General features: G+C 41.2%; 1 protein-coding gene across 2 annotated transcripts; it reads left to right on the top strand.

The window, feature by feature from the left end:
- The first annotated feature begins 16,092 nt into the window (after positions 1-16,092).
- Positions 16,093-33,107, top strand: LOC122941345 (oocyte zinc finger protein XlCOF22-like). Of its 2 annotated transcripts, XM_044298494.1 has the most exons (8): positions 16,093-16,228; positions 23,929-24,079; positions 24,161-24,319; positions 25,817-25,940; positions 26,184-26,269; positions 26,404-26,521; positions 29,650-29,840; positions 30,843-33,107. In XM_044298494.1, exons 2-8 carry the CDS (start codon positions 23,975-23,977, stop codon positions 30,861-30,863), a joined length of 804 nt encoding a protein of 267 aa, XP_044154429.1. In that variant the 5' UTR covers positions 16,093-16,228; positions 23,929-23,974; the 3' UTR covers positions 30,864-33,107. The 2 variants fall into 2 exon arrangements, with proteins under 2 accessions (XP_044154429.1, XP_044154428.1); XM_044298493.1 differs by having other exon boundaries at positions 29,650-33,107.
- The last annotated feature ends 22,079 nt before the right edge of the window (positions 33,108-55,186 follow it).

Genomic DNA, 55,186 nt, shown 5'->3' with positions numbered 1-55,186 from the left:
CCGGCTGAAATCATTCAGCCGGCATCCTGTCACAACGCCACCTGCGGTTTGCTGCGATTTCTGCAGTTTCTGATCCCCGCGGTCCCTGACCGCAGGGATCAGAAACTTTAAAATGCCCAAAATGCCGATTTGCACCCCCCCCTGTCGCGTGCGTTGCGGGAGGCGGGCGGTGCGGCAGGCGGGATCGCGATCCCCCGCCTGCCTCCCCTTGAAAATTCGTTGGCTTCTAGTGGTTATACCAGGGTGTCAGCACATTGCTGACACCCTGGTATAAACGGCTCACATCTGTGCAGATGTCAGCCGTTTAAGCCTTTCCATACTGCGGTCCGTACGGACCGCGGTATGGAAAAGGTTAACTGTCATCGGTCAGGGAGCTCCTTCCCTCTCCCATCGGGGGGCTGCTGTGCCTTGCTAAAAGCATAGATCTGTTCAGTGTAAGTAAAATACAGTACAGAACCCTATATAGTGTTCTCTACTGTATTATACAGACATCAGACCCACTGGATCTTCAAGAACCAAGTGGGTCTGGGTCAATTTTTTTTAAATAAAAGTGAAAAAAAACACATTTATCACTGAATATAAATTAAAAAAATAAAATACACTACACATATTAGGTATCGCCGCGTCCGTAACGACCTGATCTATAAAACGGTCATGTTACTTTCCCGGCACGGTGAACGCCATAAAAATAAAAATAAAAAAACTAAGAGAAAATTTAAATTTTGCCCACCTTACTTCCCAAAAAAGGTAATAAAAGTGATCAAAAAAGTCGCATGTACGCCAAAATAGTACCAATCAAACTGTCATCTCATCCCGCATAAATCATGCCCTACCCAAGATAATCGCTAAAAAACTGAAAAAACAATGGCTCTTAGACTATAGAAACACTAAAACATGAAAAACATCACAAAAAGTGTAATATCAAGCAATCAAAAAGTCATATGCACCCCAAAATAGTCAAAACCGTCATCTCATCCCACAAAAAATGAGACCCTACTTAAGATAATCGCCCAAAAACTGAAAACACTATGGCTCTTAGACTATGGAGACACTAAAACATTTTTTGGGTTTTAAAAATGAAGTCATTGTATAAAACTTACATAAATAAAAAAAATTGTATACATATTAGGTATCACCGCGTCCGTGACAACCTGCTCTATAAAATTACCACAACGTGCCAAAAAAGCTATTTCTTGTTACCTTGCCGCACTAAAAGTGTAATATAGAGAAACCGAAAATCATATGTACCCTAAACTAGTACCAAAAAACTTCCACCCTATCCCGTAATTTCTAAAATGGGGTAACTTTTTTGGAATTTCTACTCTAGGGGTGCATCAGGGGGGCTTCAAATGGGACATGGTGTCAAAAAAAACAGTCCAGCAAAATCTGCCTTCCAAAAACCATATGGCATTCCTTTCCTTCTGCGCCCTGCCGTGTGCCCGTACAGCGGTTTACGACCACATATGGGGTGTTTCTGTAAACTACAGAATTAGGGCCATAAATAATGAGTTTTGTTTGGCTGTTAACCCTTGCTTTGTAACTGGAAAAAAAAATATTAAAATGGAAAATCTGCTAAAAAAGTTAAATTTTGAAATTGTATCTCTATTTTCCATTAAATCTTGTGCAACACCTAAAGGGTTAACAAAGTTTGTAAAAATCAGTTTTGAATACCTTGAGGGTGTAGTTTTTTAGATGGGGGTCACTTTTATGGAGTTTCTACTCTAGGGGTGCATCAGGGGGCTTCAAATGGGACATGGTGTCAAAAAACCAGTCCAGCAAAATCTGGCTTCCAAAAACCATACGGCGCACCTTTCACTCTATGCCCCGCTGTGTGGCCGTACAGTAGTTTATGGCCACATATGGGGTGTTTCTGTAAACGGCAGAGTCAGGACAATAAAGATACAGTCTTGTTTGGCTGTTAACCCTTGCTTTGTTAGTGGAGAAAATGGGTTAAAATGGAAAATTAGGCAAAAAAATTAAATTCTCAAATTTCATCCCCATTTGCCAATAACACTTGTGCAACACCTAAAGGGTTAGCAAAGTTTGGAAAATCAGTTTTGAATACCTTGAGGGGTGTATTTTATAGAATGGGGTCATTTTTGGGCGGTTTATATTATGTAAGCCTCGCAAAGTGACTTCAGACCTGTAGTGGTCCCTAAAAATTGTGTTTTTGTAAATTTCTGAAAAATTTCAAGATTTGCTTCTAAACTTCTAAGCCTTGTAACATCCCCAAAAAATAAAATATCATTCCCAAAATAATTCAAACATGAAGTAGACATATGGGGAATGTAAAGTCATCACAATTTTTGGGGGTATTACTATGTATTACAGAAGTAGAGAAACTGAAACTTAGAAATTTGCTAATTTTTCAAAATTTTTGGTAAATTGGGTATTTTTTTATGCAAAAAAATAAATAAAATTTGACTTCATTTTACCAGTGTCATGAAGTACAATATGTGATGAAAAAATAATCTCAGAATGGCCTGGATAAGTCAAAGTGTTTTAAAGTTATGAGCACTTAAAGTGACACTGGTCAGATTTGCAAAAAAAAGTCCTTAAGGTGAAATAGGGCTGAGTCCTTAAGGGGTTAAACAAGTCTTTCCTGTGGGAATCCATCACTTAGCTTGGCGAAAAATTTTCTATCAATATATATATATATATATATATGATAAGCAATAATTTAATGCTTTGCTAAATTATGAGTCGAGATTCTTGCATGATTGCAGGTAGAATGAAGCCTCACAATATCCTAAGACTACATCTCAATGTGGAGATGATCCGTTAATTTAATTAATTTATTTATTTGCTACTCTAGATGGTATAATTTCACCCACACTATCAAATTAATCTTAATAAAATGAAATATAATTTTCTGTGTCTCTTACCAAGTCCTAGTAGGAATCTCACTTCTGCTCCTAGGAAAGCTGGGTGGTCCATCATAGCGCATCTCACCATGGTTTTCATCTTGATAGACCCCTCTAGAGAACTTCACTTCTCTCTCCCCTCTTTTTTCTCCTTCTTTTCTTCTTTTTTCCTCTAATCTCTTGTGTGTGGTTTATGATTACAAACAGTTAGGCACACCTTCCTAGTTTGGAGCTTTCCAATCATTGTCGGATGGATGTGACCATTTATAAAAATGTGACATCATAACCTTACCCAGAATGCACTTTTGCTACTGTTGTAATGTCACCTACCGATACCTAGGTGGCACTGCTGTATAAGCTATTTGCATCATAGTATAAAGGGTTAACTTATGTAAGTCTGAATAAAACGTATTCTATACATTTGACCTTAGAATTCAAAGCTATAAGGATTAATTCTGACACTTATAACAATTAGAGACAGACCTCTCGGCGTCTCTCTGAATGTTTCTTACACTGTTTATTTATGGACCATGATGATATGAATGGCCTTGTTTTCTCACAGAGATATCAGTAACCCCTGTCATACCAAAGATATGATTCATTGTTACAAAATACACATCTTTACAGACACTCTTTTAGAGACAAATATTCTCCTAATGAGAAATATATATAATATACTGGATACATGTCTTCATAACATATAACAATATAATATAAAGTAATATATACAGTACAGACCAAAAGTTTGGACACACCTTCTCATTCTAAGAGTTTTCTTTATTTTCATGACTATGTAAATTGTAGATTCACACTGAAGGCATCAAAACTATGAATTAACACATGTGGAATTATATACATAAAAAAAGTGTGAAACAACTGAAAATATGTAATATTCTAGGTTCTTCAAAGTAGCCACCTTTTGCTTTGATTACTGCTTTGCACACTCTTGGCATTCTCTTGATGAGTTTCAAGAGGTAGTCACCTGAAATGGCTTTCACTTCACAGGTGTGCCCTGTTAGGTTTAATAAGTGGGATTTCTTGCCTTATAAATGGGGTTGGGACCATCAGTTGCGTTGTGGAGAAGTCAGGTGGATACACAGCTGATAGTCCTACTGAATAGACTGTTAGAATTTGTATTATGGCAAGAAAAAAGAAGCTAAGTAAAGAAAAACGAGTGGCCATCATTACTTTAAGAAATGAAGGTCAGTCAGTCCGAAAAATTGGGAAAACTTTGAAAGTGTCCCCAAGTGCAGTCACAAAAAGCATCAAGCGCTACAAATAAACTGGCTCACATGCGGACCGCCCCAGGAAAGGAAGACCAAGACTCACCTCTGCTGCGGAGGATAAGTTCATCCGAGTCACCAGCCTCAGAAATCGTAGGTAAACAGCAGCTCAGATTAGAGACCAGGTCAATGCCACACAGATGCCAAACATTTCTAGAACAACTGTTAAGAGGAGACTGTGTGAATCAGGCCTTCATGGTAGAATATCTGCTAGGAAACCACTGCTAAGGACAGGCAACAAGCAGAAGAGACTTGTTTGGGCTAAAGAACACAAGGAATGGACATTAGACCAGTGGAAATCTGTGCATTGGTCTGATGAGTCCAAATTTGAGATCTTTGGTTCCAACCACCGTGTCTTTGTGCGATGCAGAAAAGGTGAACGGATGGACTCTACTTGCCTGGTTCCCACCGTGAAGCATGGAGGAAGAGGTGTGATGGTGTGGGGGTGCTTTGCTGGTGACACTGTTGGGGATTTATTCCAAATTGAAGGCATACTGAACCAGCATGGCTACCACAGCATCTTGCAGCGGCATGCTATTCCATCCGGTTTGCGTTTAGTTGGACCATCATTTATTTTTCAACAGGACAATGACCCCAAACACACCTCCAGGCTGTGTAAGTGCTATTTGACCATGAAGGAGAGTGATGGGGTGCTGCGCCAGATGACCTGGCCTCCACAGTCACCGGGAGCTGGACCACAGAGTGAAGGCAAAGGGGCCAACAAGTGCTAAGCATCTCTGGGAACTCCTTCAAGACTGTTGGAAGACCATTTCAGATGACTACCTCTTGAAGCTCATCAAGAGAATGTGTTAATTCATAGTTTTGATGCCTTCAGTGTGAATCTACAATTTTCATCGTCATGAAAATAAATCAAACTCTTTGAATGAGAAGGTGTGTCCAAACTTTTGGTCTGTACTGTATATATATATATATATATAAATAGAAAAAAGAGAAGAAGCACACAAAGATGTGGGTGCAAAAAATCCTCCTGGGAGACCTGTGACCAAGGTCCCAAGTATGGATAATATGGCAAAAAGAAGGCAGCACTCCAAATGATTGTGAAAAAGTGGACGGTTTATTCACTCATCAGCGACGTTTCAGCTCTCACTATGGAGCCTTTTTCCAGCTGAGTAACATGTGCCAAATTACATCTATAAATAGTGCAAGTAATTGACTAGATACAAATTGATACAACATATAATAAAGTGCAAATGCATAAATATTACAGCCATATTACCAAAATAGTCAGTGTGACAGAGTGATTTGAGATAGCAGCATTGTAAATATATTCATAAAAATTTCATAATGTGATGAGAATGATACAGAATCACAAAAACTTCATAATTGTTAATCACAGGTGATCAGTGAACAAATGTGTTAAACATAATATAGATTAAAAACCTTTGAATGGATCACTTCAGGCACAGTGGACGTGATAGGGGCTTGTTGGCGTCCGGAAAGGAGCACGGCGCATGCGCCGCTCCAACCACTATCACGAGATTCACAGTAATAGTACAAGAGGTGCAAACCACATCAAAGATGGCCACTTTAGAACATAGCTTCAGGGCGCATGCGTGTGCCGAAACACCGCACATGTAGCTTTGACAGGCACTTTTATAGTACCCGAGCGCCGCAGCAAAAAGCAGAAAGAGCTGGTCCAAGCATCGGGGGCCGGCGGGTCAACGTCGGTCACCAATGGGATATCTGTATCTACGTGGCAGTACGGTAGTCACACCGTCATCACCCAGTAGTCCAGAATTGCAGCACATCCGCTCCATGTCCCTCACAGCCGTGAAGTGGGATCTGTGTCCAAAAACCACTGTCCGCTGGAGGGGCATGGAAAAAACTGCATCGGGGCTCATACTATATCAATGTAATATTTATATTAAATAGGGCAGTAACCGTCCGCGTGGGTGCAACCCAAGTCCCAAAAGGGGCTGGAGTTGCACCACCTCACAGACAGCGACTGTCCACAAACATTAATTGTACATACTGTAAAATGCAAAAAAATAAAGGAGTAAAGAAAGGTCACCAACAAGATTCCTACAGTCATCGCCATATGTGAACATTCGTATGCTGTATTTCAGAGTCATATCCTACAAAAAAAGAAGGAAAAAGAAAGTATTTTCTGTTATTGTATAGCACATGTAGTTCTCCACATACGTCATCGGACCAAGAGAGAAAAAACATAAACAATGACTAGACAATCCTAAACTCTACATTTAGACCATGTGGCTTAAGGGTGCCAAGTGTGTAAATCCAGTAGAGCTCACGTTTTTTTAAAAGTTTTACTCGGTCACCGCCTCGCCTTGAGAGAGATATTTGCTCCAAAATTCTAAAGCGCAGGTCATTCTGTGTATGTTTAGCTTCAGTAAAATGTTTGGATACAGGGAGATCCATTTTTTGTTTTCTAATAGAATACCTGTGTTGATTGAGACGAGTCTTGACGTCCCATGTGGTCTCCCCAACATATAGGAGGCCACATGGGCACATCAATAAATAAATAACATAGGAGGAGTCACATGTTAAGTACTGTCTGATCTTGAACCTCTGTCCTGAAGTGGGATGCACAAAAGAGTCGCCTCTCAGCATCAATTTACAATTGATGCTGTTGTAACAGGGATAACACCCTTTACGGGTAGAACCAAAGTAGCTTTCACATGTCTCCCTGTTAGAACCAATATCGGATTTAACTAGTCTATCACCTAAGGTGGGACTGCGTCGATAGGAGCATAGGGGTGGCAGTTTAAACTCCTGCACTTTATCGAAGTTGCTGGTGAGAATTCGCCAATGCTTTTTAATTATAGCAGCAATCCTGCCACTATTTGTGCTGAACTCCGACACAAAGGGAATTCGAGCCTGGGAACATTTATGGTTACCTAATCCCTCTCTGATAACTTCTGTGGTGAGCGGTTTGACTCTATTGATCTGATCATGAATCAATTTTTTGGGATACCCACGTGTCTGGAATTTGGACCCCATTTCCTGCAATCTTTCTTCTGCTGTGACTGGATCTTGGACAATTTTTTTGACCCTCAGGAAGCGACCTAATCATAGGTTTAGTGTGATGACTATCATAACGTAATAACGTGTTTTTGTCTGTCGGTTTCACATATAAGTCCGTCACTAATTTATCATTGTGAATACTGACTTGAGTGACCAAAAATTGCAAAGAAGTCACTGAGTGTGCCAATGTAAACTTGACACTGGGATCAATCGAGTTAAAAAAACTATGGAAAGCGATGAGGTCCTCCGTTGCGCCGACCCAAACCAGGAAAATATCATCGATGTAACGCCACCACCCCAGCACATGGCTGAAGTGGTGGCTCACATAGACGATAGACTCCTCAAGGTGTGACATGTAAAGATTTGCATAAGTCGGCGCCACGTTGGACCCCATCGCGGTCCCACGTAACTGTAAAAAGAAATCATCCTGAAACAGGAAATAATTCCTAGTCAGGATGAATCTCAGCAAGGAAATCAAAATACGTTGACAGGTGATACTATAATCTGTTTTATGTAGGACCTGTTCAATAGCCTGTAAGTTTATGTTCTATAGAAGTATATAGGCTTATCACGTCAAAAGACGCCAATAATGCCCCCTTTGGAAAATGTGCTGTCCACTGAGGAGTTTGATGCCTATATGTCCAATAATACGGTATACTTTGACAAATTCAAGGGAGATCTACAAAGCAAGAAACGCCGCAAATGGATGCGTGATGTTGATGATTATGCTACAGGTTTTATATACAACTGGCAGGGTGACCAAAGAAGAAATCGCAGGACTCCAGGCGAGAAACATGGATCCAGGTCCCCGTCGACCACCAAAAAGCCCCAGGGATACAACAGCCGTGAGAATGCTACAGCTACACAGTTGGACTCTAATTTTGCTACGCCATCTACATCTTTTTTAGGGGGTACCCCCGGGTCAGCAGGACTCGCCGAGGGGGGAGGAGACAACATAAACAAAGGAAAAGGGAAAAATGTACAGTCCCATCAGGACAGGACTTTAAGGCGCAAGACATAGTGGTAAATATTTCTTCAACACCTTTGAACACTGCACAGTTATCTGTATTGAATAAAGGCCTGTCATATTGTCCTGTGAACACAACCAAATGGTTTGACCTAGAAATTGATCTGCAGAGATTTCTGCGCAATATTAAATTAAAGGTGTGACATGTAAAGATTTGCATAAGTCGGCGCCACGTTGGACCCCATCGCGGTCCCACGTAACTGTAAAAAGAAATCATCCTGAAACAGGAAATAATTCCTAGTCAGGATGAATCTCAGCAAGGAAATCAAAATACGTTGACAGGTGATACTATAATCTGTTTTATGTAGGACCTGTTCAATAGCCTGTAAGTTTATGTTCTATAGAAGTATATAGGCTTATCACGTCAAAAGACGCCAATAATGCCCCCTTTGGAAAATGTGCTGTCCACTGAGGAGTTTGATGCCTATATGTCCAATAATACGGTATACTTTGACAAATTCAAGAGAGATCTACAAAGCAAGAAACGCCGCAAATGGATGCGTGATGTTGATGATTATGCTACAGGTTTTATATACAACTGGCAGGGTGACCAAAGAAGAAATCGCAGGACTCCAGGCGAGAAACATGGATCCAGGTCCCCGTCGACCACCAAAAAGCCCCAGGGATACAACAGCCGTGAGAATGCTACAGCTACACAGTTGGACTCTAATTTTGCTTCGCCATCTACATCTTTTTTAGGGGGTACCCCCGGGTCAGCAGGACTCGCCGAGGGGGGAGGAGACAACATAAACAAAGGAAAAGGGAAAAATGTACAGTCCCATCAGGACAGGACTTTAAGGCGCAAGACATAGTGGTAAATATTTCTTCAACACCTTTGAACACTGCACAGTTATCTGTATTGAATAAAGGCCTGTCATATTGTCCTGTGAACACAACCAAATGGTTTGACCTAGAAATTGATCTGCAGAGATTTCTGCGCAATATTAAATTAAAGGTGTGGTTCGCTGAACAAGTTGACAGACCCATAACTGAAAATGCAAGGGTCAGTGAGTTGACTTTAAAAAATCTTGACCTTTATGTCAAAAGTGATTTCACTCCGGTTATTGACCACCCTGCTATTGAGGCTTTTGGTCTCGCGGTCAAACGCGACATTGCAAGTCTCAAACAGGAGTCATCTCAACAGCCATTCAAATTTGCTAATATGACTAAAGCGGAGATGGCAGCACTTAGTTATCTGGCTTCGGACCGCAACCTCACCATCAAGTCTGCTGACAAAGGTGGTGGGGTTGTGGTCATGGACACCAGATCCTATGTAGCTGAAATCAGACAGCAGCTTTCAGATACTAAAGTGTATGAAAAGATTTATAATGATCCGAAATTTGTACTCTTGAGAGAGCTCAAGGAAATACTAATTGAGGCCAAGGAGAAAGATATTATTGATGAAAAGATTTTTACCTACCTGTACTGTGATAAACCTGCCACACCCATTTTGTATACCCTACCCAAAATACACAAATCTCTGACTTCACCCCCTGGACGCCCTATCGTCGCGGGGATGGACTCATTGTTTTGTAGGGTTGCCATTTTCCTTGACAAGATTTTGTGCCCCTTTGCTAAATCCGCAAAATCATACGTTCGAGACACTAGCGACTTTTTAACTAAAATTGACGGTCTGTGTATTCCAAAGGGGGCATTATTGGCGTCTTTTGACGTGATAAGCCTATATACTTCTATAGAACATAAACTTACAGGCTATTGAACAGGTCCTACATAAAACAGATTATAGTATCACCTGTCAACGTTTTTTGATTTCCTTGCTGAGATTCATCCTGACTAGGAATTATTTCCTGTTTCAGGATGATTTCTTTTTACAATTACGTGGGACCGCGATGGGGTCCAACGTGGCGCCGACTTATGCAAATCTTTACATGTCACACCTTGAGGAGTCTATCGTCTATGTGAGCCACCACTTCAGCCATGTGCTGGGGTGGTGGCGTTACATCGATGATATTTTCCTGGTTTGGGTCGGCGCCACGGAGGACCTCATCGCTTTCCATAGTTTTTTTAACTCGATTGATCCCAGTGTCAAGTTTACATTGGCACACTCAGTGACTTCTTTGCAATTTTTGGACACTCAAGTCAGTATTCACAATGATAAATTAGTGACGGACTTATATGTGAAACCGACAGACAAAAACACGTTATTACGTTATGATAGTCATCACCCTAAACCTATGATTAGGTCGCTTCCTTTTAGTCAGCTCCTGAGGGTAAAAAAATTGTCCAAGATCCAGTCACAGCAGAAAAAAGATTGCAGGAAATGGGGTCCAAATTCCAGACACGTGGGTATCCCAAAAAATTGATTCATGATCAGATCAATAGAGTCAAACCGCTCACCACAGAAGTTATCAGAGAGGGATTAGGTAACCATAAATGTTCCCAGGCTCGAATTCCCTTTGTGTCGGAGTTCAGCACAAATAGTGGCAGGATTGCTGCTATAATTAAAAAGCATTGGCGAATTCTCACCAGCAACTTCGATAAAGTGCAGGAGTTTAAACTGCCACCCCTATGCTCCTATCGACGCAGTCCCAACTTAGGTGATAGACTAGTTAAATCCGATATTGGTTCTAACAGGGAGAAATGTGAAAGCTACTTTGGTTCTACCCGTAAAGGGTGTTATCCCTGTTACAACTGCATCAATTGTAAATTGATGCTGAGAGGCGATTCTTTTGTGCATCCCACTTCGGGACAGAGGTTCAAGATCAGACAGTACTTAACATGTGACTCCTCCTATGTTATTTATTTATTGATGTGCCCATGTGGCCTCCTATATGTTGGGGAGACCACATGGGACGTCAAGACTCCTCTTAATCAACACAGGTTTTCTATTAGAAAACAAAAAATGGATCTCCCTGTATCCAAACATTTTACTGAAGCTAAACATACACAGAATGACCTGCGCTTTAGAATTTTGGAGCAAATATCTCTCTCAAGGCGAGGCGGTGACCGAGTAAAACTTTTAAAAAAACGTGAGCTCTACTGGATTTACACATTCTTGGCACCCTTAAGCCACATGGTCTAAATGTAGAGTTTAGGATTGTCTAGTCATTGTTTATGTTTTTTCTCTCTTGGTCCGATGACGTATGTGGAAAACTACATGTGCTATACAATAACAGAAAATACGTTCTTTTTCATTCTTTTTTTGTAGGATATGACTCTGAAATACAGCATACGAATGTTCACATATGGTGATGACTGTAGGAATCTTGTTGGCGACCTTTCTTTACTCCTTTATTTTTTTGCATTTTACAGTATGTACAATTAATGTTTGTGGACAGTCGCTGTCTGTGAGGTGGTGCAACTCCAGCCCCTTTTGGGACTTGGGTTGCACCCACGCGGACGGTTACTGCCCTATTTAATATAAATATTATATTGATATAGTATGAGCCCCGATGCAGTTTTTTCCATGCCCCTCCAGCGGACAGTGGTTTTTGGACACAGATCCCACTTCACGGCTGTGAGGGACATGGAGCGGATGCGCTGCAATTCTGGACTACTGGGTGATGATGGTGTGACTACCGTACCGCCACGTAGATACAGATATCCCATTGGTGACCGACGTTGACCCGCCGGCCCCCAATGCTTGGACCAGCTCTTTCTGCTTTTTGCTGCGGCGCTCGGGTACTATAAAAGTGCCTGTCAAAGCTACATGGGCGGTGTTTTGGCACACGCATGCGCCCTGAAGCTATGTTCTAAAGTGGCCATCTTTGATGTGGTTTGCACCTCTTGTACTATTACTGTGAATCTCGTGATAGTGGTTGGAGCGGCGCATGCGCCGTGCTCCTTTCCGGACGCCAACAAGCCCCTATCACGTCCACTGTGCCTGAAGTGATCCATTCAAAGGTTTTTAATCTATATTATGTTTAACACATTTGTTCACTGATCACCTGTGATTAACAATTATGAAGTTTTTGTGATTCTGTATCATTCTCATCACATTATGAAATTTTTATGAATATATTTACAATGCTGCTATCTCAAATCACTCTGTCACACTGACTATTTTGGTAATATGGCTGTAATATTTATGCATTTGCACTTTATTATATGTTGTATCAATTTGTATCTAGTCAATTACTTGCACTATTTATAGATGTAATTTGGCACATGTTACTCAGCTGGAAAAAGGCTCCATAGTGAGAGCTGAAACGTCGCTGATGAGTGAATAAACCGTCCACTTTTTCACAATCATTTGGAGTGCTGCCTTCTTTTTGCCATATTATATATATATATATATATATATAAATATATATATGTCCTACTGATTGTTTTATGCTAAGGAGTAAGGCTCATTAAATGAATACTATATTATATATTTTGCTTCATTAATAAATGCCTAATTGTATAGGTAATTATTACCAGCTGCATAGAGCTTATCTTTATCTCCCATCATAAATTTATAAGTAGACAAGGAGAGGCCTCTTCTCAGACTGGTACATTAATGAGAAGAAGAACACTAAAAAGCAGAAACCTTTTTACAACCTTGCTTCGGCCTACTCAAGACATACAAAATTGTAACTATAGTCGAGCATGGCTCTTAAAGGCAATGAACATCCATCTTGACTAGAATAATTGGATATTAATGCATTTACCTATGAAAAGGTACAACAGGTATTGAATTGGTGTTGCAATACATTTTTTTTGTATCAAATTCAAACTCAAAATTCTGGTTTTAGAGAAGACTTCATCCCTGCTCAGTGGACGTTGTATTCGCTGTAGCTGAGACGCCGTACAATTGCTGCAGACCTCTTCAAAGCCAGGGAGAAGATGAGCTGTTCTTGCAAGAATGACCTAGTCTTGCAAGAACAGCTCATCTTTCCCCTGGCTGTGAAGAGGTCCGCAGCAATTGTACGGCGTCTCAGCTAGAACTAAAACAATATCCACAGAGCAGGGATGAAGTCTCTTCCTCCCTGAACCTAGAATACAGATTTTTTAATATACAGCGCTGCCTATACCTATATTATGCTACACTACATGCCAATCACAGCTTGACAAAGGGCGTATTCACTGTTGCCCAAAACGTTGTAGCAATATGTGAATATCCATATGTTGTGGTTCTCCAATAAAATAAATTCTTAATTACAGGATTTATTAGGGCCATGCGCCAAATAGGAGAACAAGAATAGTGCTGTTGAACCAGTGTATAAGTTAAGTGAATACATACTAGGTGCGAAAAAGGAACAGGGGCTGTAGCAGAAGAACTGAGGTGCCAATAAAAAGAAAATTGCTATATTCAGGGGAGGAACTGTAACAAGTGGACTTATTAGATTTCATTTTTCTCACTTGTAGACTCCACGCACCGATAAAGATAAAATAAAGCCACAAGCTAATTAACCCTTGTAAAATGAGTAGAAAACAAACATTGCTGCAGAGTTTCTTTGAAAAGGGAGAAAGACCCAATGATGAGACAGCAGAACATTCCAACACTGCAAAAAAGAAAGACAGCTGCATTTAAAAGAAATTACCAACAGTCCTACCTAAATTACGGGTTCATCGCAACAGGTGATTCATATGCCCCAAACCCGCTGTGTGTAATATGTGGCGAACGACTATCCAATGAGGCCATGAAGCCTTCAAAACTGCTTCACCACTTAGAGACCAAGCACTCTGCATCAAAAGACAAGCCTTTGAAGTTAAAAAAATAAAAATAAAACATGAATATGAAGGACAGAAGCAATTACTGAAGACCACCTCATCATCAAACGTGTCTGCACCGAAAGCATCATTCTTAGTGGCTAACCGCATTGCGAAGGCTAAGAAGCCCTTTACTATTGGTGAAGAGTTGATCCTGCCTGCCGCTAAGGACTTCAGCCGTGAGCTTTAAGGAGAGGCTGCAGTTAAAAAGATAGCACAGGTTCCTCTTTCGGCCAGCACCATAACTAGACGAATTGATGAAATGGCAGAGGACATTGAGGTACAATTGTTAGAGAGGATTAATGAGTCACTGTGGTACGCAATCCAAGTTGATTAGTCTACTGACGTTGACAACAAGGCAATAATGCTTGTCTTTGTTCGATATATATTTCAGGAGGCTATGCATGAGGATATGTTATGTGCATTATTGTTGACGACCAACACCACAGCTGCAGAGCTATTCAAGTCTTTGGATGATTACATAACAGGAAAACTAAACTGGTCATTTTGTGTCGGTGTATGCACAGACAGAGCTGCTGCCTTCACTGGACGGCTTTCTGGCTTAACTACTAGGGTCAAAGAGGTTGCGCCTGAATGTGAGTCTACGCACTGTGTCATCCATAGAGAAATGCTGGCTAGCCGAAAAATGTCACCCAAACTTGACAGCGTTTTGAAAGATATGATTAAAGTAATAAATTCTATCAAAGTACATGCCCTTAACTCTCGTCTGTTCGAGCAGCTCTGTGAGGAGATGGACACTGAGCACAAACGTACAGAAGTGAGGTTACTTTCTAGAGGTAGATCTCTGGCAAGAGTTTTGGAGTTACGAGAGCCGCTTCATAGATTTCTTTCAGAAAAAGAATCACCAGTAGTAAAGAATGGGTTGTAAAACTTGCTTACTTGTGTGACAACTTGCTCAAAGACCTCAATCTGTCACTTCAGGGGAGAATGACAACTGTCTTCAAGTTGGCTGATAAAGTGGCTGTGAAACTGGAATTGTGAAAATAGGGATATTTGACATGTTTCAAACATTAGCAGGGATTTTGGAAGAGACCGAGCCTGTACCTTCATTCTCCCAGCTGCTGCACGCTCACCTATCTCAGCTTTTAAAAGAGTTTGAGCGCTATATTCCATTCACACAAGACCCGCAAACTAGGAAGAAATGGATCCGTGACCCATTTGTGAACAAGCCTGGTGAGGCAACCTTGTCCATGCTAGAAGAAGACCAACTGCTTGAGATTGCAAATTCTGGCCGTCTTAAGAGTATGTTTCAGACATCAAATCTCGCAACGTTCTGGATTAAAGTCAAGGCAGAACATCCTGAGATCTCCACAAAAGCGCTGAAGATTCTGCTGCCATTTCCAACATCCTGTCTTTGTGAAGCAGGGATTTTATGCAGTAACAGCAACCAAAACAAGATTACGGAGTAGACTGGACATAAGGAACACACTTCGGGTGTCATTGTCGCCCATCACCCCTAGATGGAACTGTCTTGTTGCACGAAAGCAAGCCCAGTGCTCCCACTGATTCTGCATTATGGTGAGTTGAGTCACATTTAAATAATAAATATAATTGTTATATAGTGTTATATACTTTAATATGCACCTTGTGTTTTGTTATGTGCGTGAATCAGTCAGCGCCAACCAGCACCCCCATAAACCCCGCCCACCCCATATTCCCCGCCCCAGAACCCCCCCACCCCACCCCACCTGGTCCCTGGGAAAATTGTCTTGCATGAAACTGGTCCTTGGTGCAAAAAAGGTTGGGGACAACTGCTCTAATCTGTACTGGTTCACGTTTTCAGGACCTGTGAGATGTAGCCACGCAAGTGCATTAGGTGGCCTCTTCTCCCCAACTCTGGTGTGAAATTTCCCTACTCCATCGTTGTGCACCTGCATGGCGCGGCACACCACCTTCCAAAGCTGGGAACGTCATGTCCGGTGCAGCCGCATCACAACAGGAAGTGACGAGGGTAGGGAAATTTCACGGGTAGGGAAATTTCACGGAACACCAGTATTTCTTCCCCAGAAACTCTCTTAACATATTCCAAGGAAAGAATCAAAAGAAAACAAACCTTATTGACATGAAGCGAAACTGCACATTGCACCCACCTTCCAAGTAGCACACACAGCACTGCTACATGTATACATGAAAACATGCAGAAGCTGCTGTTCTATTTCCACTGCAGAATAGTGCAGCTGTCTTGAGCCCGCCCATGACGGATCACATGACTGTGACATCATCAAAGGTCCTGTAGCCACATTTTTCACATACAGGTCTGCTGGATGCATATGGGAAACTTGTAGCTGCTGTTGTGTTGAGGTCTCCAATATTGAACGCTCACAGCTCCCCTGTGCCACCTCCTCCCTTCACTACATACGCTGCTGGTCAGGGTACGTGTTGTTTCTAGTTATTGTTATTATATTGTGAGATAATATATCTGTATACTGAATACCTCCAAACTTTTCAAAAGAAAGAAGAGGGACACTTTGTGCGGCACATTTTTTTTGCACTAGGCCACGCCCACAACTCGGCCCAAAACAGAACTAATCCCACCCAGTCCCCTAAATGTCCCCACATAGTAATTATTCCCCCTTTATGCCACCACACAGTAGTTATGACAGCATTGTGCCCCCTTTACAGTAGTTATGCCAGTATTGTGCCCCCTCACAGTAGTTATGGCCAGATATGTGCCCCCTCACAGTAGTTATGGCCAAATATGTGCCTCCTCACAGTAGTTATGGCCAAATATGTGCCCCCTCACAGTAGTTATGGCCAGATATGTGCCCTCTCACAGTAGTTATGGACAGATATTTGCCCCCTCACAGTAGTTATAGCCAGATATGTGCCCCCTCACAGTAGTTATGGCCAAATATGCCCCCCTCACAGTAGTTATGGCCAGATATGTGCCCCCTCACAGTAGTTATGGCCAAATATGTTCCCCCTCATAGTAGTTATGGCCAAATATGTGCCCCCTCACAGTAGTTATGGCCAAATATGTGCCCCCTTACAGTAGTTATGGCCAGATATGTTCCCCTCACAGTAGCGAAGACCAGATATGTGCCCCCTCACAGTAGCAAAGCCCAGATATAGGCTCCCTCACAGTACTTATGGACAGATAGGTGCCCTCTCACAGTAGCGATGCTCAGATATGTGCCCCCTCACAGTAGCGATGCCCAGATATGTGCACACTCACAGTAGTTATGCCCAGTTATGTGTCCCCTGATAGTATTATGCCCAGTAAAGTGCCCCCTGATAGTAATATGCCCACTGATAGTAATATGCCCAGTAAAGTGTCTCCTTCACAGGCAGTTAAAAAAAAACTCCACATACTCACCTTGTTCCCCAGCAGCAGCAGCATGACACAGGGAGCTCCTGACCGGACATGCCCCAGGCTCCGCCTTCTACCCAGACCTGTAGTGTGGAGTGCCGGCAGAGGGGAGGAATGACGAAGCAGAGAGCAGACTGAGGGCTCTTGCTTCATAATTACAGGCAGCTGTCTCTGCGTCCTATGGAAGCAGCGACATCTGCCAGAAAGCGGGACATAACTTATAACTTATGGTCCATGGTAGTGGAATCCACAACGGAATTCTTAGATATCCCGAACCTTGTACGCAGAACTTGAAACACAAGTTCGCTAATTTCAAATAGTGTTTAAAATATATACAATGTGTGTGTGTATATTATAGTACAGGGTTGTTTATATTAAGAGGCCTGCGATCCAAAAAAGCTCAACGCCGCAGAGTCTCATTCAGCTCTACAGAGGCTGACTCACCTGAATCGGAATGTCATGTCAATTCGACACAGACTGAGACTTCCGGCAACCGTCCTGCACAAGGAACTAATTCACACAGACAAGCGTCAAAAAACGCAGAGGAGGTCGACGACACCGTAAGTCGTCGTTACCCCGCGAGATCCAGGAAAGGGAAAATGAACTACAAATAATAAATTTGTCGGCCTGTCTACTGTTAGAACATGAACTTTAATGTTCTGGGTAAAGGTTTAACCTTTTCGCCGTCATGTCATTTAGATTTGTATAAGACTATATTGGACGTAAACAGACTGGCTTGTAGCCTGACTCTGCAGCAGCATTTTCAATCAATAGACTCACATGTGTGTAGTGCGAGAGATGCTGCAACCGGTGTGCCTGCCTTCAATATAGATCTAGATCCAGCGATATAAATACAACTTCAATTCCAGACCATACATTTGATTCAGCCAGTATGTCCTTTGATGAAATGTTGCATGTGAATGACTAATTAGAATTAGGAAATATGTGTTCTCCTTCCAACCCTGTTCACCGTTCACTAAACTTTAACCCTTCCAACCGTGATTTCTATCCAGTGCAATCTAGATCACATGCACTGGATAGATTTCAGGAATTAGTTGAGAAGGATTTAGTTTCACTGAACAATACTTTTATCCCACAACATAAGGATTCAAGTGTTAAAAATGTATGCAAAAAAGAATCCCTAGCATTGCGTAACCTCAGCAAGAGAGATGATATTGTGGTGAAACAGGCTGATAAGGGGGGAGCGGTGGTCATCCTGGACAGTGAATCCCTTATTCACCAGATGTAACATAATGACAGGACCTACAGCACTTTACCGGGTGACCCGCTCCCCTCTTTTCAGAAGGAACTAAAAGATCTGTTACTCCATGGGTTTAACATACAGTACAGACCAAAAGTTTGGACACATGTTCTCATTCAAAGAGTTTTCTTTATTTTCATTTCATTCAATTGTAGATTCACACTGAAGGCATCAAAACTATGAATTAACACATGTGGAATTATATACATAACAGAAAAGTTTGAACAACTGAAAATATGTCATATTCTAGGTTCTTCAAAGTAGCCACCTTTTTGCTTTGATTACTGCTTTACATACTCTTGGCATTCTCTTGATGAGCTTCAAGAGGTAGTCACCTGAAATGGTTTTCACTTCACAGGTGTGCCCTGTCAGGTTTAATAAGTGTGATTTCTTGCCTTATAAATGGGGTTGGGACCATCAGTTGCATTGTGGAGAAGTCAGGTGGATACACGGCTGTTAGTCCTACTGAATAGACTGTTAGAATTTTTATTATGGCAAGAAAAAAGCAGCTAAGTAAAGAAAAACGTATGGCCATCATTACTTTAAGAAATGAAGGTCAGTCAGTCCGAAAAATTGGGAAAACTTTGAAAGTGTCCCCAAGTGCAGTCACAAAAACCATCAAGCGCTACAAAGAAACTGGCTCACATGCGGAGTGCCCCAGGAAAGGAAGACCAAGAGTCACCTCTGCTGCGGAGGATAAGTTCATCCCAGTCACCAGCCTCAGAAATCGCAGGTTAACAGCAGCTCAGATTAGAGACCAGGTCAATGCCACACAGTTCTAGCAGCAGACACATCTCTAGAACAACTGTTAAGAGGAGACTGTGTGAATCAGCTCTTCATGGTAGAATATCTGCTAGGAAACCACTGCTAAGGACAGGCAACAAGCAGAAGAGACTTGTTTGGGGTAAAGAACACAAGGAATGGACAATAGACCAGTCTGATGAGTCCAAATTTGAGATCTTTGGTTCCAACCACCGTGTCTTTGTGCGACGCAGAAAAGGTGAATGGATGGACTCTACATGCCTGGTTCCCACCGTGAAGCATGGAGGAGGTGTGATGGTGTGGGGGTGCTTTGCTGGTGACACTGTTGGGAATTTGTTCCAAACTGAAGGCATACTGAACCAGCATGGCTACCACATCATCTTGCAGCGGCATGCTATTCCATCCCGTTTGCATTTAGTTGGACCATCATTTGTTTTTCAACAGGACAATAACCCCAAACACACCTCCAGGCTGTGTAAGGGCTATTTGATCATGTAGGAGAGTGATGGTGTGCTGCGCCAGATGACCTGGCCTCCACAGTCACTGGACCTGAACCCAATCCAGATGGTTTGGGGTGAGCTGGACCGCAGAGTGAAGGCAAAAGGGCCAACAAGTGCTAAGCATCTCTAGGAACTCCTTCAAGACTGTTGGAAGACCATTTCAGGTGACTACCTCTTGAAGCTCATCAAGAGAATGCCAAGAGTGTGCAAAGCAGTAATCACAGCAAAAGGTGGCTACTTTGAAGAACCTAGAATATGACATATTTTCAGTTGTTTCACACTTTTTTGTTATGTATATAATTCCACATGTGTTAATTCATAGTTTTGATGCCTTCAGTGTGAATCTACCATTTTCATAGTCATGAAAATAAAGAAAACTCTTTGAATGAGAAGGTGTGTCCAAACTTTTGGTCTGTACTGTAGGTGTTCTCAACCAAAAAGAGCATGATTATATCTTTGTTGCATTTCCAGTTATTCCTATTTTACATGCCCTACCAAAAGTGCACAAATCAATTTTTCCCCCTGCCCCGAGACCAATAGTCTCGGGTATAGGGTCGTATTCAGAACGCCTCTGCCAATGGGTGGACTCATTACTGCAACCTCTGATCTCACATATTCCTGTTTTTTTTAGGGATACCAAATCGGTTTTGCAAGCAGTAAATATTGATGGGTAACAGCGGATGTAATTTCACTTTACCCCAGTATCCCCCACAATTTGGTCAATATTTCTTTAGTGTGGTTTTTGGAAAATTTGGGAAATTTTTCTGTGGTGCTAACCGAGTATGTGGTGGCTGTGGTGGACTTCCTCCTAAAACGGAATTATTTTATGTTTGATGGGATGTTTTTCCTACAGACATGGGGGGGGGGGGGGGTCGATGGGGGCCAAGTTCTCTACCTCCATAGCCAATATCTTCATGGCATGGTGGGAGAGAGGCTTTCTCCTCATCGACACCAACCCATATTCCAACAGCATAAGATGGTATGGCCGTTACATCGATGACCTGATCTTTACCTGGTCTGGTGATGTGGCAGCCATACCATCTTTTGCAGAATATCTTAACACATGTGTGAATGGTATCCAATTTACTGTTCAACACAGCGCCAAGAACATTGAGTTCTTGGATTTGTGCCTTAGGGGGGACTCCGCCACAGCCTCCATATACACCAGCACATACAGAAAACCCACAGCGGGCAATACATTATTACATGCGAAGTCATGCCACCCTACCCACACCATTAGAAATATACCCAAAGGAGAACTGATCAGGGCAAGAAGAAATTGCAGTGAAGAGTCAGCCTATGAAACAGAGGCGCAAGACATTATCAGGAGATTGACGCACAGAGCGTACTCAGAAAAAATCATGAAAAAATGCAACAAAGATATCTTAAGTATGAACAGGGACACATTGCTTGTCACACATGCAAGAACAAAGGGACAAAAAACTAGGGAGATGTCACGGAAGGTGTACAGGAAACAAGACAATGCAAAATGAATATATGACTCACTGGATCCAAAACTAAGGAACAAAAGGGAGACCCCTGCATAAGACCTGGCACTCTCCCTGACTGCTCAGCCTATGCGAACACCCCAATGGTGGATGATCGCATATCCTCATACCTCGACTATATAACACCTGAACACCCTACAATAGTGAGGGGACACGACCACCGGCTCCCTACTCTAGACACGGAGGGAGTCAGGGTCACCTGGGATCCAGCAAACAGAAAATCACAAATTAATGTACAACACTTATCTTGTAGAAGACTGGGAAATAGGATCAGCATGCACACACACTCCAGGAAGTTGTATAAACCGCACACTAATGCATTATGGGGAGGAATTTAAAGGGATGCAATCAGTCCAACTACATGACAGCTGAGAGAGGCTAACGAGATGAGGAACTGAAAACCAAAACAAAGAAAGCTCAAGGAGGAGGTTCTGAAAGGCATCTGTCAGAGCTTCTCAGATGTCTGGTTGTGACAGGAGATCAACAAATGTGAAAAGAAAAATATTTTTGTCACACAATAAAGCAACGAATATTTACAAATTTGCAATATTGTCAAAAAGCACTTCCCAGTGCTAGCATGTGACAAAAAATGGGCATCAATAGCACAAAATGGAATTAAATATGCCGCACGGAAGGCACCTACCATAGCAAATTCTGTGAGCCCGTCTCTTTTTCAAAATTATAAGTCCCGAACAACACAAGGCACATGGCTGTCAACAATAGGAAATTATAAATGTGGACACTCTATTTGCATCTGCTGTAGATACATGAAAATCTCTCAAAGTTTTGAATCTAGCATCAATGGCCAGGTTTTTTAAATGAAATCCTTTCTGAATTGTAATACTACCTATGCAATTTATTTGATAACCTGCACAAAATGTATGTTACAATATGTGGGTTGTACAACAAATGCAATAAAAACACGCATCAGAAAACACATATCAGGAATACCGCACCAAGAGAACCGCAATATATCTGCGGCAAGTCTCCATTTTGCTATGGTACATGGTGGCGATATCTCTCATATGTCAGTACAAGGTATTGAAAAGGTTAAAAGACCAGTGAGAGGTGGTGACAGAAAAAAGGAAACTCTTAAATAGAGAATCATATTGGATTTTTCAGTTAGAAAGTCGTCAGCCCCAAGGTCTAAACAAAAGACTGGACTTAATTCTACAGTACTAACTGTTAATTTATCTTCTTCCCTACTTCTTTAAGTTGATTTTTATATGGACCATATAAATTATTCTAAGTATGCTTTTATCTATGTACGCCTTTGTGGAAGGGAGGAGCTGGTTTTCAGTCTGATTGCTTCAGGTGTGGGGACCCCCCCTCCCTCCTATAAAGGTAAACCTTGCAGTGTATTTGAAACAGTCATGAGTAAGGGCTAAGACTGAATTTTGCCCGAAACGGGTAGACTCTGCATTCTTGTACCTGGATGTTTTTTTATTGATTATTTAATAAAGAGCCTCTGGATTACCACAAAGACAAGCTGGACAAAACTTTTCTTTCTCAGTACAGGGTTGGGTATAATGTATTGTAATATAGATGCATACCGCGCAACTTTTGAAAAGCCTAAGTACTGACAACAGCAGCAGTGACGTCATCACGTCTGGCAGGGTTGCCAACCGAAATTTTTTATTTTTGTACAATTTATCCCCAAATCACGGACCATCAACATTTTTTATGAACAAATTGGAAAACTACAATGAATTATAAAGATTTATAAGTAATACATGTCCATAGATCAGACACTAATAGTGAACACAATACCAGAGTTTACTGTGAAGTTGACCTGCTCAAGTACCACCAACCTTCAAATAAATTGCTGACACATGTAATTTTTTTCACAGACACTGTAAAAAAAGTCCCCTATTTTTACAGACTGTCCAGGAATTTCTGAACGGTTGTGAACCCTGGCGCCTGCTGAGCAGGAGAATGCACAGATCTGCACCAGATATATCTCTATGGCTCAGGCTGGATGGTAAATCTGGTGCAGGGATAGACACTTTTCTCTGCCTCTATACCAACTATTGGTTGGCTTAGGGCTCATGCACACGACCGTATGCCCTCCGAAACGTACGGTCCATGAGCGGCCATATGTCCCGGAGCGGCATTGATCGTGCACACAGGAGTGCACAGCATCATAGATTACAATGATGCTGTGCACATCGGGCCGCCCGCGGGCTATTGTCCCGTAGCGGCATTGATCTTATAAGTGCAGGACAATAGTCTCGCGGGCGGCCTGACGTCAACAGCATCATTGTAATCTATGATGCTGTGCACTCCCGTGCGCACAATGTATGCCGTTCCGGGACATATGGCCCTCTCACGGACCGTATGTCTCGGAAGACATACGGTCATGTGCATGAGCCCTTTGAGACAGACTTGTGGAGCAAAACGGCACATTAGGCCATGCTCACTTTCCTATGAAGCCCACCCTCTGTTGCAGGCAAGTAAGGAAAAAGTGCAGAAACCCTAGTTGCGCCCAAATTAGGTTAGTTTATAGATGCATGTAAATGAGATTTTCTAGCGCATGGAGGGACAGAGACGTGCCTAATTTATTGAGAGCCCTGCAACAAAATTTTATCCATTTCCCAAAATATAAAAAGATGTTCTTTGTTTATATAGAGCAAGTGATCTCCATTGTCCACTATTAATATTATTTTATAATTCCCAATAAGTGTGACACTATACTTCATATATAACATGCCTCTTTTCTCCCCATATTTAGGTTCCAGAAGTATATGATGCCCAGATAAAATCTCTTGTGAAAGAAAATGAATATTTTTCTCAATGACCCACCAAGGGTGGAGGACAGAAGACATATGGCTGAGATGATATTAAATGTCACTCTAGAGATCATCTACCTGCTAAGTGGAGAGGTGGGGGATTGTGGGTATTATGTAATAAGGTGTCATATTGTTGAAGCGGATATATAAAGGGATGGTTCTTTACATATACAGGATTATACACTAACAAGGAAGATATATGATGAGGTGGAATGCAGCAGGAACCAGGCTTCAATCATGGTGTCACCCCCTCATTCACTGAGTGTTGATAGAAGCAATGAAGAGAAGATCCTAGGACTCGCCAACAAGATCATTAATTTGGTGACTGGAGAGGTGAGTACTGCAAGACACCAAGGAAGGAGTGTACGTGTGAAGGTAGTTAACTCAGAAAGGGAGGTTTTCTTGGGCGATTTCAGCCTGGATCTCATGCCAAAAATCTTTGCTTGTGCAGTAAATAATTATGGTATGACAATATAGTGAGCCTTACAGTCAGCCTCACCAGTAATTAACATTCAGCATTTGTAGTGAGCAAGCTAATAAAAAAAAAATACTCATGTACGCAGATCCATTGAAAGGAATGGGTCAGGATTCAGTGCGGGTACTATGTGTTCACACATTGCACCCACGTGGAAAACTCACTCGTGTGAAAGGGGCCTTACACAGTCAAGTAACCTCTGTGTGCAGCACGGACAGCAGCTAAAAATAGCTCATTAAGGTCCTGTTAGGTTGCTGCAGCGAACACCACAATAGAGGTGGCCCCACAGATGCTTAGTTGGGTTCAAGTCTTGGAAGTCTTGGCCATGGTCTTCCAACCAATGTTGGACATTTCAGGCCTTGTGACATGTCACATTTTCTTGCTGAAAGATCCCATCCGCTCCAGGGAAGACAATCAGCATGTATGGGTGTACTTGATCTGCAAGGATGTATTTATACCGAAGTCGATTGGGAGTTCCTTCTACATGGATGAATGTGCCCAGAGAATGCCACAAACACATTCCCCAGACCGTAACTCTGCCACCACCAGCTTGTGTTCTTCCAGCAATGGTAGCAGTGTGTTTGCTGTCTCTGTTTGCTGAAGTCCATCCATAAAGTGAAGCAGAAAACATGTCTCATCAGGGAAGGCAAACCTTTGTCAATCAGCAAAGATTCAATTCCGATACTGTTGTGAATATGGAAGCCTTTTTGGCTGATGCAGCTTAGTTAGCAGATGTGCATTGACTATCCGTCTGCTTCAGAGCCCCATATGCGGTAGGGTTCTCTGAACTGTTGTTTTAGACACATGTCTGGTAACCCCCTGGTTCATTTTGGTGCTGAGCTGCACCACTGTAGTGTGTCGGTCTGTCCTTCCACACCATCATAGCTGACATTCACCTCTTACATCATTGGCACTTGGTACTCTTCAGTTTCTGCGTCACTTATTCGCAGTACACAATACACTGTCATCACAGCAGCATGCAACCAGTTCACAAACTGCCAAGTTTCAGATGAAAGTAATAATTTCTTTTTGCAACTCTGATAAATCGCCCCTATTACCCATGACACCAACAAGGGATATGTGTGCAGACAACCTATCGCACACATTATAGACCCACCAAGACAGCTCGCAATACATGACTTTCTTCATAAGATATGTGCTGCCGGAAGTGGTCATAATAATATGACTCAACTGTGTATTTTGGAGTGTGTGAAAAAACGTGCCCACTTCTCGATAAGTAGAGGACCATTCTGAAACTGGCCTTTTTTTCTTTTGCGCTTTCAATATTGTTACCTTGTTCCAAAAATTCTGTTTTATTTTTTATTTTTCTCTGATTCTGTTACCTTGTATATGAGGTTCCTATAAGGTGCCAGGATGTCACTGTCTATTTCTCCACGGAGGAGTGGGAGTATTTAGAAGAACACAAGGATCTGTATGAGGACATTTTAATGGAGAACCACCAGTCCTTCACATCATCAGGTAAGTAGACATTTATTGGCTTTAAAGAGAAGAATAATTCAGGTCAGTAATAGTTACCGGTACTCATAAACCCAAGAACACATACAAGGTCAGATTAAGGTTGGTGGACACCTCTAGGCTGAACATTTGGTGGAGATCCTTATTCCACTTCTGGGGCACACTGGTCTCCTATGCTTTCCCTATAAACCACCCCAGAGCACATATAAATAAACTATTCACTTATCCTGTATGTGTATTATACAGATGGATGCAGCATGATGAACGTACCAGAGGGATTCTTCTATCCTCTTATTACAGAGGAAAATGCCAAAATGCTACAGGATTATCAGGTAGATGTAGATTTCAAGAAATCATTATTATCCTTGTATGATAATTAGTAGCTACACATGTATTATTTTTCTATACAGTCTTCTGTAAAACCTCTCCCAACTTTCTTCTTTTTTATAAATTATGGGGACATTAGGCTGAATATAGGCCTTATATTGAGGAAGAAGCTTTACCTGTACAGGGAGAAAAAGAGATGTATGTGGGGATCCACCAGCAATTTAAGGAAGAGGAAATGTCAACCGATAACAGCACAGGTGAGTGAAACCACTGGATTCTGTACATGTAACTTTTAGATTGCAGAAATCACACAAAGGGTTAAATCATTGTCCTGCCCTGTTGGACAGAAGACAAGGTTAATAATCTGTGACAAATTAAGGGCTTTTTCACATCACCGTTATGTATTCCTTTATGGCTTTCCATTATAACATGGTTAATAACTGAATCCATAAGATGGAAATCAAAACGGAAAGCTTTAGAGGTATTCCGTTTTGATCCGTCATAATAGAAGTATATGGGCAAACATAACGGATCTGTCTGGGCTCCGTTATGCTGGACGGAAAACAAAGTTATGTCGACTGGGGTTGTCTCACTTCAGAAAATCATGTAGACAAAATTAATACAAGGCACTTACTACATTATTGTGATTGTCCATATTGTTTCCTTTGCTGGCTTGAGTAATTTTTTTTATCGCATTATACACTGCTCATGTCTAGGGGCTACAACCACCATACACGGTAATGTGATGCAGTGATTGCCCCTGCTACTCCACTCTGTCCGCCGTTGTCTGTGGCTTAACGTGGCAGGCGAGATGACGTCATTGCATCCTGCCTGCTGACGGCTGATGGCTCTCTGCTTCGCCATTGTAGTCTACTGTATCTGCATCCTGAGGACACAGAACATGCAGGGATTTGAACAACTGTAAACCATGGTCTGCAGTTGAGTACCCCTGAAACAGATCAAGTAGCACTGAGTATTCTGAATATAATTTGGCTTTAATCTTGAGAAAATAATAAAGTCCCTCTATTTCAAAATAATACTGTGAATATTTCTCAGATTCCACTGTCCATCAGTATTGATCCAGGTGAAGGCAAAAAAAAAAATCCTATGAGTTGAATGTCAATTGCCTTATATTAAAGGGGTTGTCCTGGAAAAGATAATAATGACTTATCCTCAGGATAGATCATCATTAGGGTTGAGCGAACCCGAACTGGAAAGTTCGGGTTCGTACCGAACTTTGCGAGTTCGGGTACCCGGACCCGAACCCGCCCGGACGTTTTCACTGAAGTTCGTATTCAGTGTTCGGGTGACGTGGTGATGTCATCACAGGTCCTTTTGCATGTCCTGCAGAAAGAAGAGGATACCCCCTGCACGATCAAGTGGCGATTTTTTTTTTAACCCCTCAATGGTCATTTTATTTAGCATTCTGTCTTAAGAATGCTATTATTTTCGGGTATAACCATATTATAATGGAAAATAATAAAGTGAAGTTCGGGTCCCTATTGACTTTAATGGGGTCCGGGGTCAAGTTTGGGTCCGGAACTTTGACCTGAAGTTCGGCCAAACCCGAACTTCCAGGTGTTCGCTCATCCCTAGTCATCATCATCAGTGGAGGTCCAAGTCCTGGCATCCCTGCCAATCAGGTGTCTCAGGGAGCCGAAGCTTTGGTGAGTGATGAAGGCTCCCGGCAGCTTTCCAAGAAGAGCGCCGTAACCAGTGATGACACAGGCCTAGGAAGAGCATGCAGTACTCAAAGCCTCTTCTAACAGCTGATAGACGGGTGTTCTGGGTGACGCACCCCCACAGATCTGACACTTATCCTGAGGATAAGTCATAAATATCTCTTCCTGGATAACCCCTTTAAGGGAGAAGAATTCTTTCTAAACTCCAAATATGGCAATCGGAACAAATTCCTGGATCAACGTCCCATCTCCAGAAATCTGGCACACAAATCCTGCAATAATTTTACATTTAAGAAAAGCATCCAGACACTTCTTAAATTAGTTCAGTTAATCAACCATCACAACTTCCTTGACCTGAGATTTCCATAATCTCACTACTCTTACTGCAAAGGAAACCCCTTGTATGTTGATGGTGAAACTGCCTTTTCTCTAGATGTAGAGGAAGCCCTCTTGTCCTGGTTACAGGACTGGGTATAGAGAGATCATTCGCAATTTCTCTGTACTGTTCAACCATGTATTTGTACACTCTAATTAGATCTCCTCTGAGGCCAGCCATACACATTCAATAGCTGTTGGCTGAATGATTATTTGACTGAAAACTATCTCTCCCAACCCCCTCCCAGTACCCTAATACACATTTGCCTCAGCCAAACAATACTGGCAGCAGTTTATCTTCTGGGAGAACAAAAGAAGAATTGGGCAAAAATATCCACTTTGCCTGATCCTTCTCGCCCCCAATGTCATCTGTCGTGGGAGAGTTGGGATTCTTCACACACATTCCATCGTCAGCTGAACCCGCCGTTCTTTGGTAACAATATTAACTAATGTGTACAGGGGCCTTAAGTCCTTTTTTTAAATGCATAAAAACACAAGTTTTTTTCTACAACTGAGAAGATAATCCTAATCTTTGTCCTCCTGCATAAAGTCAAAGGTTCACCACTCTTTGGAGATAGGGCAAATTTACCTATCCTTTAGACAGCATAAACGTAGGCAGCCAAGACATGTACCACATTTATCACAGTGGTTCACTGGTTAAAAACATTTGTCTACATTTTTACCAACTTGGTATACTTTGGAACTGAATTTCATGGCAGAATTGTGCTTAAATTTTGGCGCAAAATGTCACATCTGAGGCCACACCCCTTTCACAACTAAGGTATGCCTACTTGGCACAGTATTTTTCCAAAATTAGCACACCAAAAAAGACTAATTTTGGTGCATTTTTGACATCCAGGTGTACTCGCATTAGTAAATGTGGTCTAATGACTCTCAACATATTTTACTGGATTCTTTCTGCAACTCTTTAAATAACATTAATTTTTTTACAGCTCTTCAGACACTTGTGGCATCAGGTTTCTTAACTTAATATTGCAAGAAAGATTATGTTTAATGTATTTTTTAGGATTAGAAGTATGTACCTGTCTATTGGTGGAACCTGGTATTGCAGCTCAGCTGCATTGAAATGAATGGAAAAGAGATGCAATACCCCATACAGCCTTTGGACAGGTGTATCACTAACCCTGGACAATCCCTTGAAGTAGTGTTTAAATTCAACAGGGCTGTCACTAATCATGCCCAATAGTAAATTATATGATCGAGTAATTGATATAATTTTTTTTTTTTGCCAGCTTTAGTAATATTATAAAATATTTACGGTACTTTTTTGCTTTGCAAAACAATTAATTGGATTCTATTTCAAACAGATGACTTCACTAGAAACTTGGAGGGACACATTTTATCCCTGGATTATGAATTAAAGTATAACAATATCACAGATGATAATTATGAAGAACACACTTTGACTTCGAGGTCAACTTCAGTTCTTCACAGCAGAGCTCTCTCTACTGATTCCAGTAATAATTCATCTGAGCAAATTCAGAATTATACAAAAGATGTAAGTGGTAGTCAATTTCATATATATTCAGAATATGGGAAATATGTTAACCAAAATTCAAATCTTGTTCAACATCAAAGAGCCCACACAGAAGAGAAGCCATTTTCATGTTCAGAATGTGAAAAACATTTTGCATCAAAGTCCCTTCTTCTTAAACATCAAAGAACTCACCAAGGAGAGAAACTATTTTCTTATTCAAAATGTGGAAAGTTTTGTGACAGTAAGTCAATTCTTGTTGATCACCAGAGAACTCACACAGGAAAGAACCAATTTTTCTGTAGAGAATGTGAGAAATCTTTCACCAGGAAATCAAGTCTTGTTGAGCATGAGAGAATTCATACAGGGGAGAAGCCATTTTCATGTTTAGAATGTGGAAAATGTTTTTCTCTTCATTCACTTCTACTTAAACATCAAAGGACTCACACAGGGGAGAAGCCATTTTCATGTTTAGAATGTGGGAAATGTTTCACCAGGAAATTTAGTCTTGTTGAGCATCAAAGAATTCACACAGGGGAGAAACCATTTTCATGCTTAGAATGTGGAAAATGTTTTACTGTGAAATCCCTTCTCATTAAACATCAAAGAACTCATACAGGGGAGAAACCATTTTCATGTTCAGAGTGTGGGAAATGTTTCACCAGGAAATGGAGTCTCATTGAGCATCAAAGTATTCACTCCAGAGAGAAGCCATTTTCCTGCTCAGAATGCGGAAAATGTTTTACTCTAAAATCTCTTCTTCGTAAACATCAAAGAACTCACACAGGACAGATGTATTTTGCCAGGAAATCTCATTTTGTTGAATATCAGAAAAGTTATTTTAATGTACAGGATGTTAAAAATGTTTCACCTGTATGCAAAGTCTTGAACATCAAATAATTCACACAAGAGAGAAACCATTTTAATGTAAAAAAAATCGTCCCTCGCTAAATATGTGGTACATGGTTCAAAATGCAAACACAGTTTTACTGCCTGGGATTCACATTAACCATTTCCCTTTTATAGCACTGCCTTTTCATAGCATAATGGAGTGTGTGACAACACAGAAGTGGCTTAGGGACAATTCTGTAAATGTCCTTCAATGGCCCAGCCAGAGCCCTGACTTCAACCCAAGTGAACATCTTTAGAGAAACCTGAACATTTTTGTCCACCAACAGTCCCCATACATCCTGACTGAGCTTGAGAGGATCTGCAGAGGACAATGACAGAAAATCCAGGTGTGCAAAACTTGTGGCATCATACTCAAGAATACTGGAGGGTGTAATCTGTGCCAAAGGTGTGTCAACTGCTGTGTAGAGTAGAGGGTCTGAACACTTATGTTAATATAATATTTTAGTTTTTCCTTTTCAATGAAGCAGCAAAGATTTTGAACATTTTGTTTTCACTTTGTCATTATGGGTTATTGAGTGCAGAATGATGGGGGAAACTTGAATTGGGTTTATTTTAGCCACGAGGATGCAACATAACAAAACGTGGGAAAAAAATGAAAAGGTGTGAAGACTTTCTGAATGAATTGTATATTGCACAGTTTATGGTGTGAAAATAGCTGTATTTTCCATCCCCTTCCCACAAGGAAATATACCTCAAACTAGTGCTACCAAAAAGTACAATTCATCTTACAAAAAAGGAACCCTCATCTAGCTTTGATGTAAAAATAAGAAAGTTTCAGCTCTTGAAATGCATTAAATAAATTGCTTGGTCTTAAAGACCCAAATTAGGGTGGTTCTAAAGGACTTAAAGGGGCATTTTGATGTGATCATAAAATTGTTTGGAGAGGGCAAAAATAAAAAAACTTTAAGTACTCGCCAGTCCCTCACCATTGCTGTTGCTCTGATCTCTGCTTCCCCCCACCAAATGGTCTACCTGCTCAGCCAATCACTAGCTACAGTGGGGACACGCCTCAATCAGTGACTGGATTAGTGAGCAGTCCACGCTGTTTCCACCACATTGACACAGAGAAGAGGAAGTGGAGAGTAGCAGCCAAACAGCAGCAGCGTGGTATTGGTAAGGTCAGCTCTCAAGGGTTTATTTTTTCTCTCTGATCCCAGTTTTATTTAAAATGATCACATCAGAGTAATCTCATCCCAGTATCACAAAACAGACACATCAGAGTCATAAAGACAAATTAATTAATTAAGGTAGCTGAAAAGCCAAACCCACAAGGAGTGCAACCACACATTTTTAACATCCAGTGCTTTCTGCAGGGGAGAATGAAGATTACTTTTTTTTAGCATCAAATTTTAGTTTGTAAAATACTTCCTATATTTCAAACTGATAGTTAACACCTATTTCTGCCAAACCTGAGTATAGCCTCCATATAACTTCAAAGGACATGTCAGGGCAAATTGTGTTCTGACTGGATGCATATCTGTTAATGTTTAAATGATGTTCCATTTGAAATAAAGGAACCCAAGCTTTTCTTACTATTGCCTTCTGGCACCACTAGTGTGGTGCATACGTAGTAGCACTTGTGTGCTATCTTAGGGTATTAAACCACTACAAGGGCAAGTAATATTCGCTCTTCACAAAGCCATATAGGCTAGATCCAGTAGCCCAAAGAAAACAATTCCCCAGTAACTGTAGGTTGGCATTAGTTCAGCCTCGTCATTTACAAGTAGTGTATTTACAGTATTTACAAAGTGTTCCAAATGTATAAAAAGCAACCTACTGTAATATGAGTGGCACTGGCTAGAACCATCTTACCAGTGCCACCTATTAGAAGTGGCCACTTATAAGTTAACATCTGACTTTCCAACAAGCCTTGGGATTTGACAAGGGAATATAGCCAAGCCAGATATTGACTCATAGGGAGCCACTTCCAATAGGTGGCGCTGATGAGATGGTTCTCATTCTTGGGAGATACCTCTCTGCAAATGTCTAGTCTATTTCTATTGTTATGTATTATTAAATTGTTTTATACGTTAACCCTTGTAGGACCAGGCCATTTTCCATTTATTATTCCTGGCCTTGCCAGAGCCATAACTTTTTAATTTTTACGTTCATGTAGCCATATGAGGGCTTGTTTTTTGCAGGACAAGTTGTACTTTCTAATTGCATTTAATATTGCATATGATGTATTGAGAATCTGTAAAAAAAATCTAAATGGGGGTAAATGGGGGTAAAACAAAATTCCACTACAGTTTTATGGGTTTTGTTTTGAAGCATTCCCAACAAACCTGTTCCGTTAATTCTCTGGGTCAGTACAATTACAGAGATACGACATTTGTGTAGTTTTTCTTGTGTTTAATAAAAACTATGGAAAAAAACTGATTTTTGCTTTGCATAGTCATATTCTGACCCCAATAACAGAGCTGTGTAGGCGCTCATTTTGTGCAGGGTGATCTACTGGTTTTATTGATATCATTAAGAAGTGTTTGCCTTTTCGATCACTTTTTATTCAATTTTTTGGGGAACTGAAGTGATGAAAAAATGGCAAATAGGGGATAAATATTTTCATATTTATGGGTGTTTTTGGATGCAGTAAGGCCTATCGTGTTTTAATTTTTGTTAAACTTTTTTTAACTTTGTTATACATATTAAGTTCACTTTAATACACAGTCCTTAGATTGCTTGTCCCTTACACTGTAATTAATTAATATTGCAATGTAAGGAAGTTGTGCTATTTTCTATGGAACAGTAAAACCTCTGGGGCTCATTTGGAACTACTGTTCTATTAGCCTGGAACTCTTCAGAGAACAAAAAGCTTCCCCGACCTCCATACAGAAAATCTGTACGAGCCTCGAGAGACTAGTGCTCTGGGGAAAGCCGCCACAGATGCCATGGTCACAATTGATGCGTTAAATGTTTGCCCTCTGCAATGTCTGTTTAAAACAGCAGAAACCTGGCAATAGCGCCTTCTTTGCTCGTGAGGGGAATCCATTTTTAAACATCAGACTTCTGCTGTACATGTACGGCGGCGGTCCTGAAGGGGTTTATATTGTTATCGTGTAAACAAACCTAAACCTTGATAGCCAGCACAGGTTTACCAAGAACAGAAGTTGTCAGACTAACCTGATTTGTTTTTATGGGAAGGTGAGTAAAAGCCTGGACAGAGGAGCGGCTGTGGATGTAGCGTTCTTGGATTTTGCAAAAGTGTTAGCAAGAAGATCTATGGCACACCACGGGGTTCTTTTTTAGATAATGATTTTAATACATGTAGTGCAACTCACGTCATTTTGTACATGCTTTTTTTTTTTCCAGAGATTACATCAATTATAAAGGCCATCTGAGAGATCCCAACGTTTCGGTAGGATATTGACCTTTATCAAGGGGTCAGTGGTCAGGAGGGACAGTGCGTTATCTAAAAAAAAAAAAAAAAAACGAAAAAAAAAAACATGGTGTGCCATAGATCTTCTTACTAACACGAATGGACTATGGTTCTCTATGAGCACCCACCATTAAAGGGTGTGCAGATCTCATTCATCCTTATACTTGGATTTTGCAAAGGCATTTGATACTGTCCATCATAGACATTTAATAGTAAAATAAGGTGTATAGGTTTGGTAAAGTATAGCTTCAGGTTCAGTGGGTCCCCTTTTGTTTATGATTAATGATATCGATAATGAGGTTAATAGCACAGTGTCTATTTTTGCAGATGACTTCAAGCTATATAGTACTGTGCAGTCTATGGAAGATGCCCATAAACTACAAGCTGATTTGGACACTGAGGCTCTGATGTATCAGGCCTTCACTCTAGAATTCTGGCTTCAAAAAGTCGCAAAAGGAGGCTTTTGCAACTTTATCACTTGTGCAAAAATTTAAAATTTTTACACCACTCCACTTTCGTAATGTGGGCGGAAAAACTGGTGTGGTTAGCTATGTTAATGAGTTTCACTCCAGATTTATCATTGAAACGTTTTTATAAAGTCACAATCGCAATCTCACTCCAGTAGGAGGGTGGAGTGGGAAAACTGGAGTAGCTTCTGTAGACAAAAGTTTTAGGTTTAATGGTAAGATGAATTTGTCAAACAACATGAGACATTTGATAAATGTGGTATTCCCTTCATTATTCATCTCATGTACGTTCATTTTGAATAGTCTTCATACTTGCTATGAATACTCTATTATTTGAAATATTATAATGTGTACAACTTATACTATTCCCTGCAATTTAATACACTATGTCATTTTTATATTTTGTTTTTTTCTGGATCTTTTCAATAAAAGTATTTGAACAACCGATATTCCCCTCATGATAAATTACCCCCTGAGTGTTTGGGCATTCACAAATGAGATTCAATGTGAATAAATGTAAAGTTATGCATTTGGGTAGTAATGATCTAGGTGCATCATACACTACTCACAAAAGTTAGGGATATTTGGCTTTCAGGTGGAAAACGGAAAAAGTTCATTCTACAGTGATATATCATGAAAGTAGGGGATTTAAGTAGCAGCATACAGTGGTGATTTCCTAATCTCAAACAATTTATTGAAAAACTATAAGGAAAAAAATTGAATATGTAAAAAAACTAATAAAAGCAGCCAACTAGAGAACGAGAGATTAATTGCCAAAGAGAGCAAAACTAACCCTAAAATGTTCTTCAATGATATAAATGGTAAAAAGTATAAATCTGAAGGTGTCGGTCCTCTACAGAGTAATGAGGGGGGAGTTGCAGATAGCAAAGCTATTAACAGGTTCAGGACCTTGGACGGGAATGCTTGTCCTAACTTGCAGGTACTTAACGCACTAGGACAAACAATTTTGTCCTGCAGTAAAACTGTCAATGTGAGTAAACACACAGTTGATGAGAACTGAGCTACTTGTAATTCTCCTTCTCTAGTGCTGAGGAGATCAAAGCTGTGGATTAGCCTGCCCTTCCTCCTCAGCTGCAGAGTTAACCCCTCCAGTACTCCTCACACATCCATAGCCCTTCCTTAGTGCTATGTTTGGGGCGCTGTGTGACCAGTGAATGTCATTTACAAAATGATCCAAACATGAAGTAGACATATGGGAAATGTAAAGTAAACTATTTTAGGAGGTATTACTATCTGTTTTAAAAGCAGAGAATTTTTTTTTTTGAAAACTATGAATTTTTCCAAATAAAAATGAAATATTTTGACTCAAATTTACTACTGTCATGAAGTACAATGTGTGACGAGAAAACAATCTCAGAATGGCTTGGATAAGTAAAAGCGTTCCAAAGTTATTACCATATAAAGTGAGATGTCTGATTTGCAAAAAATGGCCAGGTCCTTAAGGTGAAAAATGGCAGGGTCCTTAAGGGGTAAATATTTTTTCTCTCCACTGTATTCACTGAGGAAAATAAACTGTCAGATAAAATGCAGAATGTAAAAGTTCCCCATTAAAAGTGCCCTGCCTGACCCAGGAAGAAGTACAGCGGCGTCTTAAAATGATTCAAATAGACAAATTGCCAGGACCAGATGGCATACACCCTGTATCCTAAGAAAATTAAGTAATGCCATACCCAGACCCTTATTTCTGATATTTAAGGACTCTATACTGACAGGGAGTGTTCCACAGGATTGGCGCATAGCAAATGTGTTGCCAATACTCACAAAGCATCCAAAATCAGAGCCCGGAAACTATAGGCCGGTAAGTTTAACATCTGTCGTGAGTAAACTGTTTGAAGGTTTTCTAAGAGATGCTATCTTGGAGTACCTCAATGAAAATAAGCAAATAACGCCATATCAGTATGGCTTTATGAGGGATCGGGGTCATGTCAAACTAATTTACCGGTAATCAGTTTCTATGAGGAGGTAAGTTCTAGACTTGACAGCAGTGAATCAATAGATGTCATATATCTGGACTTCTACAAAGCATTTGACACTGTACTGCATTAAAGGTTAGTATATAAAATGAGAATGTTTGGACTGGGAGAAAATGTATGTGGGTGAGTAACTGGCTCAGTAATAGAAAACAGAGGGTGGATATTAATGGTACACACTTAGATTGAGTCACTGTCACTAGTGGAGTACCTCATGGGTCAGTATTGGGCCCTATTCTCTTCAATATATTTATTAATGATCTTGTAGAAGGCTTGCACAGTAAAATATAATTTTTTGAAGATGACACTAAACTGTGTAAAGTAATTAACACGGAAGAGGACAGTATACTGATACAGAGGGATCTGGATAGATTGGAGGCTTGGGCAGAAAAGTGGCAATCAATGAGGTTTTACACTGATAAATGTAAGGTTATGCACGTGGAAAGGAATAATGCAAGTCACCCGTACTAAATAGTAAAACACTGGGTAACACCAACATGGAAAAGGACCTAGGAATTTTAGTGAACATCAAACTAGGAGTAGAAACTAGTGTCAGTCAGCTGCTGCCAGGGCCCATAAGATAATAGATTGCATCAAAAGGGGTATAAATGCCCATGATGAGAACATAGTCCTACCACTTTACAAATCACTAGTCAGACCACACATGGAGTACTGTGTACAGTTATGGGCTCCTGTGAACAAGGCAGACATAGCAGAGCTGGATATGATTAAGAGGAGTGCAACTAAAGTAATAACTGTAATGGGGGGACTAAAGTACCCTGAAAGATCATCAAAATTAGGGTTATTCACTTTAGAAGAGGGAAGCTCTAATAACTATGTATAAATATATCAGGAGTCAGTACAGAGATCTCTCTCATCATCTATTTATCCCTTAATTGTGACAATCCTTTGCGTCTGGAGGAAAGAAGGTTTGTACACAAACATAGAAGAGGATTCTTTACTGTAAGAGCAGTGAGACTTAGTTCACTAAAAGAGTTAAAGAGGGGCCTCGAGCGTAATATTTAGGGATGAGCGAGTGGTACCACTTGGAAAACGAACCCGAGTTCGGGAAATGTTTTTTTACAGTAGAAATTGATTTATGAAGTTATCATGCGAAGTCTTGCGAGACTTCGCAAAGTAATAACTTCGGTTCCTCTCCGTACAGAATTCAAATGAAGTATTATGCGAATCGACTTCGGATATTTCATCTGAAGTCGATTTGCTCATCCTTAGTATTAATATTACAGGATATAGCTACTAGAGATTGTTGATCCAGGGAGTTATTCCGATTGCCTAATACATCATAGTAAAATAGTAAACTATTTTACTATGATGTAATCCACCGAAAACCAGTAAGTACCATTGGAGATTGTATTTACAGTAGGAACAATTACCGCACCTGTGGTTTCCCGCAGGTACCTAATCTTTCAGCCATGTATCAGATTTTGATTCCACAAAACGACTCCTAACCAGCCTGTCTTTCAGAGTATGACTCCTCCTAAAAGCTGCTAATGGTTTAGATCCTTTGATCTCTTTTAAATTATCGTCCCCATCCACTATGTCTAAATTTTCTCTTATCAGTTTCCTAATCCGATGCGCCATTGGACTATATTTAAAGGAGAAAACGAAACGTTTCTGATTGTCCTTTCTCTTCCTAATATTTGTATTCCCCGATGTTACCACGCTTCGGTGCAAAGATGAAGCCTTCTGCATAGCCTCATTCAATAACTCCATCAGGTACCCTTTAGCTAAAAATAATTTCTTCAGATCAAATACTATGCTGCTACTGCTGCCACTCCTGTTTTGACCTAAAGTGTGAATATGGAGTCTCTGACCATTTGGAATTTATTGAGTCTGATTAAAATATCCTCACCTATGAATGAACTAAAGCTTTGCCTGAAATGTTTATGGAAGACTTTGTGCATGTTTTCTGATAGACTGAATGAAGCAATAAGTCTAAAATATGTCCTATAGGATTTCCCCATCTAGCCATCACACAAGCTTAAAAATGATTGGCAGCGCGAGGAGGCAAACCTGCCCCTCCAGCTTAAATAGGAGGAAGTGGAGATGCTTGTGTTTGCAATTGTTCCATTACCCCTGAGAACACCACGTTCAGTCTATGAATATTTATGGTAGAAAAAAATTGAGAAGAGGACTTAATACACCCCTCGGGTATCTTCAACCTGTCTTCATACATCCTTACAGGACCCGAAATCTTGGTGTTGTCAAAGGGCTTATCCTTTTGCCCCACTAGCAAAATCAATTAATTTGATCTATTCTTGGATCTCAATCGCTATATAAAAAACTGACATTAAAAAGGCATTTCAAAATTCTCGAAAACTCTACAAGAAAGTCCATACCCAACCAACAAAATACAGCATTGTTAAACGAGGGACACATCGAAGCAATCCCGTCCAGTTTAAAACCACCATCCAACTTTTATCCTGTTCATCATAGGGGCAATTTCTTAGACACATTCTATTCTGTGGTCTCCAATGAGTTCAGACAAATAAAAAACCCAGTTGTAAATACAACCTTAAAACAGCTGAGAAAACTGTTTTACAGGGTCTCCAATCCAATACGGACATCATTATCAGAAATGCGGATAAGGGGGGGTCGTTATTCAGGACAGGGAGGATTATACCAAGGAAGCCCTCAATATACTTTCTGACCAAAAGTACTATCTACCGCTGAGTAATGATCCATCAATACAGGATAGGGAATATTTCGAAACACTCATTAAGTTGGCTGGACCAATCTTGAATTAAAAAGAAAAAGAATATATCCTTGTGAAAGATATGCAACATTGGCCACCTTTTACCATCTTCCCAAAATCCACAAGGACGAGAAGAACCCACCTGGTAGACTGATCATTTCTGGAGTCTCCGCCCTCAACTTGTCCCACTATATTGAAGTCCACCTTCAAAAACACGTCCTCAATCTAGCATTCTATCTAAAGGACTCCACTTCTCTCATCACAATGCTGAAAGATATTCAATGGAAGACTAGCTACTTCTGGCTAACCCTTGACGTTTCAGCCCTCTACTCCAATATATCTCATTACTCAGGACTAAAGTGCATCTACCTTTCTGGAAAGAGATCATGATATGCCTGCCCAGCAAAAGGACTTCATCATTAGAGGTATAGAGTTTATACTAACGCATAATGTTTTTTTGTTCCAGAAACAAATTTACAAGCAGATAAGAGAGACCGCAATGGGGATGAGTTTCATGCCAAGCGTTGCCAATTTATTTATGTTTTTCTTTTTTAGGAATCTTTCATTTATCAAACAACTTTCTGGTCTACAAAGATTTATCTTTTTTATTCTTTCGAAGATACATTGACGATCTGATTTTCATCTGGAATGGGGAACAAGCATCAATAGAAAACTTCATCTCTCAACTCAACACTAATAATTGGAGAATCTCATACAACACCTGCAAAATGGAATTCCTGGACCTTCAAATCTTTATCCAGGAGAACGAAATCAGAACACAAACTTTCTTCAAGAAGGTGGACAGTAATAGTTATTTGGATTTCAGGAGCACTCACTATAGGAAATGGAAGGCAAACATCCCCTTAAGTCAATTTAAGAGAATTTGGCGAAATTGTAGTCTGAGGATTTTATCAATCAGTGTGATATCCTTGCCACCAGGTTTAGTCAGACTGGATATCCAACAAACCTTGTTTCAGGTGCCTGGAAAAAAGCTGCTGCACTTTCACAATCAGAGTGCCTTGCTCCCATACAAAAACTTAAAAAGAATACGGATAGCAATCCATTCATCTGCAACTTTATAACTACCTACAATCAAAACCACAATGCTATTAAAGCAGTTTTGGATAGACATTAGCATATCCTCAAAAAGGACCCCATACTGAACCAAATCATTCCAAAGACTCCCCGCCTAACATACAGAAGGGCGCGGACCTTGATAAATATCCTTGCACCCAGCAAATTAAGAACAGTTAGTGGATTAACCAAGGACCAGGGTACCTCCGCTCTTAAAGGCAGTTTTAAATGAGGTCTGTGTTGCAAAATGATTTGTCAGAAATCAACTTTCGATAGTCAAAACGGTGGCAAATAGATTTCCATCTCCATTTAGTCCACCCACGAACTGTTAGTCCACCCACGTAATTTATCTATTAGAGTGCCCATGTCACCTACAGTACGTTGGCCGCACCATACAAACCTGCAAGACAGATTTAACAAACATTGGTCAAACATAAAGAAAAAATACCCCAAACACAGTGTTTCTAGACACGCAGCACATCATCACGAGTGCAGTTCGTGTGGCTTCACAATTACACCTATTGAACAAATACCAGCACATCTACAAAAAGACATACAATGCATTAGATCCCCTGAAATGTTTTGGATTTTCAAATTAGATAGTCTTAGTCCATATGGCTTAAAGGGGTTGTCCGGGTTCAGAGCTGAACCCGGACATACCCTTATTTTCACCCCGGCAGCCCTCCTGAGCCTGGCATCGGAGCATCTCATGCTCCGATGCGCTCCAGTGCCCTGCGCTAGATCGCGCAGGGCACGGGCTCTTGTGTTTTCAATAACACACTGCCGGGCGGTAACTTCCGCCCAGCAGTGTGTTCGGTGACGTCACCGGCTCTGAGGGGCGGGCTTTAGCTCTGCCCTAGCCGTTTTACTGGCTAGGGCAGAGCCAAATCCCGCCCATCAGTGCCGGTGACGTCACCGGGCTGCCTATGTCACCGGAACTCAGAAAAATGCCTTTGCCCTGCGCGATTTAGCGCAGGGCAAAGGAGAGCATCGGAGCATGAACTGCTCCGATGCTCATGTCAGGGGGGCTGCCGGGGTGAAAATGGAGGGATGTCCAGGTTCAGCTCTGAACCTGGAAAACCCCTTTAAATGAGGCCTTTGAGAGAAATTTGTAAACTTGTTCCCCTTTTTTCTATTACGCATTTTAGTAGAAAAGGAGTTAACACTCTTTTTTTTCTTATATGAATATGTACTTATTTATCTATATATTCGGATTTAAAGAATTTTACTGTATACCGTAACCCAATTTTTACTATTATATATATTTTTATTCATCATCTCTTTTATGCATATGGTTTTTCATATAATCATTTTAAGCTGATTATTTATATATATTATTTACAGTTGCAAGAAAAAGTATGTGAACCCTTTGGAATGATATGGATTTCTGCACAAATTGGTCATAAAATGTGATCTGATCTTCATCTTAGTCACAACAATAGACAATCACAGTCTGCTTAAACTAGTAACAAATTAATAAAGAATTAAATGTTACCATGTTTTTATTGAACACACCATGTAAACATTCACAGTGCAGGTATAAAAAGTATGTGAACCCCTAGACTAATGACATCTCCAAGAGCTAATTGGAGTGAGGTTTCAGCCAACTGGAGTCCAATCAATGAGATGAGATTGGAGGTGTTGGTTACAGCTGCCCTGTCCTATAAAAACACACACACCAGTTCTGGGTTTGCTTTTCACAAGTAGCATTGGCTGATGTGAATGATGCCTCACACAAAAGAGCTCTCAGAAGACCTACGATTAAGAATTGTTGACTTGCATAAAGCTGGAAAGGGTTATAAAAGAATCTCCAAAAGCCTTGCTGTTCATCAGTCCACGATAAGACAAATTGTCTATAAATGGAGAAAGTTCAGCATTCCTGCGGCTCTCCCTAGGAGTGGCCGTCCTGTGAAGATGACTGCAAGAGCACAGCGCAGACTGCTCAATGAGGTGAAGAAGAATCCTAGAGTGTCAGCTAAAGACTTACAAAAGTCTCTGGCATATGCTAACATATCGAAGCCTTAGCGAATCTATGATATGTAAAACACTAAACAAGAATGGATTTCATGGGAGGATGCCACAGAGGAAGCCATTACTGTCCAAAAAAACCAATACTGCACGTTTACAGTTTGCACAAGAGCACCTGGATATTCCACACCAATACTGGCAAAATATTCTGTGGACAGATAAAACCAAAGTTGAGCTGTTTGGAAGAAACACACAACACTATATGTGGAGAAAAAGAGGCACAGCACACCAACATCAAAACCTCATCCCAACTGTGAAGTATGGTGGTGGGGGCATCATGGTTTGGGGCTGCTTTGCTGCATCAGGGTCTGGACGGATTGCTATCATCGAAGGAAAAATGAATTCCCAAGTTTAGCAAGACATTTTGCAGGAGAACTTAAGGCCATCTGTGCACCAGCTTAAGCTCAATAGAAGATGGGTGTTGCAACAGGACAATGACCCAAAGCATAGAAGTAAATTAAAAACAGAATGGCTTAAACAGAAGGAAATACGCCTTCTGGACTGGCCCAGTCAGAGTCCTGACCTCAACCCGATTGAGATGCTGTGGCATGACCTCAAGAAAGTGATTCACACCAGACATCCCAAGAATACTGCTGAACTGAAACAGTTCTGTAAAGAGGAATGGTCAAGAACTACTCCTGACAGTTGTGTACGTCTGATCTGCAACTACAGGAAACGTTTGGTTGAAGTTATTGCTGCCAAAGAAGGTTCAACCAATTATTAAATCCAAGGGTTCACATACTTTTTCCACCTGCACTGTGAATGTTTACATGGTGTGTTCAATAAAAACATGATAACATTTAATTATTTTTGTTTTATTAGTTTAAGCAGACTGTGATTGTCTATTGTTGTGACTTAGATGAAGATCAGATCACATTTTATGACCAATTTCTGCAGAGATCCATATCATTCCAAAGGGTTCAGATACTTTTTCTTGCAACTGTATATTCCATATTTATTTATTTATAATTACAATCTGTTTATTTATAATAATTGCAATCTGATAACCTATTTATTTATCTACATTTTATACTTGCTCTATGCTCCCATACATATAATTATGGAACCATAGCCCCCCAAGTGTTCTTCCACAAGTATAATTCCCTTATAGCATAGTACTATTTCCTCATATGGGCGAGTCACGAACAGCAGCGTCCCCGGTGCCATGACAACAGATCACGTTACCGCAGGGTTTACGATCACGTGACCGAACAAGCGCCATCGATTGTTCGCTGGTAAGGGCCATATCTTTGTAGCATCCTTTCTACCATAAAGATGACCGCGCTTCTTTCGATCAAGAGAGCCTCCTCCGGGCCCTGCACGTTCCCCCTATATGGAGATTAACACTGCATCTCTGGATTTAACACATGGGCTAGTTTATCCCCTCCCCCTTATGAATATACACATCACGTGACCACCTAGATAGTGTTCACATGACCCCAGGACCCAATATGCATATTTTGAATATAGAAATACAACATTAAATGCTAATTTTCACACAAAAACGTATAAGTTACATGTTTTATTGAATACCCTATCTAATATTGAACATTGATTCTATTTTCGATGACTTTTGTGCATTCTGCCTTAAGAATGAAACCTAGTGACAGCCCCTCCCATTGAGGGCAGACCACAGGTGCGTTTTTTTTAGGTTTTTCTTTTCCATCTATAAATATCCACCATTTGGTTAACCTAATGAAGGGGAACTATTTGTCCCCGAAACGCGTTGTTTTTCTTTACATGTGCTTTCTTCAAATAAAGAAGTATTTCATTTGAAGTACCACGACCGTCTCCACCAGTGAATTTGCACCATTGCAGAATCTTCTCCATGACAAGCAATTTTCGGGGGACTGGACATCCTTTCCAGAAGAAACCTTTCTTGCTGCTGAAATCCTAGGAAATCGGTCTATAACTATATATAAGTCTACATTAGAGTTGTGCCTATCATTTGCACAACCCTACAAGGTGACCCTCTCTCTTTTCTATAACATTACGGCTGATAACTTGCCCAAACGTACTATCCTATTGTGCACCTCTATTCTCTCTTCCGCTATCCCGCTTGTGGTTTGAGTGGAGGTTAGAGACGTCCTCTTCCGTAAAGTCTGGTGTGATGAAGGCAGTTTTCTCTTTGGCAGCCTCCATCCAGGGTACTTGCCAGTACCCTTTGGTGAGGTCCAAATCAGAAAAAATACCGGGCTTGTCCTAACCTCTCCATAATCTCATCCATCCGGGCCATGGGATACGCATCGAATTTGGAAATCTCGTTTAGTTTACGAAAATCGCTACAGAACCATAACGTCCCATCCGGTTTGGGTATTTAAACTATAGGACTGGCCCACTCACTTTTAGACTCCTCAATAACGTCTAGTTGCAGCATTAGCTGTACTTCCTCCAAGATGGCTTGTCGCCGAGCCTCTGGTACCGGGTATAATTTTAACCAGACTTTTGCCTAAGGCTCAGTGACAATGTCATGCTGCATTGTGGAAGTACGTCCGGGTAGGTCTGAGAACACATTTGTGTTCCTGCTGACGAACTCCATGGCCTTCTGAGTCTGTTTAGAGGAGAGGCTGTCAGCAATCTTCACTGTGGCAACTGCTTCCCCTGCATCAGACCAAGGGGCTGGAACCTCTTCCCCAAGAAAACTCAGCCGTGGGCTGTCGTCAGTAACGGTCTCCCTATCTTTCCAAGGTTTGAGTAAATTCACATGGTACACCTGCTCCAGCTGTCACCGCCCTGACTGGTGTACCTTGTAGTTTACCTCTCCAACTTTTTCAATTACTTCGTAGGGTCACTGCCACCTAGCCAGGATCTTACTGTCCACGGTTGGTACCAAAACCAAAACTCGATCTCCCGGGTTAAAGATCCGGACCCAAGCCTGCCAATTATAGAACCGACTTTGAGCTCGCTGAGCTGCCTCCATATGCTCTCTTCCTGCATTTGGGTGACGTATTCAATAATATTTTATATGGGGTGGGTTGTTGCTCCCACGCCTCTTTGGCTATGTCCAACAGACCACGAGGATGTCTGCCATATAGCAGCTCGAAAGGCGAGAACCCAGTAGAGGCCTGGGGCACCTCTCGCACTGCAAACATAAGATAGGGCAGAAGGAGGTCCTAGTCCTTCTCATCCTTAGACACCACTCTTTTTATTTAAAGAAATACAGTATGTGTATACATAGCTATATAGAAAGATAATTAACAAGATCATATAAAAAAAGCAGAAGATCAATTTTACATGTACCATGCATGACAAATCCGCTAGAATATGGAGATAGGAGATCTATGACAATATGAGAGTAAAAGGAGAGGGGGAGCGAAAGGAGGAGAGATGAAGAAAGGGGGAGGGGGAGAGGGGATGTAGACCTCCGTGGAGCATATTGGTATAGAACAGTATGGACTGGTTAACGACCAGACCTAAAGTTAACAGTGAACATAATTAACAAAAAAAAAAACACTAATACTCAGACCCAGATACCTGTGCAACAAGAGAACCTTGCCTATGAATAAACTAGATTACAGAAGTCCTAGAGGAGCAATAAACTCAACTGGACCAACTAGTAAAGCTATGCCAATGACTAGAAAATTTCAATCTAAAGTGACACTTGTCATAGGAAGCAACATCAATTCCCTAAATGCCCCATTTGGAACTCTTTCCATGGGTTCCACAGCTGCATAAACCTAGCAGGAGATCTAGTAGCCCAACTTGCCAATTCCTCCATCAGGAATATCTGGTCAATTTTATCATACCAAGCCTCAAGGGTAGGAGGAGAGGTCTTAAGCCAGTTCAGAGGAATTAACAATCTAGCCACCTGAATTCGGAGGGTAGGCAAGTCAGACATGGACGGCTGCCACGTTTTTGACGGCAACCATAGTAACACCGACTGAGGAGAGAGCTCAATCGAGGTCTTGCATATCACATTTATTTGATGTTCAATTCGATCCCAAAAGGAGCTAATGATCGGACAAAACCATAGAATATGCCCCAAGGTTCCTCTCAGTGCATTATATCTCCAGCACCTATTATTGAAACCCATTTTGAAGAGTTTAACCGGGTCGTTTGTACCGAGTCATACAATGTTCTTTCATTTTAATACATCTAGAGAAGCCATGAGACCTCAAAAAGATCTGAGCAATTTCTTGTGAAGTGAAGGATCTATTCAAATCTGCTTCCCATGCTCTAATAAAAGCAGGGGTCATGTTACTCCTCTTAAAAAGTAGCCACTGATAGAGGAGTGAGATACTATGCCTTGGCAGAGCATCATGGGACGCGAGCTGTTCAAAACAAGTGGGGGTCGGGATCTTAGTGTATTTGGCAACTTGCGCCTGGCACATACCGTGCAGCTCTCCTTTTGCCAAGAAGTTTCTATCTCCCACAAGCCTGGCACAAAAGGAAGCAACATCATCCTCAGATTTCAGGTAAGTTAGGAAAGATGCTAGAGAGGTACCTGTTAGCAAATTCCAAAGGTAGGCAAGCTACCAGGTGGATCAGAAATTAGCTCAACAGTCGACTTGATATTACAGATAGATAAATAGATGCCTCTAGTCAACCCTGTTGGTGTAACGTCACGAGTGACAGTGCCCCAAAGCCCAACATATTGTGTCTCCGTTAGCAGAGCCAGTTCAATATTGGAACCTAGGGGGTCTGTAAGACCGAATACACAATTGTAACCACCTCTTCAACTGTATTGCTTTGTAATAATAGTTCAAATCTGGTAGGCCAAAGCCCCCCTGCAAGCAGGTACTAATTAGTCTGTCGTAGGCCAACCTAGGCTTCTTATTCTTCCAGAGGAAGGAAGTAAATATCTGTCTGACCCTTCTAAAAAATAAGTGTGGGAGGTGTATAGGTACCATTTGCAAGAAGTATACAGCTTTGGTACTATATAGGTCTGGAGCACATTTTTACAGCCTATCCACGAGACCCACGGGAGCGATAGAGACCTTAATTGATTTTGGATTTTTTTCAGGAAGGGTAAGTAGTTAAGACTATACAATTTAGAGGGATCACTAGTGAGTTCAATTCCCAAGTATGTAAGGGAGTCAACACTCCATCTGAATGGGTATGTTGTTTTTAGGATACGTAGTGTAGCAGTCGGAAGCGCCACCCGCGTTGCCACTGATTTTGGGTAATTAATCTTAAAGTTAGATATTTTCCCAAAGGTGGAAAAAAGATCTAGAACAGTAGGGGAGGCTTGTTTGGGGTTTGTTATTAAGAGCAACAGGTCATCAGCAAATGCTGCGCACTTGTGTTCAACTGCGTTAATGGCTAAGCCCCTATTCAAGGTGTTATCACGGAACGCCTGAAGTAATGTCTCCATCACAATTATGAAGATGGACGGGGACAGGGGGCATCCCTGACGAGTTCTGTTAGTAATATTAAATGGCCTCGATAATATGCCATTAACTCTTACCCTGCAACTAGGGGTTTGATATAAGGACATAATCGCCTGTATGAACAAAGCAGGGACTCCAAACCTGGGCTCGCTGGATATAAAGCTAGTCAACCCGGTCGAAAGCCTTCCCTGCGTCAGTACTTAATAGCAAGAGAGGCTGTGATTTAAGTCTCGACCAAGTAATCGCATTGAGAAGACGACAGGACTGGAAATTCCCTTCCCTGCCCAATACGAAACTAGCGTGTTCCCTGTTAATAATTTTTGGGGTCAAAACATTCAACCTAGATGCTAATAGTTTGGCCCATATCTTTATGTCCAAGTTCAGTAACGAAATAGGTCTATAATTACCGCATTCCCTGGTATCTTTATTCTCCTTAGGGATTATGTGTCACGACTGAGGATAGGGAAAACCCTCAGCCGTGCAATGTTACACATATGTGGAAGCTGCTTGGCCAGGACAACAGAATTAGGCAGTAGGTCACCTCCTACAGCATCCCTAACTCTGACCCTGACTCCTAGCTGTATGAGCCGACCCAGATGGTAGGAGGGCTCATACTCAGGAACCTCGGGTCACTACTAGCCCTCAGCAGATCCCTGAGCTAAAAGCTGGGTAAGACAACCTGTTCCTCCTAGACATGGAGGAACAGGAGACTAAACTGGCCAAACTGCAAGGAAGGGGAAACATAAACAGCCTATGGATATGGCAGGTGAGTGAAAGCACTTCCACACCTCACTGCCACAGACACACTGACTGGATCCCGTGCTCTAGTGCTAGTGTCCACACCAAACATAAAAAGGACACAGCACAAACACATAACACACAGGAACCCAGATCCATAGCTGCAGTAAGATAAGACATCACAAGAACATAAAATAAACAACACGCATAACTTTTATGACCACAAGGGTGGCCCTCACTGGCAGATGGTATAAGAGACCAGGAGGATGACTCCAGCTTACAACAAGGCTGGAGTACCCCTCAGCTTCAGATCTCAGCAGAGGCTAAATAGTCCAAGTAGCCACACCCACACAGACACACAGTGGAAAGGGAATTAACCCTTCCAACGCCAGACAGGGTAGTGAAGCCACTTAAAGGGAAAGTGCACACACAAATAAACCCTGTGCACACCAAACAGGGAAAGTGCACACATATAACCCAAGTTGCCATAGGCAACCGCATGCATAGACAGTGAGCAGCTCAGCAACAAGCTCAGGCTGCTACAGTGCCAACAACACCATGTTGCCAGCGGCAACCGCACGTGAGGCTAACAACTTACAGCCCGCAGCTGCGGTGAACAACCAACTGACCGCTGGCAACTGCATGCGAAGACTAAGAGTCACGACCATCAGCATAGTTGTGACATTATGGTGATCGTGGTCTCTAGCACTTGACTGGGAGGGGATTGGCCACTCGCGAGGGCATGACACCATTTAGTTAGATGAGGCGTCAAAGCATGAAGGAACTTTCTGTAATACCCGATTGGCAAGCCATCTGGACCTGGGGCCCTGCCCAAGGGCATGCCTTTTATAACTTTTTGCACCTCATCTTCTGAGAAAGGTTTTAAGAGAGGTCATTTAGAGACCTCCAGGTATCTGCCAATTGCAGATCTTTTAGTAATTTTTGAATCCCACCTAGCATTTTTTGAGATTTAGTAGAACTACCCAGTGACGTATCCAATTGAGGGTTCAAAGATACATTAATGTTGCCACCTATTACCTTCACCCCCTCAGCAAAATCATGAAACAGTGTGAGGGTTGTTCTAAGCCAGCGGTGTTATCTGGTATTGGGGGCGTAAAGACTCGCTAGCGAAACCAAGAGTTGGCCAATCTTGCCTTTCACGAATACGAATCTGCCTTCAGGGTCCTCCTGTACCACTATTGTTACAAACGGTACCTTTTTGCTAATCACAATACTCAAAATAAATATGTGCTGTTGGAACCACTGTGAATATTGTGAATTTGATATGAATGGGATCTTCCCTGTCTTGGTGTGTGTTTCTTGCAGGAAACATATGTCACTCCCAATTCTTTTTAGAAGTGTGAAACTCTGAGACCTTTTCTGGGGTTTGTTAAAACCTCTAACATTAAAAGTAGTCATTTTTAATTCTGTCATTGGAATATGGGTATAAGAGGAGGAGAAAGCTTCCGAGAGTACGTGCAAGATAGGAGAACCAACATAACAACAACTAAATAATGTACATACCAAGTGAGTGAGCTGAAGACACGATGACCAGGTCAGCCAAGTGCATGTGGAGAAGCTAGTAAGCTAAGTACATACAAATCAATCGAGCTGAGTACATGAAGCACGGGCAAGCTGAGTACATAACAATGAACAGGTAAGGCAGATACACAACTGTGTACATGTAAGCTGAGTACATAAGGATGAACCAGAAAGCTAGGTACATTACAGAATACAGGTGAGCTGGGTACATAAGAATGAACAGGTAGGCTAGGTGCATAACAGTATACAGGTAAGCTGAGTACATAAGGATCAAAAGGGCTGCGCACACAATAGAGAAGTGATCTGTGTACATAAGAACAAATAATAACATAAAAAATAGGTATAGCAGTAAAGCAGAAGTGGCATAAAGCCAATGAAGGAGAGTACGGGAAGGGGGGGTCCAAAGGTGCATCCTAACTCGAAACCTCCACACCCATGCTTCTGTGAACTACTTAACTATCTAGCCAAAATGGCCAGACCTGAAAACTTAAGGAATGCACACTATAAGAAGAACACAAGCATCACACCACTCGAATAGGTGATTCCGCAACTGCAGAATGACCATGTCCCGTAAGTGGACCATTTCCACTAAGCTAGGCACTCATGAAAGATCCATGTTCTGCAATAGGGATCTTGCGGCTTTAGGGAAACATGGTGTGATAATGTCATCACCAGATCTTTGAGAAGTTTTGATAGACGTTCTTCAGTACCTCCTGCATGATCTTCTTTTGTTTTGCTTTCGTTTTGACATCTCTCCTCCCTCTTCCAGCTGTCATCTATTAGCAGTGATTGCCTCCCTATATATCTCCTCCCCATACTGCCTCACCTTGCGGTTTATATTACATCCTGGATTGTGTTCTCTGCTAGAAGTTTCTACAGCTGGGTTTTCAGATAAGTCTATTTCTGTATTTGTTGTTTTCCTGTTGGCTTGGTTCTAGGTGACCCAGACTCCCTCCGTATTAAGTGCAGAGAGCTGGTGGTCGTGTCCCCTCACTATTATAGGGTTTGCAGGTGTCATTCAGTCTAAGTACGTGGACATGCAACCTTCTATCACTGAGATCTTTGCATGGGCTGAGAAGACAGGGAGAGCTTCAGGGCTTTAATAGGGGTCACCCTTTTGTTCCTTAGTTTTGGATCAAGCCAGTCAGATCCTTATTTGTAACTTCTTGTTTTCTGCTAACTAGGCAAAAAAAAAGCTATCGTGACCCAGGCTTAAAACTTCACTTTTATTAGGATAATTCTAAAAGTCTATATTATGTGTGTGCATACACTCTTTAATTGAACTGAACCAACCAAGGAATGAAAAAATTAAAAATACAGAGCACCTCGACACTGTTAACAGTGATACTGCACTGGATTATAGGGAAAGAAATGTGAACTATCTCTCACTGAGTGTCCCTATAGACAAAGTGCTGCTTTCACACACTGTCGTCACACCGTCCGCAGTTCGCAATATACTGAAAGCTAGAGTGGTGCGGATGGGGGAACACACACCACTGTGAATAGTCACAATGAAGATTGACTAATTCACAAACCACAACAGGGACTCAGTGTCCAGCTACGTGTGCTGCAGTGCACTGAATGCCTGAACTACACCAACCACCATCGGCACATGACCATGAGGTGTTGGTAACAGTGTAGAGGTGCAAAGCAGTTAAAATCTAAGACTGCCCCCCGACATGTTTCGCCAGAATTCTGGCTTCTTCAGGGGCAAAAAGGGCAGCGTCCATGACAGATAACTTTGTATGAATAGCTAAGACAGGGAAACAAGTCGAAAAAACCTGAGATAAGGTATGTCAGTTACAGCCGACCATTCAGGTGTAGTCCCGTCCACTGGGAGCCTTCTTGTTGGTGAAGGGTTTTTGCTTGGACACCACCAACCACGAATCTTGGGAAGGCAGCTGAGGTAAGCACGATACTGAAATATCCACAGGCTACCAGGAGTCTAGGGCGAGCGGTGCAATATCCAGGATTTTCCAAGCAGTGCGCAGATCCTGAGGCGAGCGAACCGTACACCGGTGGCCTTTTTTGGCAAATGTAATCCCAAAGGGGTAGAGCCACTTGTATAGCAACTTCTGGCTCCTCAAATGATCCATAAGTGGTTTCAGGACCCTGCTTTTTGCCAGGGTGGATGAGGCCAAGTCCTGGAAGATCAGTACAGTCGAATCCCCATATGAAAGTTCTGGTTTCTTACGGGAAGCTTGTAGGATGTCGGCTGTATCCCTTAACTTAAAAGACCACAAATCATCGCCATTCCTAGGTACAGGGAGCAGTGAATTCTTTTTATAACGACGCCTGCAGATCTCTCTTCCCCTAGCAGGTTTGCGAACAGGGACCTTGCAGCTAGTTCCTTCAGGAGGCACCGATTCCGCTAAGCCTTTTATTCTGCCATTTTTCCGCCGACTCCTATTTTCTTGATCCTCTATCATGAAGAAGGCGTTGTTCAAGGAGGTAATCTGCGTATTTGTTATATTCATCATGGCCGCACTATGTGCAACGACTTGCTCCTGTCGGGGTTCCAGGTGCTCAATTCGGGACCCCAGGGTGCGCATATTATGTCTGAGATCACGTACCTCCTGAATCAAGGGAGCCAGGGCTTGGGCTAGCGTCTCTTTGAAGAAAGCTTTGGTAAGTGTGTCGGCATCACTTTGAAGTGTGGCATCAGCAGGAGACTCTGAGTATGCAGTCTCGCCATCGTCCTCTCCATCAGATTCCCGCTCCGAAAGCCAGGACGCCATCTTGGATGAGCGGACAGATCTGTCCATGTCCGCCTGATTCTTTTTCGTTCTGGGAGTATAAGGAGCCTCCCTGGAGCTTTCCCTACCAACTTTTCCCATCTTAACAGCCGTGAAAGTGTGCAAAAGCTAAGCACAGGTTTTAGAGAGAGCTCTTTCTCAATCCTCTGTCCTGCACAGTGGTTAGGCTCCGCCCCACAGACACCACCTTTTTTAATGTTTGGTTAAACCTTTCTCCCAGGCTGTCAGTTTGCGGATGATAAACGGACGTCCGCAGCTGTTTGATGTGCAGCAACTTACAGAGTTCCCTCATGACCTTGGACATAAAAGGGGTCCCCTGGTCAGTCAGAACCTCTTTAGGTAGCCCTACTCGGGAAAACATCTCCATTAACTCTTTAGCTATAAAGCCCAGAAAGTCTCTCCCTATTATGAGTTCGTAGTGTAGATTTGTGTCGACTGCCACCTTGCGGGTTCACCTGCCGGCTAACGTGGTTAACCACTTGCCATCTGGGCCATTTGCCCCCTTCCTGACCAGGCCTAATTTTGCAAAACTGACATATCTCACTTTATGTGGTAATAACTTTGGAACGCCTTTACTTATCCAAGTCATTCAGAGATTGTTTTCTCGTGACACATTGTACTTCACGATAGTCATAAATTTGAGTCAATATATTTCACCTTTATTTATGAAAAAATCCCAAATTTACCCAAAATTTTGAAAAATTCGCAATTTTCTAAATTTCAATTTCTCTGCTTTTAAAACAGAAAGTGATACCTCAGAAAATATTTATTACTTAACATACCCCATATGTCTACTTTATGTTGGCATCATTTTGGAAATGTCATTTTATTTTTTTAGGACGTTAGAAGGCTTAGAAGTTTAGAAGCAATTCTTAAAATTTTTAAGAAAATTGCCAAAACCCACTTTTTAAGGTCTGAAGTCACTTTGTGGGGCTTACATAGTAGTTACCCCCATAAATGACCCCATTGTAGAAACTACACCCCTCATGTTACTTAAAACCGATTTTACAAACTTTGTTAACCCTTTAGGCGTTCCATAAGAATTAAAGGAAAATGGAGATTACATTTTTTAATTTCACTTTTTTGGCAGATCTTCCATTTTAATCCATTTTTTTCTTTAACACATCGATGGTTAACAGCCAAACAAAACTCAATATTTATTACCCAGATTCTGCGGTTTACAGAAACACCCCACATGTGGTCATAAACTGCTGTATGGGCACACGGCAGGGCGCAGAAGAAAAGGAACTCCACATGGTTTTTAGATGCCATGTCCCATTTGAAGCCCCCTGATGCACCCTTACAGTAGAAACTCCCAAGAAGTGATCCCATTTTGGAAACTAGCTGATAAGGTGCCAGTTTAATTGCTACTATTTTTGGGTACATATGATTTTTTGATCATTCATTATAACACTTTATGGGGCAAGGTGACCAAAAAATGGGTTGTTTTAGCACAGTTTCTATTTATTTATTTTTACAGCATTCATCTGAGGGGTTCATTCAAGTGACATTTTTATAGAGCAGATTGTTACGGACGTGGCGATACCTAATATGTATACTTTTTCTTATTTATTAAAGTTTTACACAATAATAGCATTTTTGAAACAAAAAAATTATGTTTTAATCTGTCCATGTTCCGAGAGCTATATTTTTTTTTATTTTTTGAGAGATTTTCTTATGTAGGGGCTCATTTTTTGCGGGATGAGGTGACGGTTTTATTGGTACCATTTAGTGGAACATACGCTTTTTTGATCACTTGGTGTTGCACTTTTTGTGATGTAAAGTGACAAAAATTGCTTGTTTTGACACAGTTTTTTTTTTTAGTTTTTTTTTACGGTGTTCACCCGAGGGGTTAGGTCATGTGATATTTTTATAGAGCTGGTTTTTACGGACGCGGCAATACCAAATATGTCTATTTTATTTTATTTGTTTCACTTTAACACAATAATAGCATTTTTAAAACCATAAAAATGATATTTTAGTGTCTCCATGTTCTAAGAGCTATAGTTTTTTTTATTTTTTGAGAGATTTTCTTATGTAGGGGCTCACTTTTTGCGGGATGAGGTGACGGTTTTATTGGTACCATTTAGTGGGACATACGCATTTTTGATCACTTGGTGCTGCACTTTTTGTGATGTAAGGTGACAAAAATTGCTTGTTTTGTCACAGTTTTTTTAATTTATTTTTTTACGGTGTTCACCCGAGGGTTTAGGTCATGTGATATTTTTATAGAGCTGGTTTTTACGGACGCGGCAATACCAAATATGTCTATTTTATTTTATTTTTTCTATTTTTAACATTTTTTTTTCCTGACTTGGGGAATTTTTTTTTTACATGTGAAACCCTTTTTTTATTTTATTTTTTCAACACTTTATTTTTTTATTTTACACTTTTTGTCCCCCATAAGGTCATACAAGACCTCTGGGGGACATTTACTTCA

This window comes from Bufo gargarizans, chromosome 6 (assembly GCF_014858855.1).
Source record: "Bufo gargarizans isolate SCDJY-AF-19 chromosome 6, ASM1485885v1, whole genome shotgun sequence".
NCBI classification, from domain to species: Eukaryota; Metazoa; Chordata; class Amphibia; order Anura; family Bufonidae; genus Bufo; species Bufo gargarizans.
Note: the sequence above shows the minus strand (reverse complement) of the source record. Positions and strands in the feature narration are given on the sequence as shown.

Coding starts and splice junctions, on each gene's coding strand:
- LOC122941345 (XM_044298493.1), top strand. CDS start 23,975: ATGAATATTTTTCTCAATGACCCACCAAGGGTGGAGGACAGAAGACAT. Junction 24,080..24,160: donor TCTACCTGCTAAGTGGAGAG/GTGGGGGATTGT, acceptor TTACATATACAG/GATTATACACTAACAAGGAA. Junction 26,270..26,403: donor AAATGCTACAGGATTATCAG/GTAGATGTAGAT, acceptor TGGGGACATTAG/GCTGAATATAGGCCTTATAT.